At 45.3% G+C, this 72089-nt stretch overlaps 1 protein-coding gene and 1 non-coding gene across 3 annotated transcripts; one reads left to right on the forward strand and one right to left on the reverse strand.

Moving 5' to 3' along the window:
• Positions 1-27591: 27591 nt before the first annotated feature.
• On the forward strand, positions 27592-38771 carry LOC125454207 (zinc finger protein 239-like). 2 transcript variants are annotated; one of them, XM_048534739.1, is made up of 4 exons: positions 27592-27740; positions 32718-32858; positions 36219-36322; positions 37607-38771. In XM_048534739.1, the coding sequence occupies exon 4, from the start codon at positions 37763-37765 to the stop codon at positions 38666-38668; it is 906 nt and encodes a 301-aa protein (XP_048390696.1). In that variant the 5' UTR covers positions 27592-27740; positions 32718-32858; positions 36219-36322; positions 37607-37762; the 3' UTR covers positions 38669-38771. The 2 variants fall into 2 exon arrangements, with proteins under 2 accessions (XP_048390696.1, XP_048390697.1); XM_048534740.1 differs by lacking the exon at positions 36219-36322.
• Positions 38772-65975: 27204 nt separating this feature from the next.
• On the reverse strand, positions 65976-66048 carry trnat-ugu (transfer RNA threonine (anticodon UGU)). The gene has a single exon. It is a non-coding gene; the product is annotated as a tRNA-Thr (tRNA).
• Positions 66049-72089: the final 6041 nt, after the last annotated feature.

The following is a 72089-nucleotide window of genomic DNA, read 5'->3' on the forward strand; positions in this document are numbered from 1 at the left end:
AGCTGGGTCAGTGGAAGAAAAGTGCTTATGACTTGAGGATAGCAAAAGAAAGGCTTGTAGACTTTCAGAGACTACATGTTAATTTATTTTTTTTACTAATTTGGTTTATAGAAGTGGGGATTGTTTATTGGAACAGCATACCAGTACAATTCAGTTCAAGTAGGGAAGAGTTTGTAGTAAAGGGGAAGATTTTTTGTTTGTTATGAGTTGTGTTAATTTGTTCACGGTTATGGTTAAATAAATAAACTGTTACTTATAAAGTGAATATCAATGATTTTCTTTCATTTAATCTGCCCTTCTCTGTAAGTTTGGGGGCTCAGTTTCAAGATCTGCTCCGTTTGTGTATGGGATCTGAACAGACCTGAATAGATTTCGACAAACTTAAATAGACTTGGTGATGAGTATCCTAGATCAGGTAAGACAAATCTGTTTAATTTCGATTACTTTCTTTGGTTAAGTCAAAAATGAGGAAGATGGCTCTTAATGTTGATAAAGAGATTCTGGGATGTGAAGATTTTTGCAAGTTTGCCAAAAAATGTTTATATAGACAGAGGAAGGATACACTTTTAGAATCAACAAACAGTTTAGAATTTGGTTTACAGGCACAAGAGAAAAGCTGAAATTGTGAAGGTGTTAGTCAAGCATTTGGGTATACCAGAGAAATGGGAAAATGCAGGAGAGCTGGAAAAAGTTTAAATTGCTAATAAGACAACTGGGAATCAGACAATGAAAGGGAATTGAAACAGTTTGAGTTACATTTACAAGCAAAACAAAAACAAAAGCAAAGAGAGAGAGAAGAGACGGAAAGACAAAGAGGGAGAGAAGAGCGGGAAAGAGAAAGAGGGGGAGAACAAGAGAGAGAAATGGAAAAAGAGAGAGAAGAAAGGGAAAAGATGCTCGCATTCAAAAAGATCAAGTTGGAACTAGAAGTAAAAAGACTACAAATGGCAGAAGTACAAGACAGAAGTCAGGATGAACAAACTCATTGTTGCCAACTGCCTGTTCAGGGCATGTACAAATACTTCCAAACATGACCAATTCAATGAAAAAGATGCAGAAAACTATTTTTATTTCCTCTGGAAAATTGACTCGCCAGATGAATTGACCAGACACTGTGTTATCTCTGTAACCGCTGCTGGAGCAGTTTGCAGAGATTAGGAAGGGCGTCAGTGTTGAAAGAGTTCACAGTGATAGGGAGGATTGGGTTAGGGAGCTGGAGGAGGTTACAACAATAAGGAAGAGAATTGGGGCTGGAGGGAGTTCAAGAGATTGGAACAGGTATAGTTGCTGATGGATATTACAGCAGTAGGGAGGATTCTCATGATTGAAGAGCAACCATGGTTGGAGAGCAACTTGTAGAGATAAAGATGGGTGTAAGGTCTCGGGGATGTTTCAGAGGTAGGAGTGCATGGCTGGTGGAGGTTACACAGAATGGGAGAGATGAATTCTCCTTACAACGATGAGGAGGAATGGAGGCGCTGAAGGTGGTAAAGGAGGTACATGACTATATACATACTGCAGGAGATTACAGCATTGGGGAGGGCAGGAATAGCTGGTGGGGGTACAGTATGAAGAACTGTCGTTGGGACTGGAGGAGGTTCCAGAGACAGAGAGCAATATGTATGCTGCTGGAGGTTACAGAGATAGGGAGGACAGTTGGAGCTGCAGAAATAGAAGGTGTGCAGGGGCTGGAGGAAGTTACAGAGATAGGGAGGAGTGCAGGGCAGGGTGAGGTTACAGAGATAGTGAGGAGTGTAGGAGCTGCAGGATGGTACAAAGTCAAAGAGCATTTAGCATGCTGCAGGAGGTTACAGTGATTGGGAGGGCTTGAACAGCTGGTGGAGATTATAGAGATAGGGAGAATGTAGGGGTTGGATGTGGTGACCGAGATAGTGAGAGATATATTTGCTGGAGTTGGTTACAGTGAAAGGTAGGGCTGTAATAGTTGATGGTGGTTACAGAGTTAAGGGGGGGGGAGGATCTAGGGGCTGGAGGAATTACAGAAATAGGGAAGTGGGTCTGGGCTACAGGACGTTACACAGTTAAGGAAGGCTTTCGGGCCTAGAAGAGGTTTCACAGTTCGGGACGATTGCAGATGCTGGAGGAAAATTTTGACATTGGGAAGATTGTCCATCCTCGAGCAGGTTACAGAGTTAGGGAAGGATGTCAGTGCTGGAGGAGGGTACATGGATGGGGGATGGTGTATGTGCTGGAGGATGTTAGAGAGATAGGGAGGGATGGAGGAGATGTGCTAAATTACAGAAATAGGGAGGACTGGAATAGCTGTTGGAGGTTAAAGATGAGGAGGGTGCAGGAAATAGAGCAGGTTACAGAAATAAGTAAGACTATATGATCTTAAGGAGGTTACAAAGGTAGGGCGAAGTGAAATCTGGAGGAGATTCTAGGGCTAATAGTACAGTATCCCCACAGTGATCCAACATCAGCAAACTGCCCACACCATTGATGTAAGTCCACATCAGCAAACTGCCCACACCATTGATGTAATTCCCATAGCCAGTCCAACTAAACTACATATCACTGGACACTATGGGCAAATTATGGTTAGATTCCCTACAGTGTGGAAACAGGCCTTTCAGCCCAACAAGTCCACACTGCTCCTTGAAGCATCCCACCCAGACCCATCCCCCTACAACCAACACACCCCTGAACACTGTGGGCAATTTAGCATGGCCAATCCACCTAACCTGCACATCTTTGGACTGTGGGAGGAAACCGGAGCACCCGGAGGAAACTCACACAGACACGGGGAGAATGTGCAAACTCCACACAGACATTCGCCTGAGGTGGGAATCAAACCCAGGTCCCTAGCGCTGTGAGGCTGCAGTGCTAACCACTGAGCCACCGTGCCACCCCAATCCACCTAAACTGCACAGCTTTGGACTGTGGGAGGAAACCGGTGCATCCAAAGGAAACCCATACAAATATAGGGAGAATATACAAACTCAACACAGACAGTCATCTGAGGCTGGAATTGAACCCAGGTCCCAGGCGCTGTGAGGATTCAGTGCTAACCACTGAGCCACCATGTCACCTGATAGAAGAAAGTTTTGGGGACTGCGAGAGGTTAAATGGACAAGGGACATGTGGACATGCTCGAGCAGGTCACAAAAACATGGAGGAGTATAGGTGCTGGAGAATGTTACAGGGGTAGGGATCACATGTAGACGCTGGAGGAAGTGACAGAGATGTGGAGGTTATCAGAGCCATGGGAGGATTAAGAGATGCAGAGGAATGTAGGTGCTGGAGAAAATTTTAGAAATAGGCAGAGTTGAAGGGGCTGGAGGAGATATGAGGTGGAGTAGATGCTGGAGTCTGTTACTGTGAGGAGGATGGGACAAGAGAAGGAGGCGATGACAGAATTTGGGAGCTGATGGATGAGGTGATGGAGATTGGGGTGAGTAAAATCTGGAGGAGGGTAGAAGTTTTATGGGCTGGAAGAAGCTACACAAACAGGAATGTGTTGCTCGAGACATTACAAAGAGAGTGAGGCCTGTGCATGCTGGAACAGCTTCCAGAGATTTTGTTTTCTCATTCGCCCACATGATGGGGGAGAGGTGTAGTAGCTGGAGGTGACAGAGAAAAAGTGGTTGTACAAGCTGGAAGAGATTACATCGAAAAGGAGGAGTGAAGGGGCTGGAGGAGGTTCGAGAGATAGAGAGGATTTTAGGCTCTGGTGGAGTTTTAGGGGCTGGGGGAGGTTACAGGGACAAGGGACGTATGCATATGCTCGAGCAGGTTACAAAAATATAGAGGAGTATAGGTATTGGAAAATGTTACAGAGATAGGGAGCAGATGTAGATGCTGGAGAAGGTGACAGAGATATGGAGGTTATTGGAGCTGTGGCAGGCTATATAAATGTAGAGGATTGTAAATGCTCAGAAAATTGTAGAATAGGGAGAGCTGAAGGCGCTGGAGGAGATATGAAGTGGAGGACATGCTACAGGAGGTTACAGAGAGGGGGATGGGACAGGGAAGGAGGCAATGGCAGAATTTGGGAACAGCGTAGCTGATGGATGAGATTACAGAGATTGGAAGGAGTGAAATCTGGAGGAGGTTAGAGATTTTATGGACTGGAGGAAGCTGCAGAAATCCGAATGTGGGGCCAGAGACATGACAGAGATAGCCAGGCCTATGCATGCTAGAACAGGCTACAGGGTTTGTTTTTTCATTAGTTCACAGGATGGGAGAGAGGCAAAGTCGCTGGAGGTTACAGAGAAAGGAAGGGTTGTACGAGCTGGAGGAGGTTAGATAGAAAGGGAGGAGTGAAGGGGATAAAGGAGGTTTGAGAGATTGAGAGGTTTGCAGAGGCTGGAAGGGGTTGGAGAGACAAGGAGAGTGAGTGTGGCTGGTGGAGGTCAGAGAAGGAGAGAGGGCAAAGGGCCTGGAGGAGGTTAGAGAGATAAGAAATCTATATGAGGCTAGGACATAAGAGAGATAGGTAGAGTGAGCGGGCCTGGACAAGGTGAGAGAGATCGATAGGTTGAACGGGCTGGAGGAACTTTTCGAGATATGTGGGGTGAAGCGGCTGGAAGAGGTTTGAGAGTGAGGGAGGGATGTAGATGGAGTTGGATGTCACTCTTGGAAGCGATGACAAGAAAAGTTAGAGGGACAGCTGAGCAGTTTAAAACCACAGCATTGCACAATGGCTTAATGGAGACCAAATTGGAGAAATCTGTGCCATAGACAAGGTACTGGGAGAGAGACCTTGGAGGGTACTATTACAAGAACTATAGAATTAGCATTATACAGCACAGTCAGCCTCTTCAGTTGAAAGCCACAAAAATAAAAAGCCCTGTAGACACTGCAAAATCATCCTTGCTAACATCTGGGGACAAGTAACAAAACAGGGAGAGCCATCTTCTAGACCAGTCAAGCGACAATGTGACATAACGAAGCCTCATGGTGTCAGGTCAGACTTTGACATAGAAATTTCTGGCTGAATCATCTCCCTGAACTGGTGGATCAGCGTTCCCCACATTGAACAGCACTTGGAGGAAGCACTGAGAGAGTGCGAAAAATGGAAATGTATCCTGAGTGGCTCATTCAAAAACACCAACAAGAGAGAATGGGAAGCAGCATTGCTGATGGAGATGGTCGGGTTTGAAAACACATAGCTGCTGGGCTGGGGCAGCAACTGGTGGGGAAGGACCGACTCAGAGGGAGATACATACTGGACGTCATCTTCACCAATCTGCCGGATGCAGGTACATGGATCCATGACTGTATCGGTAACAGTGGCTTCCGTGCACACTATTTCAAGAGATGAAGTCCAAGTTTTACATTGGGAATACCCTTCGTCATGTGTGTGACACTACTACGTGTGCTAAAAGGGTTAGATTTCGAATAAATTTGGCAACTCAATGCTGGGCTGTGAGAGGTGATATGGGTTACCAACAACAGCAGAAGTTTACTTCAGCACCATTTTGAATAGCATTTCCCAGCATATCCCACACTTTATTATGACTGTCAAGCCAGGGATAAACCCTTGTTCAATGAACATCACAGGAGAGCCTGCCAATAGCAACTGCAACCCCATCTATAAAAGACCACTTCCTCAGCAAATAGAACAAGCAGCAAATGATGGACAGATCGAAGTGAACCCAGAATCAACAAATCAGACCTAATCTCTGCAATGCTGCAACATCCAGTCCTGAGTGGTGTTGGACAATCAAAGAGCTTACTGGAGGATGACACTCCACAAATATCACCTTCCTCAATGATGGAAGAACCCAACACAACAGTAGAAAAGATAATAAAAACAGAAGTTGCTGAAAAGGCTCAGCAGGCCTGGCAGCCCCTGTGAAGAAAAAAAAAGAACATTTCGGGTCCAGTGACCCTTCCTCAGATCAGGAGAAAATACAAGGCCAAACACTCACAGCAATGTTCAGACAGAAATGTCGATGGGATGATCTGTTTCTGCCTCCTCCAAAGATTCCCAGCATTACATGTGGCAGTCTTCAATTAATTCCATTCATTTTCTGTGATATGAACAAACAGCTGGAGGGACTGGATAATACAAAGGCTGAGCCACCAGCTAAGAGAGGCAATTCAGGAGGAGATTTGCTTGTCAAAGTTTGATCTGACTCCATGACATTGTTGCCATGAAAATAATTGTGTGTAAATATTTGCACAGATATTAGCACAAGGGAAAAATAATTATATATTTTCAAAGTCCTTGTACTTAATCATCATTTGATATTGGGTGTAGTAAAAAGTCTTATCATTTCAAAGCCCTTTCCTGTGATTTGTGCACATTTCTCATCATATTGTTATCATAATATTGAACTGAATAAATGGGTTGATGTGTGCTTTTTGAACAATTGGAAAGTGGGTATTATCGAAGGATGTCAGGCTTCAGTGATGTGATTTTGCTGTAAATAGTTAGATTTGCTGAGAACATTTCCAGACAAATTTCTATCTTCAGTCACACACAAGAATGTTGGGCTGGGAATATGCTGACCCTCATTGTCACTAGACAATTCAGTTCGGACACTGACATGTGGAGTAACATGCACTGGATATTGTGAATGAGGGATTCAGTGTAAGGCAACATGTGTTGCAGGAGTCCATCAGCTTTATAACACCTTCATTCAGGATTGGCTCCGAGGTAGACAATTATAGTTGTTGTATGGCACACCAGAAGTCATCAACAAATATAAACTTATGAGATGTGTTTGTTGGCAGGTCATGTTTTACAGATGTTGAGCTGCATTTGAACCAACAATGAGCCCGATACTAGTTCATTGGCCAATCTGCTCCATGCACTTTCTTATTGTTTAGGGGTGCCTCTAATAGGTCTGTTGTGAGGGATTGTGTGAATATCAGTCCAAGTCCAGTTTAGATAATCTCTGGGCAGTGTTTTGGGGGTAGTGGTGAGGCCAGTAGCACTGCGGCTGAATTCAGGATTTTGTTTTAAGTTTATTTTGCTGTTTATTTGCTGACTGCAAGATGATGTGTTCACTCATCTGAACACGATTCAGCTGTTTACAAGAGTCAGTAAATTCTGCAATAATTAGGTGTGTACTCTTGTAATTTACTTATTTTCACTTCAATTGTTTTCAACTGAAAAACAATGCAATTGTTTTAATTTCAAAACTTATAAGGATTAAAGTGATATTAACCCTTTGCTGTAAAAAATGTAAAGGTGAGCTACATTATACTTCTCACGGACTAATCAAGCAACAGTCAGACATTGACTGTAAAGCAGGACTATGTCCCAGACAACATCACCACCCTCTCTGCTAATTCTTGTCCAACTAAGCCAGGAAGAGAGGGCAGCTTCTTGCTATCTCGTCACTGTCGTGCTCAGCATTGGTGCTGGATCTTGCGGCTGCTCTGCAGCAGATTATGGCAAAATCAATAAATGGGAAACATATTGTTAACTGTATTGTCACCAATCTGGCTGCTGCAGATGCACCTCTCCATTTAATGTATCAAATAGATTGGCCACTGCATAGTCCTTGTGGAAGGAAGTGACATTTTTACACTTTCCACCCCTCCACCATGTCATGTAGCAAACTATGTGCTGAATGGGAGAGAGTTCAAACAGATCTAGCAACTCATGACAAGGTATCCATGATCAGCAGTGAACCATCAGCAGTAGCAGAATCATATTCTGCATGACTTATACAGTCTGCAACCTCACAGCCCAGCACTTTTCACACTCAGCAGTTACTATCAAGCCAGGAACCCACCCTGGTCAATGAAGAGTGCAGAAGGACATGCCAGGAGCAGCAGTCAGACCTAGACTACATCTACATCTACACCTACATGCTTATCATCATCCTGCAGGAATTACCACTGGCCGACAACTGCATTGGATGTGTCATATAAATAAATGCGGCTTCAAGAGCAAGTCAGGGGCAAGGAATCCAATAGTGAGTAACTCACCCCCTGACTCCAGTTTTACAGACAGCGCTCAGGCTACGGGAAGACAAAAAGATGTTTTGGAATATTCTCCAGAAATAACCCAGAAAAAAGAAAAACAGCTCATTTGATTTCTATCACATTCACAAACATTCATCCCCTCCAACAGTTATGCTTCAGAGTAACAATATACAACATCTAAAAATGTACGCTACAGAAATTCACCAAGGCTCGAGAGAACACCTTCCAAACCATTGAGATGGACAAAGACATCAGGTACATGCAAAAAGGACAGTTTGTGAGCTCTCTCCCTCATATGGCCAGACATGATGTATAATCATGAGAGAATTACAATTCTTAAGCTCCTCAGATCACTGATTAGTCCAGATACAAATGCAACAAGACTTGGACAGCAGCCAGGATTGGGCTGACAAGCGACAAGTAACATTTGCACCACAAAAGTATCAGCAATATCCCTCTTCAACGAGACATACTCTGGCCCCTCGACGTTCAACAAGATTGCTATCACTAAGTCACCCACTAACAACATCTTGGGGTTTATCATTGACTGGAAATGGAGCTGAACTCATCAAATAAATGCCATTGTTTTGTGAGCAGATCGAAGACAAGGATTGCGGAGTAAATAGATTATCTTCTGATTCCTTAAATTATGTCCTATATCTACAAGGCAGGAGTGTGAAGGGATAATCTCCACTTGCCTCGATGGTTGCAGCCCCAACAAGACTCAAGATGATTCACACCATCTACTGCAAAGCAGACCACTTAATAGTATTAAATCCATTGATTGGTTTTCTGAGCTCTGCAATCTGTTCCGACTTCGGTCTGATCCCTGATTCAAGTTATTAATGTTCTCATGCATTAATTGTGCTTGCCCTTCTTGCCGTTAGTTGTCCTGTGTCTGGAATGTGCTTTTTTATGAAGAGCCTTGATAAATGGGTGCATTGTGTCTTCTAGATTCCCTCCATCACCAGTACATAATCACTGCAGCATGGACCATCTACAAGATGTAATGCATGTTCCACAGAAGGAAGGGCCAGGCAAGCCAAACAGTTTTTCAACATCCAGTTATGCAAGGCAAGGACAACTAACAACAGCTCATTGAAGGCAGAGGCGCCACAGATATCTCCATTCTCTTTGATGAAAAAGGCAACCCATTTGTGAAAACGATTAGATTGAAGCATTTACACTGAACTTCAGCCAGAATTGCTCTTGGGATGGTTCATCTCAGGCTTCTTCACAGATCATTCAGCAAACTTAATTCATTTTTGATCGGATTTTGAGAAATGGGTTTCGACACTGAAAAATGCAAAGAACACTGGCAAGACCCCAGCAATACAATTGAATTTATGCCCTCCAAAATATTCTGCAGCCCCAGTCAAGCTGTTCCAGTATAGTTACGGTGTTGTCATCTATTTGACATGGTGGAAAATTGTCCAATGAGAAATTCATAAGGAAAAGAAGGATTAAAGGGGACATCAATAGTGCCATCAGACAGCATTCAGTTTGGTTTCTGGAGGGCCGTCACAGTCCTAATGCCTTTCCAGCCTTGGTTCAAGCATGAAAAAAAAAGCTGAATAGTGGAAGCAAAGAGAGAGTAACTGTTCTTAATTTCATGGCCACATATAACCAAATGTGGGGTCAAGGCCCCCGAGCAAAACTGGAGTCATAATGTGGGAACATGTGCAGTTGTTCATTTTGGAGACAAGAGCAGTACTTAAATGGGGACAAATGTAGAAAGCTGCAGCACAAAGGGAGTGAAATGAGGAGGAATTCCTTTTGTCAGAAAATTGAGAGCCTATGGATCACCTTGACAGAGAACTGTGAGGGCAGGTATTTGTTCATACTGAAGATGAGCTGGGTTCTTCAGCAGGAAGGGTATCAAGGGCTACAGAGTCAGAGGAGGAAAGGGAATGGGAGGAATAATTGGGTCAGCAATAATCCTCCTGATTCGTTTTTTTATTCATTCATAGGATGTGGGGGCTATTGCCTGACCAACAATTAATGCCCGACACTAGTTACCCTTTAGAAAGTCATGGTGAACTGCCTTCTTGAACCGCTGCAGTCCACCAACTATGAGTTGACCCACAATGTACATAGGGAATGAATTCCAGAATTTTGACTCAGTGACCTTAAGGGAATGGTGAGATATTTCCTAGTCAGGACAGCGAGTGGCTTTGAGAGAATCTTGAAGGCTGTGATGGTACCATGTATCTGCTGGCCTTGTCCTAGATTAATGTGATCATGTGGTTGGCATGTGGTGAGTACCTTTGGTGAATGTTTGCAGCCTTTCCTGCAGACGATACATACTGCTTCCACTGAGTGTCAGTGGTGGATGGAATGTATGCTTGCAGATGTGGTGCCAGATCAATTGGCTGCTTTATCCTGGATGGTGTTGAGCGTCTTGAGTGTTATTGGAGCTGGACCTGTTCAGGTAGTTGGGATGTATTCCTTCACATTCCTCATTCACGCTTTGTTGGTAATGGACAGGATCTGGGGAGTCAGCAGGTGAGTTACTAGTTGCAGTGTTCCCAACTTCTGACCTGCTTCTGTAGCCACTGTGTGTATGTGGCAAGTCCAGCTGAGTTTCTTGTCAATGGTTCCCCCCACGATGTTGATAGTGGGGCATTCAATAATGCTAACACCAGTGAACACCAAGAGGCAGTGGTTAGATTGACTCCTACTGGTGATGGTCAATACCTGACATTTGTGTGGTATGAATATTCCTTGCCACTTGTCAGCTTCAGCTTGGCTATTGGGCAGCTCCTTTTGTATTTGAATGGCAGAGCAGGCTTGAGGAGCACCATCCTACTCATGTCCATGGTTCTTATGGTATTATAGGATTCGGGGGCAACTCTCCATTGGTTTAAGACTTAGCTGGCCCACAGGAAGATGATTATAGGTTTTGGAAGTGTTTTTTTTTTCAGCTCCAGGACTTCTTTGCAGGAGCTCTTCAGAGAAGTTTCCTATGGCCAAACTTCTTCACTTGCTTCAATGAGCTTCCCTCCATTGTAAGATCAGGACTGGGGGTATTTGCTGATTGTGGCACAATGTTCAGCAGCATTTGCAACTCATCACTGAAGCTGTCCATGTCCCAATGCAATAAAATCTGGACTACTTGTGGGCTTGCGATAACATATGGGTCACAACATCTGTCCCACACAAATATCAGACAATGACCACCATGAACATGGGGAATCTCACAATCAACATTTGGCATTACCATTTCTGAATACTTTGCTGTTTCTTTTTTCAATGAAAAAAAGGGCCAATATTCCACTTGTCTTCCAGATTATTTGCTGCACCTATGTGCTAGCTTTGCGTTTCATGTAGAAGGGCTCAAACCCTCTTTGCAGCTTCCTGCAGGTCTTTCTGCAGTGATTACAACAGCAGATCAGGAGCTAGGAATCCTGCTGCTTGTAAAATTTCCCCAGTCTCACCAATAACCTGCTCGGTGACACCTGTCTTGGGTTCCACCAGGGTCACTCAGCTTCTGACCTCATGACAGACTTGGTTCAACATGGACAAATGAGCTGAACTCCAGAGGTGAGGTGGCATGGCAGCCTTTGACATCAAATCTGCATTCGACTGAATATAGCATCAAAGAGGCCAAGCAAAACTGGAATCAATAGGTGTCGTGTGCAAACTCTCTGGGAGTTGGAGTAATACATAACTCATCAGAAGAAAATGGTGGTTGTTGGAGATGAATCATCTCAGCTCCTGGACATCTCTGCAGGAGTTCCTCAGGGTAGTGTCTTTGGCCCAACCATCTTCAGCTGCTTCATCAATGAGCTTGCCTCCACCTTCATGTCAGAGGTAGCCATATTTGCCAATGATTACACAATGTTCAGCACCATTCATGACTCCTCAGACACTGAAGCAGTGCAATTCCAAATGCAACAAGATGCAGACAATATTCAGGCTTGGGCTGACAAGTGGAAAGTAACATTTGCACCACATAAAAGCCAGGCCATGACCTTCACTAATAAGAGCTAATCTAACCACAGTCCCATGACATTCAATGGATGTTACCATGGTTGAACTCCCCGCCACCATCATCCCAGGAGATACCATTGATCAGGAACTCAACTGGATGCACAAGATAAACACAATGGCGACAAAAGCAGGTCAGAGGTTAGGAATACTGCGACAAGTAACTTGCCTTCTGAATCCGAAAAGCCTGTTCACTATCTAAAAGGCACAAGTCAGGAGTGTGCTGGAATGCTCCACACTTTCATGGAGGAGTGTCTCAATACCCAGGTTTGACACCACCCAGGAAAAAGCAGCCAGTTTTATTGGCAACATTTATCATACCTTCCAGCCCTTTCCTGATTATTACTGTGACCTCTTGGTTTCGCATTGATTCCACCTTGGGGTTCCTTGTGTTTTAAACTCAAAAAGTTGTATGGAGGTTCAGCCGGTCAGAGAGAAGGTAAATGGAATGTTGGAATTTCAAATGGAACAGCGAATGGAAATAGGTAAGTTTTGTAAAAACTCTAGAATGCACTACTTGGCCCACACTGAGAATACTGTGAACAGGTGGGGCCCCTATCTTGGGGGAATAAATATTCTATCCTTGGAGACAGTCCAGAGAAGAATCAGAAGATTGATCCTCTTTATGGCGAGATTTTCATGAGAAGACATGGAAAAGATTGAACTTGAGCTCATTAGAATAAAAGGCAAAGCTATTGATGCATTGAAGACGCTTTAGGGTTTGACAGAGTCTGTGCTAAGTAGTTGGCTCCCCTTGCATGAGAATCTAGAAAAGGAGAGCATAAAAATCACAGGAAGGGCTCACTCATTCAAGGAGATGAGGAGGAATTTCTCCAGTCAGAGGGTAGAGAATCTGTTAATTCCTCACTGGAGAGGGCTGTTGAAGTGGATTAACTGCAGAGATAGTCAGGTTTTTAAATCAGTGAGGGTATCAGGGTTATTTTGAAAAGGCATGAAAGTAGAGATGAGGATTATCAGAGCAGCAACCAGTCGCATTCAATGGTGGAGCATGCACAGTTCGCTAAATGGCCTTCTCCCCTGCAACGTCTCATCTCTCAACCATATCAGAGTAAACTCAACGTTACCTGTTCACTTTGTGCTATCGTTCCATTTGCCTGGTTCCAAGCTTTCAGTGAGAGTGGGCTAAAAGCCATGGCTAGAGGTTGCAGAGACAGACGGATATTCAGGGACTGCAGAATCGTACAGAATTAAGGACTGTTGTACTTTGGTGGAGACTGTTACTGGCAGAAAAGGGATTCAGGGATGGTGAGGGGTGTGCAGACACGCATTCAGGGAAAAAATTGAGAATGCAGCACATTGAAGGAGAGTTGTGGCATTTGGAGAATATTAAATGCACAGGAGTGGACAGTGTGAGATGGAGAACACTGGAGTGAGACAGGAAAGGAAATTGCAGAGGCCTGAAGGAGGTACCACATATAGAGATGGCTCTAGGGCCTGGACGGAGCCCAGAAAAGGGATGGAGGTAGATTCAACAGGGAGGGACAATAGTAGTGGAAGGTGAGTTTACATATATAGGGAGGTATGTAGGCACGAGAGAAGCTTACAGAGAGGGGGAAGGTTGTAGAGACTGGAGGATGGTACAGAGATGGTTAGATTTGAGATCGCTGAAGGTGGTTAGAGATCAGGTGGTTTAAAGGGACTAAAGATTTGATGTACATGTGGAGTGTTATCGGTCGTGAAAGAGTTTACTGAGATCGGGGGAGGGGGGTTTGTAGGCACTGGAAAACACACAGATAGGGGGTAGTTGAAGCTGCAGGCCTTTCCTGAGGTAGGGAGGTTTGATGAGGCTGGATCGGTTCACAGAGCCAGGGAGAATGGTTTGGACAGGAGGAGCCAGGGGGACTCAGGGGTGGAGGGCTGAAAAAGTGAGTGAGGGCTGTGCAGGCAGGTTTGCAGCATTCTCATCACTTACGCAGAGATGTGGACTACTGCTTTGGATGTGCTGATGGAAATTGAGAGGGTTGCAGATGCTGGAAGATGTTACAAAGATAGTAAGCTGTAGTACTTGAGGTGGCTACACAGCAATTTGCCTAGATAACAAGGAATGAAGTCTTGAAGGATTGCAGACTGTAACATATGAAGGCCAGGTTGTATGCGCTGGAGATGAGAGAGTGAGGAGAGGCATTCAGCAGCTGCAGGGGCTGGTGAACAGAATAGGCACACTGAATGGAATTGTCTCCAGGCCCAGTGCACTAACCTGTGAATCAGTCGGTGAGATACCATCAGATGGGTATTTGCACTGTTACAGACTGTCCAGAAACACTGTCGCCTAGCGTTGGCCTTAATGTATACACTATTAAAGTTCACATGGTGACTAACTTTACCTCAAGAACAAGGACAAAAACAAATTTTGTCAACAAATTTTGGAACAAAAAACAGATCTTTCAACCAATGACAGGAAACAGTGCTCTTTCCTGGAACACAAAACGTACATCTTCCTCCTTGAAGACAATTCTGAAAGCAAAATTCATTCTTAGAGCAAGATAATAAAATGTGAGGCTGGATGAACACAGCAGGCCAAGCAACATCTCAGGAGCACAAAAGCTGACGTTTCGGGCCTAGACCCTTCATCAGAGATGGGGATGGGGAGAGGGAACTGGAATAAATAGGGAGAGAGGGGGAGGCCGACCAAAGATGGAGTGTAAAGAAGATAGGTGGAGAGAGTATAGGTGGGGAGGTAGGGAGGGGATAGGTCAGTCCAGGGAAGACGGACAGGTCAAGGAGGTGGGATGAGGTTAGTAGGTAGATGGGGGTGCGGCTTGGGGTGGGAGGAAGGGATGGGTGAGAGGAAGAACCGGTTAGGGAGGCAGAGACAGGTTGGACTGGTTTTGGGATGCAGTGGGTGGGGGGGAAGAGCTGGGCTGGTTGTGTGGTGCAGTGGGGGGAGGGGACGAACTACGCTGGTTTAGGGATGCAGTAGGGGAAGGGGAGATTTTGAAACTGGTGAAGTCCATATTGATACCATATGGCTGCAGGCTTCCCAGGCGGAATATGAGTTGCTGTTCCTGCAACCTTCGGGTGGCATCATTGTGGCAGTGCAGGAGGCCCATGATGGACATGTCATCTAAAGAATGGGAGGGGGAGTGGAAATGGTTTGCGACTGGGAGGTGCAGTTGTTTGTTGCGAACTGAGCGGAGATGTTCTGCAAAGCGGTCTCCAAGCCTCCGCTTGGTTTCCACAATGTAGAGGAAGCCACACCGGGTACAGTGGATGCAGTATACCACATTGGCAGATGTGCAGGTGAACCTCTGCTTAATGTGGAATGTCATCTTGGGGCCTGGGATAGGGGTGAGGGAGGAGGTGTGGGGGCAAGTGTAGCATTTCCTGCGGTTGCAGGGGAAGGTGCCGGGTGTGGTGGGGTTGGAGGGCAGTGTGGAGCGGACAAGTGAGTCACGGAGAGAGTGGTCTCTCCGGAAAGCAGACAGGGGTGGGGATGGAAAAATGTCTTGGGTGGTGGGATCGGATTGTAAATGGCGGAAGTGTCGGAGGATGATGCGTTGTATCTGGAGGTTGGTAGGGTGGTGTGTGAGAACGAGGGGGATCCTCTTTGGGCGGTTGTGGCGGGGGCGGGGTGTGAGGGATGTGTTGCGGGAAATACAGGAGACGCAGTCAAGGGCGTTCTCGATCACTGTGGGGGGAAAGTTGCGGTCCTTGTTTGAACTTGGACATCTGGGATGTGCGGGAGTGGAATGTCTAAGCACATCCCTCATACCCCGGCCCCGCCACAACCGCCCAAAGAGGATCCACCTCGTTCTCACACACCACCCTACCAACCTCCGGATACAACGCATCATCCTCCGACACTTCTGCCATTTACAATCCGACCCCACCACCCAAGACATTTTTCCATCCCCACCCCTGTCTGCTTTCCGGAGAGACCACTCTCTCCGTGACTCCCTTGTTCGCTCCACATTGCCCTCCAACCCCACCACACCCGGCACCTTCCCCTGCAACCGCAGGAAATGCTACACTTGCACCCACACCTCCTCCCTCACCCCTATCCCAGGCCCCAAGATGACATTCCACATTAAGCAGAGGTTCACCTGCACATCTGCCAATGTGGTATACTGCATCCACTGTACCCGGTGTGGCTTCCTCTACATTGGGGAAACCAAGCGGAGGCTTGGAGACTGCTTTGCAGAACACCTCCGCTCAGTTCGCAACAAACAACTGCACCTCCCCGTCGCAAACCATTTCCACTCCCCCTCCCATTCTTTAGACGACATGTCCATCATGGGCCTCCTGCAGTGCCACAATGATGCCACCCGAAGGTTGCAGGAACAGCAACTCATATTCCGCCTGGGAAGCCTGCAGCCTAATGGTATCAATGTGGACTTCACCAGTTTCAAAATCTCCCCTTCCCCAACTGCATCCCTAAACCAGCCCAGTTCGTCCCCTCCCCCCACTGCACCACACAACCAGCCCAGCTCTTCCCCCCCACCCACTGCATCCCAAAACCAGTCCAACCTGTCTCTGCCTCCCTAACCGGTTCTTCTTCTCACCCATCCCTTCCTCCCACCCCAAGCCGCACCCCCATCTACCTACTAACCTCATCCCACCTCCTTGACCTGTCCGTCTTCCCTGGACTGACCTATCCCCTCCCTACCTCCCCACCTATACTCTCTCCACCTATCTTCTTTACTCTCCATCTTCGGTCAGCCTCCCCCTCTCTCCCTATTTATTCCAGTTCCCTCTCCCCATCCCCGTCTCTGATGAAGAGTCTAGGCCCGAAACGTCAGCTTTTGTGCTCCTGAGATGCTGCTTGGCCTGCTGTGTTCATCCAGCCTCACATTTTATTATCTTGGAATTCTCCAGCATCTGCAGTTCCCATTATCTCTTTCATTCTCAGAGCATGTCAGTTTTCATCATATTGCCAACAGGGTGGATTTAAGTCTCATGCCCTTTGAAGTTACTTCAAATGACTCTATTTTTCAACCTCTCTGCTCATCTGAGGTGTGGTGTTCTTCAGGTTAAACCACCAACAGTTTTCTCTCAGTAACAAGAAAGCAACGCTCTGGTTCAGAATGAGTATGGCCTGATTTTATACTTTAATATGTGGTTCAGTGTCAGAATTTGTTATTGCCCTGGGACATTCAATGGGGATTTTATTCTTTCTTACATATAACATATATGTAAGTTATCATTACAGGAGAAAAACAGAAAGATTACTTTCTCTCATAGTAACAAATAAATTGGAGGTCGACTGTTGCAGCCGCTCAACCCAAAATTCTGAGCGGCAGTGAATTTTTTTTTGCACAGAATTGTTCATCAGTGCGCATGCTCACTATCGTGCCGTTCGCCCACAATCTGGAGCATGCGCAGGCGAACGGTCTTGAGAGCCGTTGTTTTAGTTGGATTCAAAGAAGCTGACAAAGCGGTGGAATGGAAGAAGCGATGGACAAGGCGATAAGATTGCAAGCCTTCGTAAAGACTTTGTGGATGTAATGCACTGCATAGAAAGAAACTATCTGTCACTGTTTCACAAAACGAGACAAATTGAGGCTTTCCATTTTTCCATCCCCACCCTTCTCTGCTTTCCGGAGAGACCACTCTCTCCGTGACTCCCTTGTTCGTTCCACACTGCTCTCCAACCCCACCACACCCGGCACCTTCCCCTGCAATCGCAGGAAATGCTACACTTGCCCCCACACCTCCTCCCTCACCCCTACCCCAGGCCCCAAGATGACTTTCCATAATAAGCAGAGGTTCACCTGCACATCTGCCAATGTGGTATACTGTATCCATTGTACCTGGTGCGGCTTCTTCTACATTGGGGAAACCAAGCGGAGGCTTGGAGACCGCTTTGCAGAACACCTCCGCTCGGTTCGCAATAAATAACTGCACCTCCCAGTCGCGAACCATTTCCACTCACCCTCCCATTTTTTAGATGACATGTCCATCATGGGCCTCCTGCAGTGCCACAATGATGCCACCTGAAGGTTGCAGGGACAGCAACTCATATTCCGCTTGGGAACCCTGCAGCCCAATGGTATTAATGTGGACTTCACCAGCTTCAAAATCTCCCCGTCCCCCACCGCATCCCAAAACCAGCCCAGTTCGTCCCCTCTACCCACTGCATCCCAAAACCAGTCCAGCCTGTCTCTGTCTCCCTAGCCTGTTCTTCCTCTCACCCATCTCTTCCTCCCACCCCAAGCCGCACCTCCATCTCCTACCTACTAACCTCATCCCACCTCCTTGACCTGTCCGTCTTCCCTACCTCCCCACCTATACTCTCCTCTCCACCTATCTTCTTTTGTCTCCATCTTCGGTCCACCTCCCCCTCTCTCCCTATTTATTCCAGAACCCTCACCCCATCCCCCTCTCTGATGAAGGGTTTAGGCCCAAAACATCAGCTTTTGTGCTCCTGAGATACTGCTGGGCCTGCTGTGTTCATCCAGCCTCACAATTTATTATCTTAGATTCTCCAGCATCTACGGTTCCCATTATCACAAATTGAGGCTTCTTGGCTAATCACAGGGCCCAGGTAACCACACCTACCTTTGTAGGAGGCAAAGGGCACCAGGCCGCATGTGCGGTCATCCTGGGCCAGGGAGAGAATGTTGTGTGACCCTCCGGGACTAACAGGGATGGAGTTTGTAAAATGTTTTACAGAGGGTGAGGAGGGGATGAATTACACACAACAAACTTCAAATAACAGAAATAGTTGTCTCTTCTGAATTTCTGTCCTGGACTGAGGGAGATGGTTTTGTAAACTTATTTTGCACTATGTTAGAAGAGGGTTTTCAGATCAGAAACTCAACCAAATAAGATTCTAAGATCTGAACATGCCACTTTATTCGTTATTCATTCAGTGCTGGGTATTATTGGCCTTTGAATGTAAGTGTTGAGGAAAACAAAGGTAACATAAAATTCCTTCCATACAACTCCCAGTAACTCTTGCCCAATATCCTAAATGTGTCCCTAGCACTTTTGCGATCAGTTAATGGGGGTAGTTACTCTTTATCTACCTTATCTCAACCTGTCATAAAACTAGACACCTTATCAAATCTCATTTCATTCTCCTTTGCTCTGTGCAGGACAAACTTCAGTTTCTCTAACCTGACTCTAACACTAATATCCCTTGTTTCTTGAACCATTTTGATAGATCTCCTTTTAAATCTCTCCACTAACCCTCACATCTTTTGCGGTGATCACCTGTCAGTGCAGGCCCAAATGCCCTGTGTTCATATGGAGGATGTTATCACACATGACCAATTACTCAGTAACATCACCCTAATTGCCAGGTATGTCCTCAACTCCGTGAGTTTCCTCTGACCCCAGTGCTTCGATGTCTTTCGAGCTGCAGATTGTGATGTTTGATTTTAAAGTTGAACACAATGAAATTGTTTCAATATTTTTAACCAGTAACCTACATAATTCAGCTTCCACTTCTGTTCTCAAGCTGTGAAAACTTGATATGGCTCTGGGGCTGGTGCAACCCTTTACTGCAGATTTGAATCAATGTCCATTGATTGCTCTGTTTCATCTCTGCTCTCTCTAATCAACTCTCTGTCTTTGTCTAAATTCCTCTGCCTCCAATAATAGGTGTAACTGTCTTAGGTATTTTATTGTTACTTCGATGGACTCTCTAAATGAGGTTTTTACAGCTGAATATTCCCTGACCATTTGCTGCTGGCACTTATCTTCCCTTAGTAGTTCTTACAATGCTGTTAGGTAAGGAGTTATTCGTCCAATAACGATGAAGGGACTGTGATATGTACTCAGATCAAAGACAATTAATTCATGTCAGTGGACTGCCTTTCACATAATGGAAACTTCCAAGCCGTTCCTTGTGAGTATCATAAAGTAACTTTTAATTCCATTCAAATAACAAGATATTAAGGAAGTGACAAAATGTTTTCTGGCCACATATATAGTTTTGAAGTAATATTTCAAAGTGCAAAACTAAGGTCAAGAGAGGGAGAAGTTGAGTGAGGAGATTTCACAGTTTATGGTCTTGACAGCTGAAGGCTGAGGACACAAAATGTGGAACAATTAAAATGGAGAAATCTCAGGAGGGTGGAATAAGAGATAATGCAGATATCTGGAAGGGCCTTTTCAAAAATTCATTCTTGAGATGTGGGCACTGCTGGTGGGTTAGCACTTTTTGACCAGCCCTAATTGCCCATGAAAAGGTTGGAGGACCTTTCAGAGATAGATAGGACATTATCAAAGCATTGAATAGAAGGAGGTTTAAATTTAAAATTTAGCTAACAAGCACGGAGTGGTGAATGAACAAGTCTTGGTGTGAATACACAAGTAGGCAGCAAAATTCTGAATGACCCCAAGATTACATCACTGGGTAAATAACCCGAAGCTCCTTCACTTCCAGCATTGTGGGAGCTCTTGTCAGAAGGTAAAGCTGCGAAAGTAGCAGCACGTGGTTGAGAGAAAGGGCAGTGATTAAAAACCTTATTGAGATATAGTCAGTGGAGGGAACAATAAAACACTAAACAAAGCTCTTAATAAGGACAGAGGAAGTTAGACAAATGCAGACTGAGGAATGTGAGAGAATAGTGGGAAGTACATTAGGATGGAGTACAAGGAATGGATAAGAGCTTCAGCAGCAGATGAGCAGAGACCAGAAGGAGTCAGAAGATGTTGCTGAGGTGGAAGTGAGCAGCCTTCCTGATGATGGGGATATGTTACCTAGAATGGTGACGAAACGTCTGAAAACTAACCTTCCAGCTCAGCGAGCAAACTCACATCCAGAACCTCAACCTGAGCTACAAATCTTCTCAAAACTCGCTATGGGAATATGTGGTTAAAAATTCATCTCGGGGTGGAATATTTGACCACGATAATGACGTTTGGCTCAGACTCACAGTTGCCAATGAGCGGGATGGAGTCGGTGGTGAGGCAGTGTAGTTTGTGCTGGGGATTGAAGACAATGTCTTCAGTTTTACTTAAGCGGAGGAAATTTCTGCTGCATCAGGGTTGGATGTCAGACATGTCAGGGCAGTGTGTGACTTGGAGGGAACTGGGAGCTGATGGTGTTCATATCCACCTGCTACCCTGCCCCTTCTCGGTGGTGGAGGCGGAGTATTTGGAAGATGCTGACAAAGTTCTGCTCAAATTGTAGGTGTCAAAAATCCCTCTGCTTCAGTTCCTATCTTCACACAGAATGCAGAGTCTTGTGAGAGATTTTCTCTCACTGTAGTTGTTTATTTAACATCAATTTCACAGGATATTAGAAGGGGAAGATTTACAAACCAACTATCACACCAGGATTGCCGATTTTATCACAAATGGAACATGATCACGTTTTGAACATGGAAGGAAAACGCTCCATTCATACTGGAGAGAAACTTTACACATGTTGTGTGTGTGGGCAAGGCTTCAGCCAATCATCAGAGCTCACAAACCACAAATGCAGTCACACTGAGGAGAAACTGTGGAAATGTGGGGATTGTGGCGAGGAATTCATTTACCCATCTGAGCTGGAAACTCATCAACACAGTCACACCAGTAAAAGGCCATTCACCTGCTCACTGTGTGGGAAGGGATTCACTCAGTCATCTCACCAACTGCAACACCGAGGAGAGAGCATTGCAATGCACAGAATGTGGAAAATACTTTAAAACCTCCATGTACCTGATGTCCCATCAACTAGCTCACATTAATGAGAGACATTTTAAATGTCCAGACTGTGGAAAATGTTATAATACCTCTGGGGACTTGACATCCCATCAACATGCTCATACTAATGAGAGACCTTTTAAATGTCCAGACTGTGGAAAATACTATAAAACATCGAGGAACCTGATGGCCGATAAAAGTGCTCACACAGAGGAGAGATCTTTTAAATGCCCAAACTGTGGCATGTGCTTTCGAAGTCCCAGGGATCTGATGCCACATCAACTTGCTCACATTAATCAGAGACCTTTTAAATGTCCAGCCTGTGGGAAGTGATATGAGACCTCCAGGGACCTGATATTCCACCAACGTATTCCCTCTGTGGGGAGACCATTTAGATGCTCTGTCTGTGGGGCTGGGTTCAAGCGATCATCTGACCTCACAGAGCACCAGCAGGTTCACACTGGGAAGAGACCATACAGCTGCTCCGAGTGTGGAAGGGGACTCACTTGGTTGTCCAACTTGCTGAGACACCTGCAAGTTCACACCTTGGAGAGATCTTTTAAATGCCCAGATTGTGGGAAGTGCTACACAAGCTCCTGGGGACTGACTTGTCATCAATGTGTTCACACTGAGGAGAGACCTTTCAAATGCTCAGACTGTGGGAATCACTTTACACGTTCCTGGGGATTGTTATATCATCAACGTGTTCACATTGAGGACAGAACTTTCAAATGTCTAGTCTGTTGGAAGGGCTATTGAAGTTCTGTGGAACTGATGTTCCATCAACATGTTCACATGACGAGAGACCTTTCAGGTGCTTTCGTTGTGGGGTGGGTTCAGGTGATCTTCTCAACTGTCAATACACCAGCGATGTCACACAGCGGAGAAAGCATTTACCTACTCCATGTGAGAAAAACAGTTAGCTCACTTATCGACCTACTGAGACAGGACAGATCCCAATGGGGTACAGACCATTCACCTGCTCCATGTGGGGTAGGGAATTCACCCACACATCAACCCTGCCGAGTCAGTACAGAGTTCACAGATCTCAGCAGAAATTGGACTTTGCTATTCATTACATTCAGGACTGAAACCAATGTGTTAATATTCTGCATAAAAGTCAAATGGTTAGCTTTGTGTTAAACACAGTGTGGCAGGTCACTGTAAAGATGTGATCATGGAGTACCTGGAAGAGTCAGTGTGGCTTTGTCAAGGGGGGGTTGGGTTCATGCCTGTCGAATCTAATGGGATTCTTTGAGGAGGTACTCAACAACCTGGATAAAGGAGAGCCTGTGGATGTGATTTGTTGGATTTCCAGAAAGCATTTTATAAGGTGCCATACGGGAACCTGCTAAAACAGGTAAGAGTCTGTGGTGTTACTTGCAAGGTCCTGGCATGGATTGCAGATTGGCTGACTGGAAGAGGGCAGAGAGTTGGGATAAAGGGGTCTCTTTCAAGATGGCAGCTGGAAGACTAGTAGGGTTCAGCAGGGGTCAGTGTTGGTACCATTATTATTCACGTACTGCATTAATGATCTGGCCAAAGGAATTGAGGGCATTGCTACTAAGTTTGCAGATGACATAATGATAGTTGGGGGAACATGTCAAGTTGATGAAATGTGAAGGCTTCAGAATGAAAAGGCTGTGAGAGTGGTCAAAGAAGTGGCAGGTGGAATACAGTATGGGAAACACTTGGGTCAGAAGACTAGCGACATAGATATTTTCTGAATGTAGAAAAGCTTCAGAAATCTGAAGTGCAAAGGGATTTGGGAGTTCTAGTTCAGGATTCTCTTTAAATCACCATGCAGGTTCAGTTTGTGGTTGGGAAGGCAAATGCAAGGTATGCATTCATTGCAAGAGAGCTAACAGACAAGACAAGGGATGTACTGCTGAGGTTATAAAAGGCTTGAATCATACTGCATTTGGAATATTGTGAGAAGGTTTGGCCCTGTATCTGAGCAAAGATGTGCTTGTGTTGGTGCATTCTCAAGCAGACTTAAAAGATTGATCGCAGGGATGAAGGGCTTGTCATACAAAAAAATACTTGCATATTAGATATAAATAACTGGGTTCAAATGAATCTCTTGAACAGTATAAAGACAATGGTGATATTCCAATGTGGGAGCTCAGGATGGCAAAGGAAGTGTGTGAGATAGTCTTGGCAAATGGGGCTCACAGTAATCCAAAGAGACTCTACAAGTACATTAGGAGCAAGAGAGCAACTGGCGAGACAGTCGGGCCCTTTAAAGGTGAAAGAGGCCGTCTTTGTTTTGAACTTCATGAGTTGGAAGAGATATTAAATGAATATTTCATGTCAGTTTTTACTGTGGAGAAAGAAATGGAGGCAAGAGACCTCAGGGAAATAAGTATTGATATTTTGAAAAGAGTTCACATTAGAGATGAGGAAGTTTGGGAGGTCTTTGAAAATGTCAAAGTGGATCATTCTCTGGCACCTGAGTGTATCCCAGGACATTGTGGAAAGGTAGGGAGGAAATTCCTGGGCGTCTTGCAGAAATATTTGCATGTTCCAAAAATATGGGTGAGGTACCGAATGACTGGAGAGTAGGTAATGATGTGCATTTGTTTAAAAAGGGATATAAGGAGAAACTTGGGAACTGTAGATCTATGAGTCTGACTTTAGTGGTGGGTAAGTTGTTGGAAGTATTCTGAAAGATAGGATTTATATGCATTTGGAGAGGCAAGCAATGATTAGGCCTATTCAATATGGTTTTATGTGAGTGAAATTCTGTCTCCCAAAATTGATTGAGTTTTTTGAGGAAGTAACCAGGAAGATTGAGTGCAGATAATACACATTGTTTACTTGGACTTTGGTGAAGCCTTTGACAAGCTTCTGTTTGGTAGATTATGTAGTAAAGTTAGATCACATGGGATTCATGGTGAGCTTGACAAATGGGTACAAAATTGACATAATGGCAGCAGACAGAGACTAGTGATTGAGGATTATTCTTCAGACTGGAGGCCTGTTATCATCGTGTTCCACTGCTGGGCACACGTCACTTTGTCATTTATACAATGATTTAGAACCGAATATAGTTGGTATGGTTAGTATGTTTGTGGATGATACCAAATTTGGTGGTATAGTAGACAGTGAATAAGGTTATCTAAGAATACAAAGAGATCTTGATCAATTGGATCATTAGGCTGAGGAGTGGCAGATGGAGTTTAATGTGGATAAATGCAAGTTACTGCATTTTGGTAAAATAAACAACCACAGGACTTACAGAATTAAAAGCAGATTTCTGCATATAATTCTTTGAAGTTTGTGTCATATTTAGACAGGGTGGTTGAGAAGTTGAGTCGTAAGCTTGCTCCACTGCTCAGACTTTTTGAGTAGAGGAGTTGGGAGTCATGTTGAGCGAGTACAGGACGTTGGTGAGGCCTCTTCTGGAGCACTGTCCAGTTCTGGTCATGGTGTTTTTGAAGGAGTATTATTAAGCTGGAGAGGATTTAGAAGAGAATGACCAGAATGTTGCTCAGAATTACGGGGGTCGGGGTGGCGGGATTTGGTTATATGTTTAGGCTGGATAGGTTGGGACTTTTTTCGATGGAGTGTTTGAGGGGTGATCTTACAGAGGGTTTTATAGTCATTAATGTATAGATAAGTTGAATGCCAGGTGTCCTTTCCATAGTGTGAGGGATGTCAAGTTAATGAAGAATATTTTTAAGGCGAGAGGAGAGAAATTTAAGAAAGACATGAGGGGAAACTGTTTTTTACACAGAGAGTGGATCGTGTATCGAATGAAATTCCAGCAGATTGGTAGATACAAGTGTATTTACAATGTTTAAAAGACATTTATGTAAGTACATGAAGAGGAAAGGTTTGGAGCGATATGGGCCAGGAGCAGGCAGGTATGACGAGTTTAGTCTGGGATTCTGATCGGCTTGGACTGAAGCGTCTGTTACTGTGCTATATAACTCCATGAGTCTCCCTATGTCTGCCTGCAACCTCATGCCTTCATCACAATAGAGTTTTCTGTCCATCTTTAGCTACTTTCATCTCTCACCTAAGTGACTTATATAAGTTGTGAAAGGTTCGCTAGCGAATTAGGCCCAAACGTCTCCAACATGGGCAAGAAATAAAACCAAAGAATCTCTCCAGTGCAGAAAGACGCACTGACCTTCTGAACAGCATGCCATCTCGGCTCTTCCCCCACTCCGTTCCCATAACCCCGCATAGGGTTTCTCATCATGACTAATCAACTCAACCTGCACATATCTGGACGCAATCAGGTAATTTTTAGCCTGGCCAACCCACCGAACCTGCCCATCTTTAGAGCGTGAGAGGAAAACCGCTCACCCAAAGAAACCCGCACAGACATGGGCAGAACATGCAAACCCGACACAAACAATCAAGGCCACATTCCAGTCGCGGGGAGTCAGCAATGCTAACTACTGGGCTTATGTGCTGCTCAAAATAGCCTAGTGAAACTTGAAATTGAATGAGAAGCCTTAGTATCTTCAGGCTGATATGTTCCCAACTGAGCTGTTTCAGCAACAACAGATACAGGAAGAATGAAGCTCTTGCTTTTTCCCCAGAATCAGTAGTTCTACACAGTCCTCTCCTGCTTACAAGTGGAAATGAAGATAATCAATTACTGAAAAAAGGTAATTAGATAAGCATTTAAGGGACATAAACTTGCAAGTCTTTGGGGAGGAAGAGAATTAAACCAGAAAGTTGGCATTGATACAATAGGCAAAATTACTTCTCTGTCCCATAATCAATCTTAGACTGATTTCTGCAACCTCCGCTCATAACATAATACTTGAGTCCAGGAATCATAAATCTGTGCTGTGACCTCAGGAAGGTCCAGTCTCTGCTTCCTCAGCTATGGTGCCCACAGAAATTCTCCAGAGCTGCTCTACACATGACTTCTAACTTCTTGGAGCTTTTCCCGTCATGCTGATCTCAGAAACCTTTTCACAGAGACACAATAAACAAATTTATATTGTACATGGTGGAAGGCCAATGATAGTGAGGTGTTTATAAATAGAGGGACTTTGTTAGCTCTTGCTATGATGTCTGGTTGGAATTGATGATCTGGAAATGCTTCCCACTGAATGTGCTGTAAAAAAGAGAGGACAGAAAGCAATTCTCCCATCTGTCCAGGGCACAATCCTACATCATGTGTGGCTGAGAAGGGCTCCTTACTAAACCCTGTCCTGTTCTGTCTGACCACTTTTTACTTTTTTTTCTTGTGAATCCTTGGAGCTTGGTCATGCAGATGGCAGTATTAAAAGTTGGCCACAAGGAACAGGTCACGATCAGCAACATCATGGCCTCATCAATGTCCAGATCGGTGCCGGAACTGGACACTGCTGCAAGCTGGCTGACCCAGCAACGGATCATGTTCGTGGATTGGGGCCCAAAATGGGCTGGGTGGCAATAGAGGCAGCAAAGGATGACTGCAGTGGTGGTCACAGTTTGAGTGGCAGCAAGGCCTTGAGTGCCTGATGATAGTCGGAAGCTGTAACTAGCTGCGACAGCTGTTGGTGACAACTGGTGGTTCCATGCCCAGTGAAGGGGAAAGCATGCTTTCTTGGGGAAGCCCATCTTGGACTGTCTGCAGGAAGGATTGTAGTGTGTGACTTTTTAATTTGACAGGTATTTCCATTTTTTTCACTTTTATTGTGAGAAGACAGGTGTGCTGAAGTTTTTAAGTTATTTCTTTACCCTTCAACTTCTGTAACTAAGATTTTGTGCATGAGTACTTGAGATCCCACTGTGTGTGGGGACACTTTATTGTAGCCTGTACGAGAACATACGGAAAAAAAAACCCCAGTCTGAAACACTACTCAGGCTCCACGGACCCACCCACTAGCCCCGCCCACTTACTCCCCTACAGTTTGGAGGGCAAACCCGTGCCCATTCAGTTCCGAGAAAGGATCACTGGACCCGAAACGTTAATTCTGAACTTTTTATTATCACAGACGCTGCCACATTTGCTGAGCTTTTCCAGAAATGCCGGTTTTTTGTTCGCGCCCATTCTTTGATTGGTCAGAACGCCAGCTCCGCCTCTCCTCCTCTGGTTGGAGAATCGGCGGGGCTGGCTCCTGGCTCGAGCCCAGCCCCTTTCTTTCCAGACGACCATCAATCGGAGCGGCGGGTGTTGGAGAACGCGTACAGTGAATAGCGACTATGTGCACCGCGAGCGATCTCTGAACAGAAACGTGTCTCTCAGAGATGATTGGAACTGCTGATGCTGGGGAATCCGAGATAACAAGGTATGGGAGATAATGGGAACTGCAAATGCTGGAGAATTCCAAGATAATAAAACGTGAGGCTGGATGAACACAGCAGGCCAAGCAGCATCTCAGGAGCACAAAAGCTGACGTTTCGGGCCTAGACACTTCACCAGAGAGGGGGATGGGGAGAGGGAACTGGAATAAATAGGGAGAGAGGGGGAGGCGGACCGAAGATGGAGAGTAAAGAAGATAGGTGGAGAGAGTATAGGTGGGGAGGTAGGGAGGGGATAGGTCAGTCCAGGGAAGACGGACAGGTCAAGGCGGTGGGATGAGGTTAGTAGGTAGGAGATGGGGGTGCGGCTTGGGGTGGGAGGAAGGGATGGGTGAGAGGAAGAACCGGTTAGGGAGGCAGAGACAGGTTGGACTGGTTTTGGGATGCAGTGGGTGGGGGGGAAGAGCTGGGCTGGTTTTGTGGTGCAGTGGGGGGAGGGGACGAACTAGGCTGGTTTAGGGATGCAGTAGGGGAAGGGGAGATTTTGAAACTGGTGAAGTCCATATTGATACCATATGGCTGCAGGCTTCCCAGGCAGAATATGAGTTGCTGTTCCTGCAACCTTCGGGTGGCATCATTGTGGCACTGCAGGAGGCCCATGATGGACATGTCATCTAGAGAATGGGAGGGGGAGTGGAAATGGTTTGCGACTGGGAGGTGCAGTTGTTTGTTGCGAACTGAGCGGAGGTGTTCTGCAAAGCAGTCCCCAAGCCTCCGCTTGGTTTCCCCAATGTAGAGGAAGCCGCACCGGGTACAGTGGATGCAGTATACCACATTCGCAGATGTGCAGGTGAACCTCTGCTTAATGTGGAATGTCATCTTGGGGCCTGGCATAGGGGTGAGGGAGGAGGAGTGGGGACAAGTGTAGCATTTTCTGCGGTTGCAGGGGAAGGTGCCGGGTGTGGTGGGGTTGGAGGGCAGTGTGGAGCGAACAAGGGAGTCACGGAGAGAGTGGTTTCTCCGGAAAGCAGACAGGGGAGGGGATGGAAAAATGTCTTGGGTGGTGGGGTCGGATTGTAAATGGCGGAAGTGTCGGAGGATGATGCGTTGTATCCGGAGGTTGGTAGGGTGGTGTCCATCCCCTATTCCCAATTCCTCCGCCTCCGCCGCATCTGCTCCCACGATAAGACATTCCACTCCCGCACATCCCAGATGTCCAAGTTCTTTAAGGACCGCAACTTTCCCCCCACAGTGATCGAGAACGCCCTTGACCACGTCTCCCGTATTTCCCGCAACACATCCCTCACACCCCGCCCCCGCCACAACCGCCCTAAGAGGATCCCCCTCGTTCTCACACACCACCCTACCAACCTCCGGATACAACGCATCATCCTCCGACACTTCTACCATTTACAATCTGACCCCACCACCCAAGACATTTTTCCATCCCCTCCCCTGTCTGCTTTCCGGAGAGACCATTCTCTCCATGACTCCCTTGTTCGCTCCACACTGCCCTCCAACCCCACCACACCCGGCACCTTCCCCTGCAGCCGCAGGAAATGCTACACTTGTCCCCACACCTCCTCCCTCACCCCTATCCCAGGTCCCAAGATGACATTCCACATTAAGCAGAGGTTCACCTACACATCTGCCAATGTGGTATACTGCATCCACTGTACCCGGTGCGGCTTCCTCTACATTGGGGAAACCAAGCGGAGGCTTGGGGACCGCTTTGCAGAACACCTCCGCTCAGTCCGCAACAAACAACTGCACCTCCCAGTCGCAAACCATTTCCACTCCCCCTCCCATTCTCTAGATGACATGTCCATCATGGGCCTTCTGCAGTGCCACAATGATGCCACCCGAAGGTTGCAGGAACAGCAACTCATATTCCGCCTGGGAACCCTGCAGCCATATGGTATCAATGTGGACTTCACCAGTTTCAAAATCTCCCCTTCCCCTACTGCATCCCTAAACCAGCGTAGTTCGTCCCCTCCCCCCACTGCACCACACAACTAGCCCAGCTCTTCCCCCCCCACCCACTGCATCCCAAAACCAGTCCAACCTGTCTCTGCCTCCCTAACCGGTTCTTCCTCTCACCCATCCCTTCCTCCCACCCCAAGCCGCACCCCCAGCTACCTACTAACCTCATCCCACCTCCTTGACCTGTCCGTCTTCCCTGGACTGACCTATCCCCTCCCTACCTCCCCACCTATACTCTCTCCACCTATCTTCTTTACTCTCCATCTTCGGTCCGCCTCCCCCTCTCTCCCTATTTATTCCAGTTCCCTCTCCCCATCCCCCTCTCTGATGAAGGGTTTAGGCCCGAATCGTCAGCTTTTGTGCTCCTGAGATGCTGCTTGGCCTGCTGTGTTCATCCAGCCTCACATTTTATTATCATATAACAAGGTATGGGGCTGGATGAATACAGCATGCCAAGCAGCACAAAAGCTGACGTTTCGTGCCTAGACCCTTCATCAGAAATGGCGGATGGGAAGAGGGATTTGAAATAAATAGGGGGTGGCGGATCGAAGTGGAGAGAGAAGAAGATAGGTGGAGAGGAGATGGACAAATGAGGGGCGGGATGGAGCCAGTAAAGGTGAGTGTCGGTGGGGAGGGGATAGGTCAGTCCAGGAAGGACGGACAGGTCAAAGGATAGAGATAATGAGAACTGCAGATGCTGGAGAATTCAAGATAACAAAATGTGTGGCTGGATGAACACAGTAGGTCAAGCAGCATCTCAGTCTTGGCCCGAAACGTCAGCTTTTGTGCCCCTGAGATGCTTCTTGGCCTGTCAGGTCAAGGGGTCGGGTTGAGGTTAGTAGGTAGGAAGTGGGGGTGGGGCTTTAGGTGGGAGGGGCTGTTTTTGGGATGCAGTTGGGGGAGGGGAGGTTTTGAAGCTTGTGAAATCTACATTGGGCTGCAGGTTTCCCAAGCGAAATATGAGTTGCTGTTCCTGCCACCTTTGGGTAGCACTGCAGGAGGCCCAGGATGGGCATGTCGTCTGAGGAATGGGAGGGGAAGTTGAAATGGTTCGTGACTGGGAGGTGCAGTTGTTTATTGTGAACTGAGCATAGGTGTTCTGCAAAGCAGTCCCCAAGCCTCCACTTGGTTTCCCCAATGTAGAGAAGGCCACAACGGGTACAGCAGATGCAGTATACCACATTGGCAGATGTGCAGGTGAACCTCTGCTTGATGTGGAAAATCTCCTTGGGGCCTGCGATGGGGTGAGGGAAGAGGTGTGGGGGCAGGTGTAGCACTTCCTGCGGTTGCAGGGAAATGTGCCAGGTGTGGTGGGGTTGGAGGGGAGTGTGGTGAGGGTGTGCAGGGAAAAATGTCTTTCGTGGTGAGGTCGGATTGCAGATGGCGGAAGTGTTGGGTGGATGGTGTTAATTAAGTGGGTGAACTGTTCGAGCTCCTTGTGGGTCTCGTAAGAGGTTTGTGGCCAGTGTAGGTGTGGAAGAGGGATTGTTCCACGTAACCTGCTGAGAGGCAGGCATAGCTTGGGCCCGTGTGGATGCCCGTGGCCACCCCCTTTGTCTGTAGGAAGTGGGAGGAATTGAAAGAGCAGTTGAGAGTGAGGACGAGTTCGGCTAGGCGGGTGAGGGTGTCAGTGGAGGGGGACTGGTCAGGCCTGCTGGACGGGAAGAAACAGGGGGCCTTTAAGCCATCTGCATGGGGAATACAGTTGTACAGGGACTGGATGTCCATGGTAAAAATGAGGTGTTGGGGACCGGGGAATTGGAAGAAACGTTTGTCTGTCACATCCAGATGTGATAAATGAAGTTTAAAGGGACGACCAGCGTTCAGCGCATTGTCCAGCAAAAAGGAGTTGCAGTTGCTCAGGCTCGGTCTTAAGCCCCAAACATGGGTTTTCTGGTGCTGCGATATAAGTTGCCAAGACACTCGGGCTACTTCCCAGAACCAGGGCCACTCGGAAAGGTTACCGTCTGGGTTCCGTAGGCGGTGATAATGCACAGGCGTAGTTAGCGTGTTGATGTTCAGGTGGGTGGGCGGGGTCCCTGGTTCCTGATCTCCCTCAGTCTTTCCTCCACTCCCCTCTCTTCCGTCTCCATCTGGGTCTCTGCAGTTTTGTTTGATTACTCCCGGTTGGAGGGTTTACTGCGGTAAATGTGCAATATGAAGTTGGATGTGATAAAAAGCAGCAATACCACCAGAATCCGACTCCAAAAAACCCCAGTAAACCCACAGGTGTCTTAGTAATTGGATGCCTGACTGAATCTTTTGTGGACTGTGTTAGAACCCTGCTGTTTTGTTTTTGAAGACATTTTTGCTTCGAATTGGAGAGCTGGAAGGTGACCTCTGGGCTGTGGGCAGCAGCTTGTGTTCAAAAGAATAAAGCTGTTGATGGTTTGTGTGGCAAGACCTGGAAGTTAATTGCAGGTTGGTTCTTGATCAGAAACTTTGCCCACACTTTTGGCCATTAATGAGGTCAGTATCTGCGAACTGGTGCAAGCAAGTCTGTGAGAGAACATGATCAAACAGAAGGAAGGGCTAGAGTTTATGAACTGGGGCTTTCCGAGTAAATGTGTTTGTTTGGTGGTGGATGCCACAGCGTGAAGCCTTGACAATTATCTGTATCTGTTAAATAGTGCATCATGGAAGCTACTAAAGCCATCTGGTCAGATTTGTTTTTGCTTTTATAATTTATCCCTTGACAGTTTGTTTATCTGTCTTTGGTGTGAATGGGGCTGAGAAATTGCTGTCAGCAGAACGTGCAGTATGTTGGAAAATGCTTGTACATGTACGAGTGACTAAGATTGATGGGAAAGTATCCACATGCACATTTTTGTCACCTGAGCTGGCTGCCAATGTGAAAGCATTGGAGCAGGGAATGGAGAGAGACAACTGAGTGGAGTGGGAATTGGGGCCATTTTTTTCCCTGCCACTCTCATTGCTTCCCTTCTTCCCCCCACTCCAATTCTAAACGTCCCTTCCCCCGGCATCATGAATCTTCACAAAGATATTTTCTTTTTTCCTACATACTGTGTTGCTTTTCTCAGAACATTCAACACTTTGAGAACTGCAAAGAAAACGAGAGACAGAGCAGCCACTCCAGAAGCTTTGAAAATTGCTCTGCGTCTCCTTGACCACCTTGAACTGCTACAGTCCGTGTGGTGAAGCTGCTCCGCGACTGCTGCTCGGTAAGGAATTACAGAATTTTTTTTTTCTGGTAGTGATAAGGTAGTGCTGACACTTGTGTCAGTTATAATCCTTTTATTGTATATCCCACCTTTTACAGAATAGAAACAAAAATACATAGGAACAGGAGTAGGCCTTTTATTGCATTCAGTAATGGCTGATCATCCCACTCAGCAACCTGTTCCCACTTTAGACCCATACCCTTTGAAGCATTTAGCCCTCAGAGCTATATCTATTTTCTTCTCAGAAACATTCAATGTTTTGGTCTTAACTGCTTTCTGTGGCAGCAAATTTCACAGGCTCACCAGTCCCTGAGAAAAGAAAACTTCCCTCAAATCAGTTGTAAACGGCCTACCCCATTTCCTTAGTGTGTGACTCCCCGATTCTCGACTCCCTGTTCATTGAGAGCAGCGTTACTGCCTTTACTTTGTTAGTCCTGTTATAATTTATTGGTTTCAGTGACATCCTCCCTCATTCTTCTAAAGTCCAGTGAATTTTGTCCTAACCAATCCATTCTGCCCTTATGTCGGTCCTGTCATCCCAGGAGTCATCTGGTAAACCTTTGTTGTACAGTCTCCATAGCCAGAAAATCCTACGTCAGATCCACATTCCAAATCTGCACACAATACTCCAGCTTTGGTCTCACCAAGACCCTGTACAATTTCAGCAAGATGTCCCTGCTCCTGTACTGAAATCCTCTCACTATTATCATTTGCCTTCTTCACCTCCTGCTGCATCTCGCTGCTTAATTTCAGTGACTTGTGTACATGGACACTAGGTGTCGTTTCTCATTTCCTTTTCCGAAATCCATGCTGGCTGGCTGACTGTCCAATATTGTCACTGTTTTCCAGTGTTAGGCTAACAGGTCTATGATTCAGAGACAGTAGGAACTGCAGATGCAGGAACATCTGAGATAACAAGGTATAGAGTTGGATGAACACAGGAGGCCAAGCAACATCAGAAGAGCAGAAAAGCTGACAGGTCTAGGCCTGAAACGTCAGCTTTCCCGCTGCTTGGCCTGTTGTGTTCATCCGGCTCTATGCCTTATTTATGATTCAATGCTTTTTCTCTACCTGCTTTATTAAATAGTGGGGTTACATTAGCCTTCCAATTACTACCTTCCAATTCAGAGGAACTGTTACAGAGCCTATAGAATCTTGAAGGATGTCCATCAGTTTCCTGTATTTAGAATCAAGACACTTGTTTCTGAATGCATCCACTCTATCTTGGGCCACTTTGTTAAGTACACTGGGGTGCAGATTACCAGCTGCTGGGGATTTGTTAGTGTTTGATCCTGTCAATTTTTACAACAGTGTTTCTCCACTAGCCGTGATTTCCTTCAGTTCCTCTCCAGCATTTTAGGGATGTTATTTGTGTCATTCTTTGACAGAGCCAACATTTACAGTTAATTGGTCTGTCCATCTCTTTATTCCACCTCATAATGTCCTCCTGTTTCTGATTGTAAGGGATCTATTTTCATTGATTTTTTTTTTTCTTTCTTTGTTATAGCTTTAGGAGCTTTTAGAATCAATCTGTATGTCCCCTGCAAGCTTAACTTAGACTTTATTGTTCCCCTCTGAATCAATCCCTTAGTCGTCTTCTGCTAAAATTTGAACTGCTCCCAGTCTTCAGGTGTGCTGCTGTTTTGAGCCCATTTGTATTCCTCTCCCGTGGATCCAGTACTACCCCTAATACCCCTTGTTAGCCATGGCAGGGTCACCTTTCCCACTTTATTTTGCACCAGACAGGAATGAGGAACAGTTGCAGTACTGCAAAATGCTATTTAAATGTTTGTCGTCCCTTTTGAGTTATGTTCCCAATTTATCGTAGCCTGCCTGTGCGTCATACCATCCCAATTACCTTGATTGAGATTTTGGTCCCTCGACTCAGAATCAACTCTGTCACTCTCCATCTTAATGACAAGTTCTATCACTGATTTCTTCACTCACACATAAGAGACTTCACAGCTAGATTACTAATTATTTCCTTCTCATTACACAATTAAAATTTTAAAATTAGAAGTTGCCAGAGTCCCAGAAGACCATTGGACTGCGCTCTCACTTACGAGAGAGAGAGAGAGAGCGAATGAGCAAATGGTGCTTTAACCTGAGGATCACCATACCTCAGGCAAGGGACAAGATTAAGATGGTAGGACCTTCGTGGTGACCTCAGCCAGTTAAGGTATTGAGTACATGCTATTGGCGTCACTCTGCATCACAAACCAGCCAGCTAGCCAATTGGGGTAACCCACGTCCGACCATTCAACAGTAGGCAGTTGAGGATGGCCTGTGTTCCTTCTGGGTTCTTGAGTCACAAAGTCCTATGACATGGAGACAGGCCCTGCCTGCAAACAGGGCTAAACAGATCCATGCTGATCAAATGCCCATCCACACTAACCCCATTTCCCTGCACTTGGCCCATATCCTTCTAAACATTTCCTATCCATGTATTCATCCAAATGCCTTTTAACTATTTAACAGGCACAAGGTATAGGAGCTGAATGAGGCTATTTGGCCCATAGAGTCTGCTCCACCATTTGAGCGCGACTGATCGGTTTCTCAACCCCATTCTCCTGCCTTCTCCCATAACGGTTGATCCCCTTACCAATCAAAAATCTATCTATCTCTGTCATAAGTACACTCTGACTTGGCTTCCACAGCCCTCAACAGCAATGAGTTCCACAGAATCAGCACCCACTGGCTGAAGAAATTCCTCCTCATCTCAATTCTAAAGGGTCAGCCCTTTGCTGCAAGGCAGTACCCTCGGGTTCAAGTTTCTCCTGCTTGTCGAAAAATTGTCTCCATGTCTACCTATCCAAGCCTCTCAGTATTTTGTAAGTTTCAATCACTTAGAGTCAGACAGAACAGGAATAAACCCGTCGGTCCAACCAGTCCATGCTGACCAGTTCTGAAGCTAAAGTAGTCCCACCTGCCTGCATGTGCACATATCTCTGCAAACATCTTATCCATGTACTTATCCAAATGTCTTTTAAACATTTGTAACTGTAACAGGAGCCGCATCTATCACTTCCTCTGGAAGTTCACTCCACACATGAACCACTCATTACAAAAGATGCTGCTCACGCCATTTGTTAAAGTCTTTCTCCTCTCACTTTAAAAATATGACCCCTAGTCTTGTAATACCCCACCCTAGCGGGGGCGGAACCTTCCATTCACCTTATTTCCCCCCCCCCCACCATGTATAAACCTCTATTAGTTCAACCTCAACCGCCTATGCTCCTGTGAAGTAAGTCCCAGCCTATCCAGCCTCTCCTTATAACTCAGTCGCTCCATTCCTAGCAGTATCCTGGTTAATCTTTTCTGAACACTCACCAGCTTAAATAAAATTCTTCCTTTAACAAGGCAACCAGAATTGGACACAGTACTCCAGAAGAGGCCTCACCAACATCCAAGACAATCGCACATGACATACCAACTCCTGCACGCAAAAGACCTGAGCAATGAAGGTAAGCATACTAAATACATTCTTAACCGCCCTGTCTACGTGTGATGTAAACTTCACATGTTAGATAACTGAACCCTGAAGTGTCTCGGTTCTACAGCACTACCCAAAAAACTACTTTTAATTGTATAAGTCCTGTTCCCCTTGTTTGTTTTGCCAAAATGAAATACCTTGCGTTTATTCAAATTAAACTCTATCCGCCTCTACCCAGACCCTAAACCCAATTTGAGCAAGATCTTTGTAATCTTCGATAATCGTCTTCACTGTCTCATCTAAATTATTGACATAAATGACAAACAAAAGTGGGCCCAACACCCATCCCTGTGGAACACTGCTCGTCACAGTCCTCCAGTCTGAAAAACAATGCTCCTCCACCACCGCACTGTCTCTTGTCATTTTGCAAATTTTGAATCCAATTTGCAAGCTCATTCTGAAACCTCTGTAATCTACCTTTACTAATTAGTCTATCATGCAACTCTTGTCTAAGACTTTATTATTAAATCCAAGTAAACAATGTCTCCTGTAGAGGCCACATTAGTCATCTTGGTGGAAGTGGCTGGTTTCGGAGGTTTCCCTAATGACACATGATACATGGAGGCAAGTAGTGACAACTCGAGACTGCAGAGGGATAGAGACAGGTTATGTAAGTCGACAAAACTCAGTCAATGGAATATAATGCGGGAAATATTGAGGTTTATGGATTTTTGCAGGAAGACTAAGAGGTGAATATTAAATAAGTGAAGAAAAAACAGTGCAGAAAGCTGCAGCACAGACAGAATTGTGGGTCCTCGTGCTTGAAAGACGAAAAGCTAGCACCCAAATTCAGCAGGTAATCAGAAAGATAAATAGCCTGTTGGCCTTTATTTTAAAGGGAATGGGGTGTAAAAATAGAGAATATGCCAAAACTGTACAGGACACCTGGAATAATATGATAACAAAGTGTGGAGTTGGATGAACACAGCAGGCCAAGCAAGTTCTTCTCTCTGAGGGAGGGGTACAGGTTACTGAATTTGTGGAATTCCTTACTGCAGAGGCTGGACTGCTCAGTGTATTCAAGGCTGAGCTAAACAGATTTTTAATCACAAAATGAAACAAAGATGACGGGGTAAGGCAGGAAAGTGGAATTGAGGATTATCAGATCAATCCTGATCTCATTGAATGGCAAGAGCATACTTGCTGGGTTGAATTACCTACTTCTGCTCCACATCTTCTGATCTTACTTTTTTGAATTTTTTTGGTTTCTCTCTCACTCCTGTGTTTTTTTTTCTATTTTTACCTAATTTCACAGGGTATTTGAAGAAGATTTACAGTGGGGGGACTTGAAATCAAACATCACTTCGGGATCTGATGGAGTCACCCAGTTTATCATAACACAAATCATTTGATTTTGAAAGTGGAAGGGAAAAACACCATTCGCAGTGGGGAGAAACTGTACACGTGTTGTATGTGTGGACAAGGCTTCAGCAGATCATCTGCCCTGTTGCAGCATGAATACAGTCACATTGGGGAGAGGCCATTCGTCTGTTCTGACTGTGGGAAAGGATTCACGCAAACGTCCACCCTGCTGAAACACCAGCAAGTTCACACAGATGGCAGACTGTTTAAATGCTCGTACTGTGGGACATGCTACAAAAGCTCTGGCGCCCTGAAGCTGCATCAACGTGTTCACACTGGTGAGAGACCCTTCCGTTGCTCTCACTGTGGGTCTGGATTCAAGCAATCATCTGACCTCATTGAACACCAGCGGATTCACACAGGGGAGAGACCGTTCACCTGCTCAGAATGTGGGAAGACATTTGCTCGGAAATCCACCCTACTGAAACACCAGCAAGTTCACACAAAGGACAGACCTTATAAATGCCCAGACTGTGGGACATGCTATAAAAGATCTGGGGACCTGATGTTGCATCAACGTGTTCACACCGACGAGAGACCGTTCAGGTGCTCTCACTGTGGGACTGGGTTCAGGCGGTCATTCCAACTCACTGTACACCAGCGAACGCATACTGGGGAGAGACCGTACAGCTGCACTGAGTGTGGGAAGGGATTTGCTCAGAAATCCAACCTGCTTAAACACCAGCAACTTCACACAGAGGAGAGACCTTTTCAATGCCCAGAATGTGAGAAGTGTTTTAAAAGGTCTGGGGACCTGATGTCACATCAACGTGTTCATAGTGATGAGAAGCCGTTCAAATGCTCTCACTGTGGGGCTGGGTTCAAGTGGTCAACCCAACTCACTGCCCACCAGCGATCTCACACAGGAGAGAGGCCGTACACCTGCACTGACTGTGGAAAGGGATTCACTGTGAAATCCAGCCTGCGAAAACACCAGCGAGTTCATGAGCATTGACAGTGACTGGTTTTCGCTGTGAATAAATCGCCACTTCCTCATGTTCCTCCCTCTCTGCCAGAACATCTGGATGAAAGTGAAATAAATCCACTTTTTAAAATCTCTCATGTATGTTAGTACTCTTTAAAGTGATCTATTTTTGACTGCAGGAGTTGTTTTGTTGTTAATCGCATCCAGGACACAACTATGTTCAATGTTGTCTTTTTTTACTACTGATCTTTATAAATTCCAGCCTAGTTATAGGTGTTAATGAAGAGTCAAAAAGAAAATTATGTCACATTTGTGGGAAACACATGGCCTGCTGAAGCTTCCTAATGGTTTTAGCACTTTCTTTTGAAGTTTTTGCCCTTCCTATCACTCCATCTTGTGGGGAGCTCATGGAGCTGCTTTGTCTTTCAGATTGAGACAGTCTGATTATCTGTCTCTTCCATGTCCCTCATTTCCCTGAAACTGTCTCTGAAGTTCCATCTTGTCTAAGCCCTCTCCTGGCTTCAGAGCTCTTCACATTCAATGAGACCCACCACCTAGTCATTTGACTTTCCAGTTAATTGCTGAGCATTCCATCTTCACCTTTTGTTTTGTCAGTTGATCTTAAAAGAGACAGTCCTACTTGGAGCTGGTGTATGAGGTGACCACTTTGGTGCCCTCGATTTTAGCCAGCTCCCTGGGCAGCAGCAGGCACATGGTGCTCAAGATCGCTCAGGAGAACAGGGTCTGCTGCTGGTTGTTGTGGAACAAGCAGGAGGCCTTGGGGAGATGTCGGTTTGCTGATATTACTAACAATTCTTGCTTATGTCTGTTATAGTCACTCTCATCTCTGAATCCTTCTTTTGAAAACCAACCTTGACGTCCCCTCCAAATTCCGTTTTCTCCCCAAAGATCTAGAACTTGGTTCCCCCCCTGCCAAGGATGTAACCCTGGCTGCTCCTATTTGCATCTTGGTGACATCATCCAAAGCCACTGTGTTGGTTTTAACATATCCATTGATAGAGATTACTACCTGACTGGCTGTAAACCTAGAATATTGTGTACAGTTTTGGCCGCTCTTTCTCTTGAGGGAGTGCAGTGAAGGTTTTTCAGGCTGATTCCGAGGATGGCAGGACTGACATATGAGGAGAGATTGACGAGGCTGGGATTTTTTTCGCTGGAGTTCAGACAAATGAGGGGGAATCTTTTTGAGATGTTTAAAATTCGTAACAGGACTAGACAGAGTAGATGCAGCGAGGGTGTTTTGATGGTTGGTGTGACTGAAACCAGAGGCAGCAGTCCCAAGGATTCAGAGTAGACCATTTACGATGCAGATGAGGACGCATTTCTTCACCTGAAGAGTGATGAGCCTGTGGAATTCTTTACGGCTGGAAGTTGATGCCAAAACACTGAATATATTCAGGAGGTGACTAGATATAGTACTTGGGGTGAATGGTGTCAAAGGTTATGGGGAAAAAGCAGGATTAGGTTACTGAGTTGGGCAATCAGCCATGATCATAATGGTGGAGAAGTCAAAGGGCCGACTGGCGGCCTTCTGTTCCTATCTTGTACGTTCCTGTGAATCTTTTAGATGTTTATCGTTCTGAAGTATTTTGCAGGTGATTGAAACGTTAAATAAAGAAGTCTATTTTATCTTGCATTTTTTAAACAAGATTAGGAATGTTTAAGGTGGGAATTCCAGAGCTTGTGGCCTCAGCAGCTGAAAACACAGGTACCAATGGTGAATGTGGCATTTGCAAGAGGGATTTGGAATGCATGTGTGGAAAATGTAATTGGAAGAGTGCAGGGAGCTCACTGGGTCTTAACAATAGAGGAGGTTCCAGAGACTTTCTGTTATCATTGTGGAACTGTCTGTTGAAAAGGTGCCTGCTGCCTTAGGATAACAGTGTGTCCATGCCCTTACAAAACATCACTGATCTCCTCCAAACTGATCTGCAGAAGAATGTGGACAATGAGGTGACTCTGCTCCGGGGAGGAGTGTTGGAGGACACAGGGATCATAGCTTTTTCCCACTACCAAACCAATTGAATATAAAAACATTACTTCCATCTCCCACCACAGCATCCTGACTCGTGATAGTGATGACTGGCCATCTGAAGGTAGAGGTGGAATGTCTTTACGGGAACCTTCAGGAGCTCTGACACTCTCAGTCGAGACCAAAAACATCTGTGCATGAGAGCCAAGGATTTGAGTGACCTGTCTGTACCTGTTCAGAAACCTAGATGGTGCACTGGTAGAAGCAATAGGAAGCATCTGAACTATGAATTGGAATCAACCTAGTGTGTGCATGATGGGATTGACAAATTCTTCCATTTCCTCTTTAAATAGAGATACAAATTGTAAAGATTGGAACCACCACCAACCCTTGGTCATTCTAATATCTTGAGAGCCAGATTGCCCTTTCACTGGTTTAATACTGTAATTTTGTTATGTCATCAAGATTTTTATTTCTTCTCTTTTGGGACAGGGGTCTCACTGGCTGGTCAGCATTTATTGCTTATCCCAAATTGCTCTTGAGAATGTGATGGTGAGTTGCCTTAAACTACTGCAGTCCATGTGCTACCGGTTGACCTGCAATGCTGTTAGAACGAGACTTCCAGGATTTTGACCTAACAACAGTGAAGGAGCAGTGATATATTTCCAAGTCAGAATGGTGAGTGTCTTGGAGATTACTTTACAGAACGTGGTGTTCCAATGCAGCCGCTGCTCCTATCTTTCTCGATGGAAATGATTGTGCGTTTGGAAGGTGTTGTCTGAGGATCTTTGAATTTCAGCAGTACATCTTTGATTTTTTAATGATTAGAAGCCAATATTAAATGTGATTTAGAATCTTGCCTTTGAAATAAAGTATAAAAAGATGACTCCGAAAATAGAAAGGAGAATAGGAAAGATGCTAAGTTACAGACATCTTGGCATTTTGTTGGTTTTGTGGAGACTCCCTGTAGATAAAACCAAAAAGGTAAATTTTGAAGCTTCTATGCCAATGAACAGAGGGACATTAGTGAAAACAACACTGATGAATTTGCAGAACAGCACATGTTTAAGTGAGATAAGTTTCGTTCAGATGAAACGTGACTGGACACAAGGCATAAGACCACCCCTCGCCCCATATGTTAGAAAATGCTGAATGTCAATCCAGGCTGGGAGCCATTAGATGGATGTGCAACGGATGAAGTCAACATGCAATCAGTGGTTGAAGCAATGACAGTACACAGGGTGAGGAAGTTCAGGCAGTGATGGGAAGTGTTCATTCTGAAGGAGTCTCATCTGAAACGGTGGCCATTCATTCATGATTTTCCCATGATCAGCTGTTATGTGAGTTTGTAAAACAAATGGCCCCAATTTAGGAAGCAATGTAAGCTTTAGAAAGAACACTAATTGTTTTATTTATTTATTCTTGACATCCTTTGCTGTCCAGTCCAGTATTTATTGTCCATCCCTAATTGCCCTGGACAAGGTGACAGATGCCTTCTTGAACTGCTGTCATCCTTGTGGCATAAACAAATATACATTGCTGCAAAGCAGTTTCAGGATTTTCACCTTGTTATACTGATGGAACGATGATACAGTTCCAGGCAGGATAGCATGCAAATTGATGGAGAACTCCAAAGCGTGCTGTCCCCATGTGCCTGCTTCTAGGTGGTAGAGATTGTGGTTTAGGGAAGTGGCACTGAACGAACCTGGGGAATTTGCTTCAGTGCATGTTGGTGGTACAAACTGTTGCTGTTGTCCACCCGTGGTCATAGGATTGATGCAGCACACAAGTAAGCCGTTTGACCATTGTGTCTGCACCAGCTTTTGGAATGAGAATCTCACCTAGCGCCCATGTCCTGCCTTCTCTGTCTCTAAACTTGTACATTGTTCCTATACAGCTAACAATCTAATTCCCTTATTGAATATCATAATTTGTGTACTCAGATTACAGTACAGCCTGCTTTGTCCTGGATGGAGTTGAATATCTTTGCATATTTGGAGCTGTCCTAATCCAGGCAAGTGGGGACTATTCCATCACATTTCAGACTTGTACTTGGCAGACTGTGGGCAGGCTTTGAGGAGTTACTGCATGTTTCCTAGCCTCTGCCCTCTAAAAGTCAGAGTTTATACAGCTGGTGCAGTTCAGGATCTGGCTGATGAAAACGATGAGATGTTTGATAGTGGGGAGGATGCAATGATGAAAATGCCCTTGAATGTCAATACAAGAAGTTTAGATTCTCTCCTGTTACAGATAATCATTCCCTGCCAATTGTTTGTAATCAGTCCAAAATTGGATCTTGTCACAGATTTGCTCCATATGAATATAGGCCATTTTAGTGACTGAGGAGAAGTGAACAGTGTTGAACATTGTACAATCATCAGGAAATAACCCCGTTTCTGACCTTTCGCCAGCAGTATGGTCATTGATACAGTAGCTGAAGATGTTTGGGCGTTACACACCACCCAGAGGAATTCCTGCAATCATGTCCTAGGGCTAAGATTATTGGATTCCATAACCATCACTTTGTGCTATGAATGGCTCCAACCAGTGGAATCTTTTCACATTGATTCTAATTTTGCTCCTTAATGTGACATTTCATCTAATGTTGCCTTGATGTCACAGGTAGCTCTCTCCCAGCATGATAGCACTTGTGTCCAGTCCTACAGTAACAATACCTGAATGATCTCTTCCCCACGTGAACAAGTTGGTGTGTCAAGGGATAGGTTAACTGTGTGTCTCTCTTCCTGCAGTCAGAGTAGGTGAAGTCCCTCTGTGTGACTGTGTCACTGAATTCCAAGTTCAGATTTTTCATGTGTCCATGGTTTTCCACCTTTGTTAGTGTATTCATGTTCTGGGAGGCATGGTGATCGGCTGAATCCTTGTCCACATGTAGTATACATTATGTTCAAATTCAGCAACATTCAAGGCAGTAGCAATTGGCTGATGGTCAGATTTTGAGGTGCTATTTGGGTCGATTTCCCCAAGAGCACATCCAATCATTAAAATTTCTACAATGCATAAGCACGCTATTCGGCCCATCAAGTCTGCACCAACCCGCTAGGCAGCATCCTACCCACACTCACCACACCCCACTCTATTTCCCGTAACGTTACATTTCTGGTGGTTAATCCACCTAATTTACACAGACTCGGACACTGTGGATTTAGTATGGGCAATCCACCGAACCTGTAGACACAGGGTGAATGTGCAAACTCCACTCAGAGAGTCTCTCAAGGGCGGAATCTAACCTTATCTTGGGCATCGTGACTAACAAACGACAAACCACTGAAATATCACGGTATTGTGCTCCTGAGATGCTGCTTGGCCTGCTGTGTTCATCTAGCTCCACACTTTGTTATCTTGGATTCTCCAGCATCTGCAGTTCCCATTATCTCTGATACAATTTTAACCTTACTGTAAAGCCTCTTCCAGGGATGCCTAACCTGAAGAAGTTATCCTCCTCCCTCCGGACCAACCTCAGGGAATGTCTCTCCCACTGCATTTCTCTCCATCTTCGGTCCGCCTCCCCCTCTCGCCCTATTTATTCCAGTTCCCTCTCCCCATCCCCCTCTCTAATAAAGGGTCTAGGCCTGAAACGTCAGCTTTTGTGCTCCTGAGATGCTGCTTGGCCTGCTGTGTTCATCCACCTCCACACTTTATTACACTGCAATATCGTGCCGCCTGTAAATCCTTCTAACATCCGTGCAATATGTTAATCTGATTTTTTAAAAACAGACATGTATGGGAGAACACACAGGAGCTGAATGAAACTGGAAAATTTGTGTGGCTGGTATGATGAGAAAGATGTCATGAAAGCTGCTGAATTGTCCCAAAAATGTGCGTCGTCCTCTACCGTTGGTTGGAGGACCAGCCGCTCCAGCTCGGTCCTCCAGCCCCGCCCCTCATTCCTTTCCCATTGTTTGGAGTACCGGCCACATCTGCACCTTCGTCCCGTCCCTCACTCACTCCCGAAACGTCAGCTTTTGCGCTCCTGAGATGCTGCTTGGCCTGCTGTGTTCATCCAGCTTCACAGTGTGTTATCTTAATCTCCAGCATCTGTAGTTCCCATTATCTCTACTCACTCACTCCCATTGGTTGGAGGACAGGCAGCTCCAAGTCGGCCCTCCAATCCCGCCCCTCATTATTTGGAGGATCAGCCTCATCTGTGTCTTCGGCCCGTCCCTCGCTCTCCCCCCATTGCTTGGAGGACCAGCTGCACCGGCTCGGTCCTCCAGCCCCGCCCTCATTCCCTTCTCATTGGTTGGAGAACCAGTCTTTTGCCTGCTCCGTCCTCCGGCCCGCCTCCCGCTCACGCCCATTGGTTAGACTAATTGATTGATGGTCTTGTCCGCTGCTCCAACAATGATGTGGAGGTACTGGAGTTGGACTGGGGTGGACAAGGTCAAAAACCACATGACAGCAGGTTATGGTCCAACAGGTTTATTTGAAAACACAAACTTTCGGAGTCTCAGTCCTCCTGCAGGTGCTCTTGAAAGAGGAAGTATTTATATTTCACCATTTCAAATAAGTTTTTTTTATCTCGCTCTGCTGTCTGGTTGCATATTTCTCTCGTTTTCTTTTTGTTTTATTTTCGCCACTTAGACACTTTACAGCCTCGAGTGCTCAACATTGAAATCTATATCTAAACTGCCCACAAGATATCCATTTCAACTCCCCCTCCCATTCCTCGGACGACATGTCCATCCTGGGCCTCCTGCAGTGCCACAATGATGCCACCCGAAGGTTACAGGAACAGCAACTGATTTTCCGCTTGGGAACCCTGCAGCCCAAAGGTATCAATGTGGATTTCTCAGGCTTCAAAATCTCCCCTCCCCCTACTGCATCCCAAAACCAGCCCAGTTCGTCCCCGCTTCCCTAACCTGTTCTTCCTCTCACCTATCCTCTCCTCCCACCCCAAGCCGCATCCCCATTTCCTTCCTACTAACCTCGTCCCACCCCCTTGACCTGTCCCCTCCCTACCTCCCCAGCTACACTCTAAAGGGGTTCCATCAACGCCCCTTTGACTTGTCTGTCTCCTCTCCACCTATCTTCTCCTCGATCCATCTCCCATCCGCCTCCCCCTCTCTCCCTATTCATTTCAGGACCCTCTCCCCCTCCCCTATTTCTAATGTGGGGTCTGGGCCCGAAATGCCAGTTTTTGTGCTCCTGAGATGCTGCTTGGCCTACTGTGTTCATCCAGCCTCACACGTTGTTATCTTGGATTCTCCAGCATCTGCAGTTCCCATTATCTCTGAGCGCAAGAACAGTCTCTGCTCCGCCTTTTCTTGGTGAATGTTTCCCTGGAGTCGAGTTGTTAAGTGCTTAGAACTCTGTCCGAATCCCGGTAATGTAGGTGAACTGTAGGTCACTGTGTTTTAGATTATATCGCCAACTCTCTCTCATCCCCTTTCTCCCAAACCCAGTTACACGCTGCTGGCTCTGAGAGTTCTGGCGGGTGCGGGACTGTAGTCAATCTCGGCGCTGCTTTAGGTGCACAGAAGGCGGTTTAGTATTTCGGGATAATGACAGATCATTCTGCCAAGAATGACTGTACCTAATCTAACAACAGGGAACCACACCGCCCTCAGAGATTGGGATTAATTTCTTCAGAGCAGAATGGACTGAGGAAGGATCATCGGACCCGAAACATTAACTCTGAATTTTTCTCCACACGTGCTGCCAGACCTGTTGAGCTTTTCCAGCAACTTCTGTTTTTGTTGTAGACTGAGGGGCGACATGATTGAGATGGATAACTTTTGATGGAGATAGAATAAACAAGAATGAATCTTTTAGCTTAGTGGTGGAATCAGTATCGGGGACGTGAATTGATGGTAAGGGGTCGGCGGTTTCGATGAGATGTGAAGATTTTTTTTCACTCAGAATATTGTGGGGGCGCGTGGGGGGAATCTGAAACTCACTGCCTGGAAGTGTGGTAAAGGTAGAAACCGTCACACCATTCCTGAAATGTTTAGATGTGTAAAATAAACACCGTAAGAACTGAGGCTGGTGTAAATCAGAGACGAAACAGAAGTTGTTGACAAAGTTCTGCAGGTCTGGCAGCATCTGTGGAGAGAAATCAGAGTTAGTGTTTCGGGTCGAGTTTTCCTGCCCTCGATCTGTTCTCTCCGCAAATGCTACCAGACATGCTGAGTTTTTTTCAGCAATTTCTATTTAAATGTATACTTGTGATACCAATACATACACAGCTATGGATCAAATGCTGGAAATAACACTTGAATAGTTTGACGACTGTATTTGACCAGCACCGATTCGATGGGCCGAACGGCATGTTTTTTTGTCTGCTGTCGTCTCTGAAACTGGGTGAATGGTTCAGGTCGGTGAGGAATGGGTGGGGAAGGGGGGTGTTGAACAAAGGACATGCGCGGGGGAAGGGCGGGAGAGTTTCACTGACAGAAGGTTTCATGTTGAGAAATCAAGAAGGTGATGCAGAAGTAAAGAGACAAAAGTGTTTGAATGAGGTGTGAATGGGACGTTAGTAAATGCAGAGTAAAGATAGTCAGCAAGATACGGACAAAAACAGGTGCAGATGTAGTAGGAACTGCTGATGCTGGAGAATTTGAGATAACAAGGTGTAGAGCTGGAGGAACACACCAGGCCAAGCAACATCAGAGGAGCAGGAAAGCTGACGTTTCAGGGCTAGAGATAATGGGAACTGCAGATGCTGGAGAATCCAAGACAACAAAATGTGAGGCTGGATGAACACAGCAGGCCAAGCAGCATCTCAGGAGCACAAAAGCTGACGTTTCGGGCCTAGACCCTTCATCAGAAGGGTCTAGGCCCGAAACATCAGCTTTTGTGCTCCTGAGATGCTGCTTGGCCTGCTGTGTTCATCCAGCCTCACATTTTGTTGTCTTTGTTTCAGGGCTAGACCCTTCTTCAGAAATGGAGGAGGGGAAGGGGATTCTGAAATAAATCGAGAGAGAGGGGGAGGCGAATAGAAGATGGATAGAGTAGAAGATAGGTGGAAAGGAGACCATAGGGACCACTCCATGACTCCCTTGTCCACTGCACACTCCCCTCTAGCCCCACCACACCCGGCACTTTTCCCTGCAATCACAGGAAGTGCTATAACTGCCCCCACACCTCCCTTAGCCCCATCCCAGGCCCCAAGAAGACTTTCCACATCAAGCAGAGGTTCACCTGCACATCTGCCAATGTGGTATACTGCATCTGCTGTCCCCGTTGTGGCCTCCTCTACATTGGGGAAACCAAGCGGAGGCTGGGAGACTGCTTTGCAGAACACCTACGCTCAGTTCGCAATAAACAACTGCACCTCCCAGTCGTGAACCATTTCAACTCCCGCTCCCATTCCTCAGACGACATGTCCATCCTGGGCCTGCTGCAGTGCCACAATGATGCCGCCCGAAGGTCACAGGAACAGCAACTGATATTCTGCCTGGGAACCCTGAAGCCCAAAGGCATCAATGTGGAATTTACAAGCTTCTAAACCTCCCCTCCCCCTACTGCATCCCAAAACCAACCCAGCTCGTCCCTGCCTCCCTAACCTGTCCTTCCTCCCAAGTATACCCTCCTCCCACCTCAAGCCACACCCCCATTTCCAACTTACTGACCTCACCCCGCCCCCATGACCTGCCTGTCCTCCCCGGACTGAGCGATCTCCTCCCTACCTCCCCACCTACACCCACCGTTACTGGCTCCACCCCCGGCTCTTTGACCTGCCTGTCTCCTCTCCAACTATCTTCTCCTCTATCCACCTTCTATCTGCCTCCCCCTCTCTCCCTATTTATTTCAGAACGCACTTCCCCTCCCTCATTTCTGAGGAAGGGTCCAGCCCCGAAACATCAGCTGTTATGCTCCAATGATGCTGCTTGGCCTGCTGTGTTCATCCAGCTCGACACCTTGTTATCTCAAGAGCAAATATAAACCATTTTGCCAGAAATTTTTTGCATCTTTTGGCAGCAGTAGCAGCAGTGGGAGTAGTGAGAGCAAAGACCAAGGGCCTGCTGGGAGGTAGGTTCTTCATTTCGGCAGCGGAGCCGAGTGGGAGTGGTTGAATTGTGCTCTTGGAACGTGAGCGAACTGCTATATTTGGGCAGTGGGCCTAAACCTGAGACACTACATATCTAGTGTCTCCCACCTGCTCTTCTCCTCTGACCAAAGAAAAGAAGACTGTCATGTGTTGATAAGGTAAGTGTTTTTCTTTTTTTATTGTGTGCTGGTATGTAGAGATTATGGTACAATTTTTTTCCATATCATGTATCTACCTTTTGATATTACAGTAGGACTAAATTAAACTTAAGAGTAAAATTGGCATGAGATCACCAACACGTGTTATGCTCCTCTTGCTCAATGTGAGATCTCAGGGACTCACTGATGTCCCTGACTCCTACATGTGCAGGAAGTGTGTCCAGCTGCAGCCCTTGTTAGGCTGCATGACGGCTCTGGAGCAGTGGTTGCACTCACATCCGCAATGCTGGGGAAGTCATGGGTAGCACATTCAGCAAATTGGTCACACCGCAGATTAGGATTTCTGAGGGAGAAATGGATTGGTTGACCAAAAGGCAGAAATAAAGCAGCAAGGCAGTGCAGGTATCCCCTGTGGTCATCTCCCTCCAAAATAGGTATATCGTTTTGGATACTGTTGGGGGAGATGGCTCACCAGGGGAAGGCAGGTTCATGGCAGCGTGGCTGGCTCTGCTGTACTGAAGGGTGGTGAAAACAGTGGAAAGGCTATAGTCAGAGGGGATTGAATTGTATGGGGACTAGATAGGTGGTTCTGTGGGTGAAGATGAGACTCCTGAATGGTATGTTGCCTCCCAGGGGCATGGGCCAGGGATGTCTCGGATCAACTGCAGGACATTCTGAAGGGGGAGGGTGAACAATCAGCTGTCATGTGCATATAGACTCCAATGATACGGGTAAAAAACAGGATTAGATCCTCCAAGCACAATTTAGGGTTTTAGGAGCCAAGTTTAAAAAGTAGGACCTCAGAGGTAGTAATCCCAGGATTGCTACCTATGCCACGTGCTCATCAGTAGTAATGAAAGCATAGGCAGCATAAATGAGTGGCTTGAGAGATAGTGCAGGAGGGAGGGGTTCATATTTTTGGGAGGTTGGGACTGGTTCTGGGAGGGTGGGACTATTACAGATTGGATGGTCTACACCTGGTCAGGACTGGAAACAATGTCCTCGGGGCTGCTTTTGCTAATGCAGTTAGGGAGGGTTTAAACTAATGTGGAAGGGGGATGGGAACCAAATGAGGAGGTTAGTGGACAGTAAGGAGTTAGTAACTAGCACCTGTAAGGAACTAGATAATGAAGTCAGTGTGACGAAGGGGAAGAGTAGGCAGAGAGCAGATGATGAACACAAAGCCACAGATGATCTGAGGTGCATTTGTTTTGATGCAAGAAGTGTAACAGGTAAGACAGATGAACTTAGGGCTTAGATTAGTACCTGGAAGTATGATGTTATTGCTATTACTGAGACTTGGCTGAGGGAAGGGCAAGATTGGCAACTCAATATCCTAGGATATAGATGTTTCAGGCAGGATAGAGAGGGAGGTAAAGGTGGTGGAGGAGTTGCATTACTGGCCAAAGAGAATATCACAGCTGTGCTGAAGGATGGCACTATGGAGGACTCAAGCAGTGAGGCAATATGGGCAGAGCTCAGAAATAGGAAGGATGTGGTAACAATATTGGAGCTGTACTACAGGCCTCCCAACAGCAAGCGTGAGATGGAGGGGCAAATATGTCTACAGATTATGGAAAGATGTAGAAACAACAGGGTGGTGGTGATGGGAGATTTTAATTTTCCCAACATTGACAGGGATTCACTTAGTCTTCAGGGTTTAGATGGAGCAGAATTTGTAAGGAGCATCGAGAAAGGTTTTTCTTGAGCAGTATGTAAATAGTCCAACTTGGGACGGGGCCATACTGGACCTGGTGTTGGGGAAGGAGCCCGGCCAGCTGGTGGAAGTTTCAGTAGGTGTTTTCTTTGGGAATAGTGATCACAATCGTAAGCTTTAGAATATTGATGGACAAAGACAAGAGTGGTCCTAAAGGAAGAGTGTTGAATTGGGGGAAGGCCAACTGCAGCAGAATTCGGCAGGAGCTGGGGAATGTGGATTGGGAGCAGCTGTTTGAGGGCAAATACACATCTGATGTATGGGAGGCTTTTAAAGAGAGGTTAATTAGAACACAGGACAGACATGTCCCAGTGGAAATGAGGGATGGAAAGGACAAGATGAAGGGACCATGGATGACGGGTGAAATTGTGAGACTATCAAAGAGGATAAAGGAAGCATACATAAAGTCTGGGCAACTGAAAACAGACAAAGCTTTGGAAGAACATCGGCAAAGTAGGACCAATCCGAAATGAGGAATTAAGAGGGCTAAAAGGGGTCATGAAATATCTTTAGCAAACAGTGTTAAGGAAAATCCCAAAGCCTTTTATTCATACATAAGGAGCAAGAGGGTAACTGGAGAAAGTGTTGGCCCACTCAAGGACAAAGGAGAGAAATTAGAGAGGAGTCAGAGAAAATGAGTGAGATTCTTAATGAGTACTTTGCATTGGTATTCACTGAGGAGAGGAACGTGATGGGTGTTGAGGTTAGGGATAGATGTTTGATGACTCTAGGTCAAATCAGCATAAGGAGGGGGGAAGTGTTGGCTATTCTAAAAGGCATTAGGGTAGACGAGAACCGAGGTTCAGATCTGATCTATCTCAGGTTACTGAGGGAAGCAAGAGCCAAAATAGCTGGGGCCCTAACAGATATCTTTGCAGCATCTTTGAGCATGTGTGAGGTCCCGGAGTACTGGAGAATCGCTAATGCTGTCCCTTGTTTAAGAAGGGTGGCAAGGATAATCCAGGTAATTGTAGACCAGTGAGCCTGATGTCAGTGGTGGGGAAGCTGCTGGAGAAGATACTGAGGGATAGGATCTATTTACATTTTGAAGAAAATGGGCTTCTTAGTGATGGGAAGCATGGTTTTGTGCAGGCAACATCATGTTTAACCAACTTACTAGAATTCTTTGAGGAAGTGACAAAGTTGAAGGATGAGTGTAGGGCCGTAGATGTCATATACATGGACTTCAGTAAGGCATTTGATAAGGTTCCCCATGGTAGGCTGATGGAGAAAGTGAAGTCACATGGGGTCCAGAGTGTAGTAGCTAGATGGATGGAGAACTGGCTGGGCAACAGGAGACAGAGAGTTGTAGTGGAAGGGAGTTTATCAAAATGGAGAACTGTGACCAGTGGTGTTCCACAGGGATCCATGTTGGGACCACTGTTGTTTGTGATAGACATAAATGATCTGGAGGAAGGTATAGATGGTCTGATTAACAAGTTTGCAGATGACACTAAGATTGGTGGAGTAGCAGATAGTGAAGTGGACTGTCAGAGAATGCAGCAGAATATAGATAGATCGGAGAGTTGGGCAGAGAAATGGCAGATGGAGTTCAAATGCAAGGTGATGCATATTGGAAGATCCAATTCAAGAGCAAACTGTATGGTAAATGGAAAAGCCCTGGGGAAAAATTGATGCACAGAGAGATCTGGGTGTTCAGGTCCATTGTACCCTGAAGGTTACAATGCAGGCCGATAGAGTGTCAAGAAGGTGTACAGGGTGCTTTCATTAATCGGATGAGGTATTGAGTACAAGAGTTGGCAGGTCGTGTTGCAGTTGTATAGGACTTTGGTTCAACCACATTTGGAATACTGCTTACAGTTCTGGTCGCCACATTACCAAAAGGATATGGATGCTTTTGAGAGGGTGCAAAGGAGGTTCACCAGGATGTTGCCTATAATGGAGGGTGCTAGCTATGAAGACAGATTGAGTAGATTAGGATTATTTATATTAGAAAGACAGAGGTTGATGGGCACCTGATTTCTACAAAATCATGAGAGGTATAGACAGAGTGACTAGCAAGAAGTTTTTTCCCCAGAGTGGGGGACTTAATTACTTGGGGTCACGATTTCAAGGTGAGAGGGGAAAAGTTTAAGGGAGATGTGCGTGGAAAGTTCATTATGTAGAGGGTGGTGGGTGCCTGGAATGCATTGCCAGCGGAGGTGGTTGAGGTGGGCACGGCAGCATCATTTAAGATATATCTAGACAGATACATGAATGGTTAGGGAGCAGAGGGATACAGATCATTCGAAAATAGGCAACAAGTTTAGTTATAGAATCTGGATCGATGCAGTCTTGGAGGGCTGTAGGGCCTGTTCCTGTGCTGTAATTTTCTTTGTTCCTTATTCTAACACTCAAGAAACCCAAAACCATCCAGCACAATGCAGTCCTGGTGCCCCATTCGGTAGCTTCAGCATTTACTCCCTTTACCACTGAATTACAGTGGCAGCAGAGCGCACCATCTGCAAGATGCACTGCAGTTACTCAGCCCTCCCCATTGAGAACATCTTTCAAGCCTTGTAACCGTACCACCTGGAAGGATAACAATAGAAGACGCATTGAAATGTCAGCATCTGCTGGTTCCCCTCTAAGATGTATTGGATCGATATTAGCAGTGATCTCATTGAGTGGTGCAGTTAAATTGATGGGCCTAAAAGCACTTGTCTGCTGTACATCTACTGACATCATTTTTAAACAAATGTTGATTAATTCAGTAAAGTAAACTAACTTGTACTCAGTCCTCTAGCTGTTCTCTAAATTGGTGTTTGTTGAAGCTCCAGCACCATCTCCTGGTCTTATATTCCAGCCTGTGGTTAAGAACAGAATGTATCCCAAAACCCTCTCAATCATCCGATTTCCCTGTCCAAACACCTTCAGGAATCTGTAAAAGTCCACTGCAAGCTGTCTTTGATCCTCTACACAACTCAGTATTCTCATTTTTCATTGTCCACGCTCCCTGAATTCATTATCATTTTCTTTTCTGTTCGAATTCCTGTCACCAATTTTCTTTCCACCTGATTGATGTCTCCCTGCAATCCATGGTTTTCTTCCTCATGGTCAAGGACATGATCGTTTATTGCATATTATTGACAAACTTCTAAATTATGGTTCCTACAAATAGGTTTTAATGATTATTATAGATCAGAAAAACGCGGAAGCCCTCTGGATAAAAACTGAAAAAACTGCAGTTGATCTCAATCAGAAAGAAACAAAATAAAAACAGAAATTGCTGGAAAAAGGTCAGCAGAACTGGCAACATCTGCAGAGAGAAAACAAAGATAACATTTCAGCGCGAGTAACCCTCAGAATTTCACTGGAAACAGGCATCCAGATATAGTTCATTCTTAGTTGGGGATTTGCAGCAGCGATAACAGCAGGATATAATGGTATGTGAATTTGTGGGTATCTCAGGAGTTTGGTTTTCTGAGTGATCCCTTCCCACACACGAGAGTGACCTCTCCCCAGTGTGACTGAGTAAATGAGTTTCCACCTCAGTAGGTAATTGAATCCTTCCTTCAGTCTGCACAGTTCCCTGGTTTCTCTGTGCTGTGGGTGTCATTGTCTCTAACTAGATTGGGCGATGAGGTGAATTCGAGTCAATGCAGACAGAAGACCTATTTTCCCCTGTTGTGAATGTGTTTTTATTCTTCCTTATTAGCCCACGGGATGTGGGTATCGCTGGTCAGGACAGCATTTATTGTTCATCCCTAATTCACCTTGAACTGATGTCAGAGGGCAGTTAGGGGTCAATCACATTGCTGAGGGTCCGGGGTCACTTGTGTGCCAGATTGGGGAAGGACTTCGCTCCTGAAGGGACATGAATGAATGGGATTTTAGAAAATTAAAGTCATGGTCTTTGTACCTGAAATTCAGTTAACATTCCAGACTTTATTCATCGAATTTAAAATGCAGTAGCAGCCGTGCCTCAGCTCCTAGGGATAACTAGGGGATATATCACCACTACACTGCTGTCTCCCTGCTGCATTGCTTCATTGTGCCGAATGACTTTCACTGTTCAGATCAACCCAGGGTGACAGAAAATGGGAGAAGGTCATTCGGACCATCACGCCAGTGTTAGTTCCGGGTGAGAAAGGGATTGAGTGTAAGGGAAAATTTTGGGCTCGTGCGTGTTTGGAACATTTACAGAATGTGTGGTATTTCCCACAGCCTGATGCCCCGATAATCCCTACTCCATGTCAATAAAAGCTGCTCGGGTGAGATTGGAGCTCACAGCCTCGTCATTGCACGCACCTCTATACCGTCATAGAAGGGCCGTGTGCATCCTCCACGCAGTCATTGCCATCCCCATTTCCGGTTGGTCACGTGGTTAGGGTAAGGTGCTTTCTTCACTGTGCCCTGGGTTTACATTCCAGACGTGGCATTACACCGCATTGCTGCTGTCAGAGTGGTCAGGGCTTCTAATGAAAAATAAAACAATTCGACCAGTGTTTGTGGGATAAGATTGACAGTTAATCTTCCAGCTGATGAGTTCTTCATCCAGTTGGAATAGTCCGGAATTTCTCAGTCCAAAACAACTGCAGAGGGAGGGGAATGAAAGGGCTGGGATTGGATCCAAGGCGTGAGGGAAAAAATCGACTGAAGAAATGATGAGTCAAGACTAGATATAGGTAGGAATGTGACAAAATTTCTTGCTTGGTTCATTATGGCACAATTCTCACTCAGAATGAACCAATCAGAACTGCTGTTTCAAAGAAGCGTGGTCTTTTCTCGGATTTTACTGATTTTATCATTCCTCTAAAATCAGAAACGGAATGATGTGGATTTGATTCCGATGAGGAAGTTTCTCATCCTCAATCTTCCTCCCATGAGATCTTGATGATATCACATATCAACTGTTTTCCACGTGTGAGGACGTGACCGAGCGTTTAAGGCAATGGGTTGTTAATCCATTGTGCTCTGCCCGCGTGGGTTTGAATCTCACCGTCGATGGTGTTTCAGACCATTATCACTGTTGTCATTCTTCTTTGTATCTCACACCTTTGTACAAATTGGACTTGATGGCAATTCTCATCAGCTTCTGTCAGCAGAGATTCTTGACTTGTCAACACGACAGTAAAGTGGATGTGAGTTTGCTCGCTGAGCTGGACGATTAGTTTTCAGACGTTTCGTCTCCATTCTAGGTAGCATCATCAGTGAGCCTCCGGTGAAGCGCTGGTGTTATGTCCCGCTTTCTATTTATCTGTTTAGGTTTCGTTGGGTTGGTAACGTCACCAGCCCAAGGAAACCTAAATAGATAAATAGAAAGCGGGACATAACACCAGCACTTTTCGGAGGCTCACTGATGATGTTAACTAGAATGGTGACGAAACGTCCGAAAACTAACCTTCCAGCTCAGCGAGCAAACTCACATCCAGAAACTGAACCTGAGCTACAAGTCTTCTCAATACTTACTATGACAGTAAAGTCTAAATCAAGGATTACAACCTATCTCTTTAAAAGTGTTAAATTGCAGATTAAACTGGAATAGTGAAAAGGAGCATCATTTTCGCTCCCGTCATTTCTTCAATCTGTGTTATGTCGAGTGCCGTTTGTTGCCTCCAGGTCACAGCACATTTGTTTTTCATCAGCTACTGAAGCTTGCTTCTGATCTGTCTGATAAAATAAATCGACTTTTTCTACCACTTTATTCAACTCCCTCACAATTTTAAACTTTTTGAATAATGGGACCGTCGGCCAAATGATGCAGAAGCAGAAGAAGTCAGTCGGCTCATCAAGTTTGCTCTGGTATAAAATGGTGTCACGGCTGCTCTGATAATCTTCAACGCCATTCTCCTGCCCCATGTGAATAACCCCTGATCTCCCAACTGATTAAACATCTGTCTAGCTCAGCTTGTAAATACTCAACAATTCAGAGAGAGAATTCCAGAAAATTACCGGGTCCTGAGCAGCACAATTCCTCCTCATTTCAGAATTAAATAGGCCACGCCTTGTGCTGAGATTGTGTCCTTTGGCCCTCGACTCTCACACCAAGGCAAAAACCACCTGTCCATATCTACTCTTCCAAGGTCCATTAGAATATTGAATGTTTATAGATGTTATTGTGTGGCTATAAATCTCCCCACCCCAGCCTCCTTTTTTCCAAGGAGAACAATCCCAGCCTAACCAAGCATTCCATTCCATTTGATCCAGCCTTGGAAAAATGTCACGATATCTTCTGCAGTGTCCATGAATAATTTTAAGGGAGATTGACGACGATTCTGTGAAACAAGTGATTTAGCGTTTATCAGACATATGCAGGGGTCGGGATTTAGGGTCAGAATCAGATTTACTGGAAAATATAGAACAGTGGGGCATTAAGTTTCTCTGATTGCAGGCCTGGGGACAGGGATTATATGGCTGTAGCCACTTCCTTGTCTGAGGAAACTGCGCGTATAACTTTTATCAAACTCAAATGCTCATTGAAAAATATACCCAATATTTCACACCAGCCAAAAAATGATTTCCACGTGAAAGTGAATCACATTCACCAAGTGAATGTAATGCCGAAAGTCTTCATTTTAAGCTGTAACAAGCAGTAGTAAGATGCGGCCACTCAGCACTTCGAGCCCCCCTAGCGCTCAATGAGATCTTGAACAGCCTCCAACTTCAAAACTATTTTTTTCTACATTATTCGCTGAGATCTTGATTTTTTTAAAACTTCTGTCAAAATCTAGCAAAGACAACATTTTACAAACTCAATATTTGGCATTTACGACTTCTGGGGCTCAGAATTCCAAAGATTCTCACCATTGTGTGTTCCCTCATCTCAGTCCGCTGTTTGGCAAGTCTTACTGTCGTGTACCTGGTGCTGGTCCTGTCACACCCTATAGCTCTGCACTTACTTCCTGTTCCCTGAGGCCTCATTGTGCGGCGCTGTGACCATATAGTGGTCCTTACTGTATGATGCAACAGCAGCAACTCTTGCTCGAATCCGGCCGTGGTATTAACTGTGGTACTCAATTTCCCCATAACATGTGCTAAAGGAAGACAATGAGGGATCAATTTAAATTCCAAAAAGCATGCTCATGGAGGCATGCTCAATGTTGATGTTGTGAGAGCGAGCACCACCCAGAGCAGCTTTTATTCACACAGACCAGTGATTCTTAAAGGGTCAGTCTCAGGAAAATGACAAGAGAGCAAAGTTCAGTGCAACAGGTGTCATTCCAAAAGACCGGTTTCTACATTGTGCAGGTCATTTGTCAGGTTTGCCTCATTTCGCATTTTGAAATTGTCCGCTCTGTAAACACGTATGAGCCATTAATATCTGCTGAGTAGAGAGCTGGCCCCAGTACTGACTCCTGGGAACAGCAGAGTGTACTCTCCTCGAGTATGAAAAACAATTCCTCACAGACAATGTCACATCCCCGCTGTCACTAGGCTTTTCATTCAATGCGCTCCAATTCTTCATCAAATTCGATTCGGTAGATCATCGGTGGTAGAATCATAGAATACCCGCAGTGTGGAAACAGGCCCTTCAGCCCAACATGTCCACACCGACGCTCAGAGCATGTCATCCACTTCTATTCTCCAGAACCCACATAATGTTATCATTGAGTAATTTCTTCATTTGCGTTCAGCTCATAAGAGCAGTGTGTCACAATAGGAGTGACCCACAGGTCATACCATACTCTGGAAGTCATACCCTGCTGCATATCATTTCACAAACACAAGGGAGAAATGTTTGTTGCTCTGCACAATTTCATCAAGTGAAGAAACATGGGGTCTTGATTACATCACAAGTCATGCTTCAATGATGTGTGACCAGATGGCTGAGATGCTAAGGCTGTAAACTGCTAACCCATTGTACTCTGCACTTGTGGGCTCCAATCCCACTTTTGTCTCTGTTCCCAGCTTTTACGCTGCTGCCGATCTTCGTTATGACCCATGAGTTTTATAAGAGGTGAAGCTGGAATCCAATTCTTGTCAGTTTATCTCACTGGAGATTCTTGATCAGTCAATTTTTTGATAAAGTCGAAATCAAGAATTGGAACTTGTCTGAAATCTATTAAAATTTAGGTTGAATTCAGACAATAACAAGGAACATGATATTCCCTCCCATTAATCCTCCCAAGTTGTGCTCCAATGAACATACATCGAATGAAACAGAAACAGTTTAAAAAAAGACGAAATATCGGAAGCACAGGTTTATACAGTGGGATTGTTGATGTGTATTTTAAACTAACACAAAGGTCTGACTGATATTTCAAACAGTCCTTACTAAACCGATGGTGAGACAGATGCTTGATGAAAGACGAGAACACAACAAGCCAAGGGCAACTTGGGGATGGCTCTTGTCGCAGTGGGCAGCGCAATCGACTGCGAAACGTTGCAGTATGAAGGTTGTGTGGGTTCAAAAACCTCCCAGAGTCGACTTTCATTACAGGTTCCAAACGAATCAATGGTGTTCTGTGGAAACTGCTTCACCAGCACTTCCTGTCATCCGGAATTCCAGACCCTGCTGCTGACCAGCGGATGTTTGTTACCAGCGTGTAGAAGTTTGCAGAGAATTGTTCAACCAGAGACGACTGCTAGTCTGACAAATCTGCATAGCTGATAAGGAAATGCAACAAAACACTCCGTTGTACATTTGATTTGTCACTTCGAATATATTTAAAGATCTATAAATCCAGATTCTCAAAGTGCGTTTTGAGGATGGGATAGGAAAATCTATTGAAGTTTTAGATCATGCTAAGGTATGGCGAGACCGCGGAGCCGGGTTGAATTGCATTTTCCTGTTTCCATCTTTCGGTGTTGTTTCAGGCAGAGAATTGTCAACAATAACTTGGAACACAGAACAGCGCAAGATAGGTCTGTGCTGAACACTATTCTGAACTGGACTGATCCCACCTACCTGCCAATGGTTGCGTATTTCTCTCTAACCTTCCTGATCACGTGTCTGTCTAAATGCCCCTTAAACGTTGCTGTCATGATGATGGCAATCGTGAATTGAGAAGACCAAATATCAAGTTTCTCACCTTTACCCCACTGCTCTCACAATTGGAACGGATAGCTCCCGTTGTAGCTTTAGGTCAGACAATGGAGGATGTTCACAGGCACTCTATCAGACAGCATGCTCCTTCACATAGGTTTCCAAATGCGTACATGGAGCAATTTGCCATGTAGTTGTTGGGGCTGCAGGAGTAAATTTATCATTTGTCAGGCTGGAGTTATTGCTGTGGTGCTAAACATGATATTCTGATATTCTAAATCCTGTTCTGGCCTCTTCTTAATCTACAATTTTAAACGTGAAATTCAGTTTAACTTTGTGTTACATTCTGATACATTCACTCTTCATGAAAGCCTTGGAACGTGCCCTTGAATGAGGTAATGGTGAAGGTTGGTGACAACAGGTGTAGTGTGTGTCCTGTCGCTTGTGTGAATTTTGCAAACGAAGTTGGTGAGTTGTTGTTGAATCAAATTCTGTGAAGAATTTTCTGGCATGAAAGGCCCATGACAGTGGAGGATGTAACGTTATCCGTGAGGATTGTTTTCCTGACTCGAGGAGAGTGCACTGTGCTGTAAGAAATCAGAAGTCAGGACTGGGACCACCCCTTTCCTGGACAATTGTTAATGACACGGAACTGTGAACGGAGCAGATGACTCCAAAATCATAAAATGAGACAAAATTCACAAATGAGCTGATCAATGCAGAACGCCAGAAAACTGGCCTTTTCGAATGAAGTCCATTTCATTTAATATCGCTCTGTGCATTTCCCTGAACCTGATGTTCCAAGAAATAATGGCCCATTTTAATAAAAGCCGCTCAGGATGAGTTTTGATTTCACAATCTTGTATTTCACACGCCAAATAAAATCAATTCTGTGAGCTGGGGAAAATGCGCTGAAATTTACACACATCAGGTGCAGTGTGTCTGAGAGACAGGACTTCTTTCAGTAGCACCCCATGCTGAATCAGACAGCTGCGCCCTTCCTGTGACATTGAGAACAACACAGGCACCAATCCCCAGGACTGGGAGAGATTCTGTCTTTCCCAGCAACTCTGAATTTTTCGCACTGTGTCAGATGCAGTAATTTGGACAAGGTTCCCAACAGAATGTTAGTTTCTCTGCATGCACGATCTCCTTTTTGCACAGCCGTCTGCACTTTCCATACCTCCCACTCCCACCGCACCCCTCCCCTGTCCTGCAAGCCCATGTTTGGCAGGGAGCCGAAGAGCGCATTCGTGTTGTTCTTCTCCAGCACGGCCTGCCAGTGAAAGATTGTTTACTCCAGCTGTCAATGGAGACAGCGTGGTCCCGGGGGAATAGTGCTAACAGAGCCTCCTTGGAGCGGGGTTTCAGGATGGGAAGAAGCTGTTGTTAAAACACAGTGCTGCTTTGGTGTTAACGGATCTGAGCTATTGCTGGATCATTGGTCTCGTGATATAGTTAACTTCCATGTGGATGGAGTAAATAGGAACAGCTCTCACATTCGAATTACAGGCGATCCCTGGGGTTCTGTATCTCGATCCATTCTTCACTGAGGTGGTCTGACTTTGTAGAGATCGAGTTCAGCCTGAGATCCCTCAGAATCTATGTGGCTGGTATTTCTTTTTAAATTCCTTCGTAGGATATTCATTCACGGGTTGATGGCGTCATTAGCTAGGCCAGCATTTATTGCCCATCCCCAATCACTCAGACACATGGTCGACCATATTGCCTGTGGGTCTGGGGTCACAGGTAGGCTGTTTCCTTTCCTAAAGGGCATTAGTGAACCAGATGTGGTTTCTCCAACAATCGATTCACGGTCATCATTAGGTTCTGAATTGTAGATATTTATTCTATTCAAATTCGACCATCTGCTATGGTTTTGAATCTGGGTCCCCAGAATGTTATTGGAATCTTTGGATTCACATGCCAATGAAAGTATTACTATTTCATTGTGTCCCTGTTTGTGGCCAGCAAGTGTGGCTCATTGGTCAAGGGGTATGATTCTTGCTTTGGGTACTGTATAAAGATGACATGCGAGAGGCCCAGGGTTCAACTCCAAGATGAGACGAACTACCTTGCATCTCTTCTGCCACAATGCCCAAAGAGATTACCAAAAAAAAAACTTTGAGAAATGAGGTCGGTTTGCCTGAACTGTGGATGGCACAGAAGTGCCATTGCGGTGAACACGGCTGAAGAGAACGCTTGTTCAAATTGAAAACAAGTGTTTCAGAGATAATAAGAACTGCAGGTGGTGGAGAATCCAAGATAACAGTGTGAAGCTGGACGAACACAGCAGGCCAAGCAGTACCTCAGGAGCACAAAAGCTGACGTTTCGGTCCCGTCAGCTTTTGTGCTCCTGAGATGCTGCTTGGCCTGCTGTGTTCGTCCAGCTTCACACTTTGTTAACAAGTGTTTCAGATTGTTTTCCCAAGCAATGGGACTCTGAGTGAAAATTCCAGCTGCATTATTGCTTAGTTCAGCATGTGAACCTTCTGGAAGCGGGAATGCGAAATTATTGGATACAGCGTTGAATAGATTCACGTGAACGGTGCCGTGTATGAGGAATGTCCGTGATGAAGTTAGATGGGAGAGTTGGGAACGCTCTCCTTGGAGAACAGAAAGCTGAAGTTTTGAACAGAGAGTGGCAGGGTCAGTAAAACGCTGTCTAAAAGTACTAAAGGTGCAGATCCAATCAACACGAAAGGAAATTTGATGATTATGTCACAAATAACAATTGGCAGAGTTACGCAGAGAAGGCAAGACAATTACATGAAATGACACTCCTTTGCTCATTGTGGATAGCAGCAGAGATAAGGTGGACTGCATGGCCTCCATCTGCATTGTGACAAATTTTGTGATTCTGAGTGAAAGGTGAATCTGGGAGTAACAGAATGTGGGACATTAGTCAAAGGTTATGTTTACACAGGCGAGACACATCTGTGCAACAGGGTATTACACAACAGCAATAATTAAAAAAAAACATTCTTGAAGGTACATGCCACATGCCAAACCAAAGCTTAAAAAGCACACAACAAGCATGAGCAGAGTAGTACAGAGGGAGTGTGCTGGGCTCTTAACCCAGAGGTTGATAGATCAAAACCATCCTCTGCTATTCCGTTTCAAGTGTGACCTGCAGACAGATCATGTGTCTTAAATAAATCCTTCAGTTTTGTCCGCAGGTGAGGTGACACACTAGGAAAGATCTTAGTAGTTTTCTCCTGTTTACCCTTGGTCTTCTTTAAGTTGGGACAAAACTGGGGCAGCTGAAACATATTACTTCCAGTTTTTTGCCCAAGACTTGCAGTAATTGCACACACTGTTTCAGACATGAATAACAAGAGGATAATCATGATGGAGACAGCATGACGGCACAGATACATTTGGCCATTATTAGAACAGATATCACCGATTGTGAATAACCTCAGAGAGATAAAAGCGACAGAGAGTCGCTGTGGATTAGATGAGCTGAACGGCTTCTTTCTGCACGGGAATGACGCCATGGGTTTATGACGTCACTCTCCCTGTGTCTGTGGCTGAAGCACAATTTGCAACTTCCTTAAAATTCTAAACTCATCTATCTTACTGCTCTGATGCCCTGAACAGGTTTGAATCTGATCTGCTGGAACTGGAATCCTTTCACTACCTCACATCAGTAAATATCACTGAGAACATTGGAGTCAGTGTCCCAGCATCATCAGAGGAGGGGAAGCTGAAGTAGTACCATACACTGCCATTTGGCACCTTTTAACTTCTCAAACCATTCAATCACTGCAGCTCCTCGGAATGGAAAGGAAAGTTTTTTTTAAAAAATTCACTCGTCTCAACTTTGTGAATCTTTAGACCTGGGAATCAGAGGCACATGAAGGGTGAACTGTCCAACTGAGTAGAGACAGTGAAACTGCATTCCCTTCTGTAAGGGGCCAGGACATTCATTGAACCGTGACATCCAGGCACTGCTCGGTCTTTGCTGCTGTTATTGTGAGTACAGTAAATCCTCACTCACTGAGCAGAGCTTCAACCCAGGCAACAGTTGCGAAACTGCTGTACCCTTACCATTGGACCACTTGGGAACAAGCACACTTGCATCATTTCTTAATAACCCAGCTTCTGGCTTTTATTTCATTGGTAATCAGTTGCTCCTGCAAAATGATTGCATCATTGAGTTTTTACAACATGGAAAGAGGCTGATCATCCCAGTTTCCAGGACTTGGCCTTTTAGCCTTGTGTGCCCTCATGTTTCACCTGTTCATTTCTATGTTATTTTCCCTGCAACATTTTAATCTCACACATCACTACCAATGAGACTGAACATAGAACATTACAGCACAGTACAGGCCCTTCGGCCCTCGATGTTGTGCCGACCTGTCATACCGATCTCAAGCCCATCTAACCTACACTATTCCATGTACGCCCATATGCTTGTCCAATGACGATTTAAATGTACCCAAATTTGGCGAATCTACTACCGTTGCAGGCAAAGCGTTCCATTCCCTAATTGCTTTCTGAGTAAAGAAGCTACCTCTGACATCTGTCCTATGTCTTTCACCCCTCAATTTAAAGCTATGCCCCCTCGTGCTCGCTGTCACCATCCGAGGAAAAAGGGTCTCCCTCTCCACCCTATCTAACCCTCTGATTAATTTATATGTTTCAATTAAGTCACCTCTCAACCTTATTCTCTCTAATGAAAACAGCCTCAAGTCCCTCAGCTTTTCCTCGTAAGACCTTCCCTCCCTACCAGGCAACATCCCAGTAAATCTCCTCTGCACCCTTTCCAAAGCTTCCACATCCTTCTTATAATGCAGTGACCAGAATTGTACACAATACTCCAAGTGCGGCCGCACCAGAGTTTTGTACAGCTTCACCATAACCTCTTGGTTCTGGAACTCGATCCCTCTATTAATAAAAGCTAAAACTCTGTATGCCTTCTTAACAGCCCTGTCAACCTGGGTGGCAACTTTCAAGGATCTGTGTACATGGACACCGAGATCTCTCTGCTCATCTACACTGCTAAGAATCTTACCATTAGCCCAGTATTTTGCCTTCTGGTTACTCCTACCAAAGTGCATCACCTCACACTTGTCTGCATTACACTCCATTTGTCACCTCTCAGCCCAGCTCTGCAGCTTATCTATGTCTCTCTGCAACCTACAGCATCCTTTGTCACTATCCACAACTCCACCGACCTTAGCGTCGTCTGCAAATTTACTGACCCATCCTTCTACACCCTCATCCAGGTCATTTATAAAAATGACAAACAGCGGTGGACCCAACACCGACCCTTGCGGTACACCACTAGTAACTGGTCTCCAGGATGAACATTTCCCATCAACTACCACCCTCTGCCTTCTTTCAACAAGCCAATTTCCGATCCAAACTGCTATACCTCCCACAATTCCATTCCTCCACATTTCGTACAATAGCCTATTGTGGAGAACCTTATCGAACGCCTTGCTGAAATCCATATACACCACATCAACCTGTTTACTCTCATCTACCTGTTTGGTCACCTTCTCAAAGAACTCAATAAGGTTTGTGAGGCACGACCTTCCCTTCACAAAACTGTGCTGACTATCCCTAATCAATTTATTCTTTTCTAGATGATTATAAATGCTATCCCTTATAACCTTTTCCAACACTTTACCAACAACTGAGGTAAGGCTCACTGGTCTATAATTACCAGGGTTGTCTCTACTCCCCTTCTTGAACAGGGGAACCACATTTGCTGTCCTCCAGTCATCTGGCACTATTCCTGTAGACAATGACGAGTTAAAGATCAATGCCAAAGGCTCGACAATCTCCTCCCTGGCTTCCCAGAGGATCCGAGGATAAATCCCATCCGGCTCAGGGGATTTATCTATCTTCACCCTTTGTCGGATTTCTAATACCTCTTCCTTGTGAACCTCAATCCCACCTAGTCTAGTAGCCTGTATCTCAGTATTCTCCTCGACAACATTGTCGTTTTCTAGAGTGAATACTGTTGAAAAATATTCATTTAGCGCTTCCCCTATCTCATCTGACTCCACACACAACTTACCATTGAAGTTTGAGATGGGAAAACTGTGTTCATGCCCCCTCGGGGAAGTGACCCTCATTTTCACCTACAGAAGGAAACTAACCAGGACACCTTCCACCGAGAGTGCCAGAGGCTTTCGGAGAGAACAACCCCCAGAAAGCAGAACGTCACTCACTTGGCCCCATTGTCCCATTTCAGACTTCAAAACTAGAATCTGTTTCCAGCAACAAAAGGAAGTATTTGGCAGCTGCCCCGGGTTTATGCTCCTCCCCTGTTGTTCACCTGTCACTTTGCAGTTTTTACTGCTTCATCTCGCCCTTCTGGCCAAACGTCTCTCACGTCAGCTGCTTCCTGCCATTCTGAATGGTCTTCCTCAAGTACATGATTGGACAAACAGGAATGTGGAATTTCAAGCACGTTTCTGGCCTGTGAAGGGAATAACATTATGGCAATCTCAGATAATATTTCAAGGGCTCCTTTCAATCTTAGACGCAGTGGGTTTACAAACATTACCAAAGGCCCCTGGGAGATTTGAACTCATGGCCCCTGGTTTACAAGGCCAGTGCTCTAACCACTGAGCTATGGAGCCAGTTGCACAAGTAACAGAAAGAGGGTCTCATGTATCAGAAACGACAAAGTAATAGCTACCTGGAGACAATTATAATCCAAGACGTAACAAAACCAAAACAAAGCAGACGGGCATAATGTGCAGAAGGACGGGAGAATGCAAGGCCGAATCAGACAGTGTGAGAGAGTGACATAAACAGACCTTTCCTGGTAGTCCAGTGATTTCGATTTAGTGTATTCACTGCCATAGCCTGTTAATGGTTATTTACAGTAATAAATATGAAATATTGACTGATCTTTAGAGGCAGAATTATGTCATTGACCAGTCAAAATCGATTCACTCCATGTTACAGTTCCACATCAGCAATGCCAGCTGTAACTGCCTGACGTGCAATCAGTTTAAAACAAGAATAGAGGGGAGGTCAGGAAAAGTGAAGGGCAATGGTAGTTTGTGAGAGTTGACTGGAGGCCAAGTGGAGCCAGGTTCATTGTGGGTGCTGAAGACCAGCCTTCACTGCTTACCCTGGTATACAGATCACATTGGATCAATCACACAAGGACTCTCCTTTGTGAGTTGTCCTTTGCACATCACAACTCGGTTCAGTGCCTCAAAGGGTTCGGGATCTTTTAATTTGGCAACTAACTCAGGTCAGTGGTCCACAAACTAAGCTGTGTTGGGACACTATTTAAACAGGCCACCACTCATTGCAACACGCCAGAACTATGCAGAAAGAGGAAGAGCACCAATACAAAATCTTCGCTTTGAACGGATATCCCTGCAATTTCATCTGCAGGTGCTGACTAAATAGCAACATGAAGAGGACACGTTATGCCCTAACACACTGGCCACACTGCGATATGTCAATAACATATCAGAGCTGGCAACTCCTATGACCACTCGGAATTACAGTCACACACAAGCCCAAAGCAATGATACGACAAACACTCACAAGGTTAAAGACTCTGTGCTCACGACATACAGAACCGATATAGTTTCCAAAATGCCATGCAACAACTGCCACAAACATTATATTAAACAGACAGGAAGGAAACTAGCCATAAGAATACTTGAACATCAGCTAGCAGCAAAATTACACGACAGAATTTCCCTAATATCAGTACGCTAGGATAATGCAGGCCATCAGTTTAACTGGGACAACATAGTAGTAGCCCAAGCCAGACATAGACACACATGGGAATTCCTAGAGGCATGGTTCTCAATCCGTAATGCAATTGGCAAACATATAGAATTGGACCCTATATACAACCCATATAGAACTGAATGGGAAATGACAGAAGTCACCGGAATGGACCGGGCAGTATAAGTTCTAAGTGGAGTTGAACAGCATCACTTCATTGGAAGTCTCACTCATGATGTAACCTAGCATGGTGATGAGGTATCTGAACAAAAACAAGCCAGCTGGGCGAGCAAGTTTACAACATTAACTTTACCGTTTAATGTGTGGCACAGTGTCAGTCTTTGTGATATGATACACACACAGTTCTACCCGCTTGTCCCACTGTACAAGGTTCCCCGACAAAAGACAGCTTTATGTGGAACACAGTTTGTCCTGACAATGGGTACCATTGCCATGAGCTTGGGTATGAAATAGACCGTGAGCTGAAGTAGCCTCATACTCATGTTACTCATTTACCTTTCAATTTCAATTTTCAATTTCCAAAACCCAGCGATTCAATCACTTCATCTTCTGGGAACCTGACAAAAACAGCACTTGGAACACATTCCTCCTTGGAAGCGTCTGTCAATTTACAAGGGTAGGAAAGCTGTCAACTTTACTGGAGCGAAAGACGATACAATATTCCAATCTTCCAAACCAAATTCAGACGCGGTATCAATTACACCACTGGCTCCACATGTCTTGCTGCAGCTTTCATCCTGTCGACTTGTGATGTAATCAGGGATGCCAGTGGAAAAAGCATTTGCAAGGTGAATATCCTGCAAAAATCATCGCCATCACTGTCGCACTTCAATGTTCTCCACTTTGTGAAGCGATGAATTTCACTGGCTAACGAAACACATTTGTCCTCACATGCCTGCTTCGCTGTCACCTGTTTCTTTGCCACCTGTTTCTCTGCTGGAACCTGCCATTGTTTTATTCACAGTCATTGCAAAGCTCTGCCTCTCCTATCTTTTTTTAAATAAATCATCTCTTAACTTAAAAACGTCCGCTTGTCTTGAAATCTCCCATTCTTGGGAAATGACGACTACAATTCATATTATCTGCATGTCTCATTATTTTCTGAACTTCCAACAGGTCACCTCAACCTCCTAAGCACCAGTAAGAAAAGTCCAAGTCTTATCCAACCTTTCTATATAAACCAAACCTTCCATACCAGTCAACATCCTGGTAAACCTCTTCTTAACACTCGCCAGCTTCATAAGATGCCTCCTGTAATTGAGCGATAGAAACCGCAGACTGTATTCCCGAAGAGGTCTCATCAACATCCTGTGCAACCTCAATATGACTTCCCAACTCCTAAACTGAAACGATTGAGCAATGAAGGCTGGCGTTCCAAAAGCATGTTTAACCACTGTCTAAACGTGATGTAAACTTGAAATAATCATGTACCTGGATCCCCGAGGTCCATGAGTAGGCACCTTAACAGTGAGACAAAGACTGGGGGGGGGGGGGGGAATAGCTTCAAATTCTTTGACTTCACGTCTAAAGAAATTTATTGTACACATGCAGCTGAATAAGATCAACAATTCATTCTCCATGAAGAACTATAAATGAACCTGAGCATTTTTCAATTAAAAGGTAAAGTTAGACAGTCTCGACTCAGAAGGAAGCCATCGCTCTGAGATGCAATTCCCGCTTCAAAATGGTGCCTTAATGATTTGACTACATTCCAACAATATTAGGTACATTTCATACTGCCTGAACTCCACCCAAGAAATCCACAAACAATGCTGCCTCTTTGCATTTTGCACCCTCCCTTCCTCTCAGCAGCTCTTCACTTTAAACTGATAAAAATTCTGACGAAAGTTGAATGTAACATTCACACATTTCAATCTCATAAATCTAATCCATTTTGAACGTTTTAATGACCTGTGGAGTTTGCAGCAAATTGAATGAATTGAAGGCACTGAAACACCTTTTCCCACAACTTAACTCAGTTTTAAATAGCCACATGAGTAACGTTTGCGATCTGACTAAAAAAAATCTTTTATTCTCTCTCCGTAATTATTTTTTGACATTTCGAATATTTCCAACACGTTTGTCGATCGTTGAGTCATTCCCAAAACCTACAAACTGGCAATTTCCCATAAACATCGTTCCAAATTGTCGTTGCACCTTCGGGTCTTATCTCACGACAAATTAAAACTATGCCGGTAGAGTCAGGAACTCACAACCTCAATATAGCACACACCTCTTCCCTCTCACATAAGCACAGTGGGTTAACCAACTGCATCACGAGAGCCACAAATGCTGAAAAGGCTCCATATTTCCAATTATCCCTCATCAGTTGGAAAATCAGCTGTGAACTGGGATTGTATGATTCTCTTCTCAAGTGGTTCCTGACTTTTGAGGAAATTGCTGAACTACAGAGTGCTAAACTGGATTGCTTATTGCTGTACACATTTTCAGCATTTTCGTACAGTGTTCCCTGAGCCTTTGATGTTTCTAGTCTGTACCAATCTATCAATCACGTTCTTGCCAGTGTTGCGTGGCTTGGACCGTAGGGTGAAATTTCCAAAGAACGAAGAAAATTACAGCACAGGAACAGGCCCTTTGGCCCTCCAAGCCTGCGCCGGTCAAGATCCTCTGTCTAACCTGTCATCTATTTTCTAACGGTCTGTGTCCACTTGCTCCCTGTTCATCCATGTACCTGTCCAAATATATCTTAAAAGACGCTAACATGTCTGCATCTACCACCTCCGCTGGCAACGCGTTCCAGGCACCCACCAACCTCTGTGTAAAGAACTTTCCACGCATATCTCCCTTAAACTTTCCTCCTCTCACTTTGAACTCATGACCCCTAGTAATTGAATCCCCCACTCTGGGAAAAAGCTTCTTGCTATCCATCCTATCTATACCCCTCATGATTTTGTAGACCTCAATCAGGTCCCCCCTCAATCTCCGTCTTTCTAATGAAAATAATCCTAATCTTCTCAACCTCTCTTCATAGCTAGCACCCTCCATACCAGGCAACATCCTGGTGAACCTACGCAGCACCCTCTCCAAAGCATCCACATCCTTTTGGTAATGTGGCGACCAGAACTGTACAGAGTACTCCAAATGTGGCCAAACCAAAGTCCTGTACAACTGCAACATGACCTGCTGACTCTTGTACTCAATACCCCATCCAATGAAGGAAAGCATGCCATATGCCTTCTTGACTACCCTATTGACCTGCGTTGTCACCTTCAAGGAACAATGAGCCTGAAGACCCAGATCTCTCTGTTCATCAATTTTCCCTAGGACCATTCCATTTACTATATAGTTCGCCCTTGAATTTGATCGTCCAAAATGCATCACCTCGCATTTGCCCGGATTGAACTCCATCTGCAATTTATCTGCCCAAATCTCCAGTCTATCTGTATTCTGCTGCAATTTCTGACAGTCCCCTTCACTATCTGCGACTCCACCAATCTTAGTGTCATCAGCAAACTTGCTGATCAGACCACCTACACTTTCCTCCAGATCATTTACAAATATCACAAACAACAGTGGTCCCAGCACAGATCCCTGTGGAACACCACTGGTTACAGTTCTCCAATTTGAGAAACTCCCTTCTACTACTACCCTCTGACTCCTGTTGCCCAGCCAGTTTTTTTTTTATCCATCTAGCTAGCACACCCTGGACCCCATGTGAGTTCACTTTCTCCATCAGCCTGCCATGGGGAACCTTATGAAACCCCTTACTGAAGTCCATGTATATGACATCTACAGCCTTTCCCTCATCAATCAACTTTTTCACGTCCTCAAAGAATTCTACTAAGTTGGTAAGACGTGACCTTCCCTGTACAAAACCATGTTGCTTATCACTGATAAGCCCATTTTCTTCCAAATGGGAATAGATCCTATCCCTCAGTATCTTCTCCAGTAGCTTCCCTACCACTGATGCGAGGCTCACCGGTTGATAATTACCTGGATTATCCTTGCTGCCCTTCTTAAACAAGGGGACAACATGAGCAAGTCCCTAGTCCTCCGGGACCTCACCCGTGTCTAAGGATGCTGCAAAGATATCTGTTAAGGCCCTTGTTATTTCATCTCTCGCTTCCCTCAGTAGACTGGGATAGATCCCATCCGGGCCTGGGGACTTGTCCACCTTAATGTCGTTTAGGATACCCAACACTTTCTCCTTCCTTATGTCAACTTGACATGGAGTAAGCAAACATCTATCCCTAACCTCAACATCTGTCATGTCCCTCTCCTTGGTGAGTACTGATGCAAAGTACTCATTAAGAATGTCACCCATTTTCTCTGACTCAGCGCATAACTTTTCCTGCAACGCTGGAGGATGAGAACTTACTGAAGCCTATAAAGCCATGAGGAATATAAATAGGGCGAATGGTCGAGGTCTTTCTTCACTGGGTGGGTGAGACCAAAACTGCAGGGAATATATTTCAGGTGAGAGAGGAAAAATGAAATGGGAGCTGAGGGGCATTTTTCATGCAGAAGATGGTGCGTGTATGGAATGAACTGATGGAGGAAGTTGTGGAGGCTGGTGAAATGACAACATTTTGAAAGGCACCTGGAAGCATGCATGAATCATAAGGGTTTAGAGGGATAAGGACCAAACTGAACATAGAACATTACAGCACAGTACAAGCCCTTCGGCCCTTGACGTCGCACTGAACTGTGAAACTAATTTGAAGCCCATCTAACCTACACTAATCCGTTATCATCCATATGTTTATCCAATGAAATGTTGGCAAATGGCACTAAACTAGTTTAGGATATCTGTCTAGCATGGACGAGGTTCACCAAAGTGTCTCTTTTTACACTGTCCATCCAGACGATGCGACAGTTGCTGATCCCCTGTTTAATTATTTGTTTGCAGGGCACACATGGGCCTGTCTCTGCAGCACAATTG

This window comes from Stegostoma tigrinum, chromosome 7 (assembly GCF_030684315.1).
Source record: "Stegostoma tigrinum isolate sSteTig4 chromosome 7, sSteTig4.hap1, whole genome shotgun sequence".
Lineage (NCBI taxonomy): Eukaryota > Metazoa > Chordata > Chondrichthyes > Orectolobiformes > Stegostomatidae > Stegostoma > Stegostoma tigrinum.

Coding starts and splice junctions, on each gene's coding strand:
- LOC125454207 (XM_048534739.1), top strand. CDS start 37,763: ATGTGTGGACAAGGCTTCAGCAGATCATCTGCCCTGTTGCAGCATGAA.